At 50.0% G+C, this 71,716-nt stretch overlaps 1 protein-coding gene and 1 long non-coding RNA gene across 4 annotated transcripts; one reads left to right on the plus strand and one right to left on the minus strand.

Moving 5' to 3' along the window:
• Window positions 1–11,820: 11,820 nt before the first annotated feature.
• On the minus strand, window positions 11,821–23,079 carry LOC142497025 (uncharacterized). Of its 3 annotated transcripts, none has more exons than XM_075604243.1 (4): window positions 22,990–23,079; window positions 15,318–15,383; window positions 15,071–15,212; window positions 11,821–12,548 (listed from the first exon to the last, which is right to left on the minus strand). In XM_075604243.1, the coding sequence occupies exons 2-4, from the start codon at window positions 15,358–15,360 to the stop codon at window positions 11,972–11,974; spliced, it is 762 nt and encodes a 253-aa protein (XP_075460358.1). In that variant the 5' UTR covers window positions 15,361–15,383; window positions 22,990–23,079; the 3' UTR covers window positions 11,821–11,971. The 3 variants fall into 3 exon arrangements, with proteins under 3 accessions (XP_075460358.1, XP_075460359.1, XP_075460360.1); XM_075604244.1 differs by lacking the exon at window positions 22,990–23,079 and adding an exon at window positions 17,142–17,166; XM_075604245.1 differs by lacking the exon at window positions 22,990–23,079 and adding an exon at window positions 15,737–15,750.
• A 21,827-nt stretch (window positions 23,080–44,906) lies between these two features.
• On the plus strand, window positions 44,907–52,000 carry LOC142496466 (uncharacterized). Its single transcript, XR_012801996.1, has 2 exons — window positions 44,907–45,508; window positions 51,428–52,000. It is a non-coding gene; the product is annotated as an uncharacterized LOC142496466 (long non-coding RNA).
• Window positions 52,001–71,716: the final 19,716 nt, after the last annotated feature.

The following is a 71,716-nucleotide window of genomic DNA, read 5'->3' on the forward strand; positions in this document are numbered from 1 at the left end:
CAGCCCCGGAACCTGATGGCTTGTTCCTCTGGTTGTGCACTAACGTTAGTCTGCAGCGCAGGATCCCTCTCCGTGGGCAGGGCTCTTTTGAGTACTTTCTTACTGTACCCATGTGCTAGGAACCTCGTTTGCTTGATATCAGCTTGTAATTTAAATTCGCAATCACTTGAGCCAACCACCAGTAAGGCATTGCAGTCATATACTACTTTTTATTTGCCTCAGACAACCTTCATAGAGCAAATTTCTATCTGCCCCAGGACTCAATGTTCACATGTAGGCCGGCACCAATCAGGGACGCCTATTAAGGGTTAAACACGTATGCAGAACATTCCCAACAGGGATCAGTGGCGGCAATTAAACGCGCTGCGTCAGCCGCACGCCGCACTTTTTGACCCTCATGTTTAATGTTTTTATGTTACATGATTTACATTGATTTATTAAACGACCCCCCTTTTCAATCTGCACTCAGACTGATACGTTTTATGTCATACGTATCACCTTGCCACCTGAGTTACTCAGGCTTAACGCGAGGCCTGCCAACAAACCTGTTGTTCTCACATTTTCCACATATGATATGTACTTTACCACATCTCGATTTGCTCTTTGGATATTAGGAGGTTACATTCAAACCTCTAACTAGTTTATTTACCTAGCAGCGGACATTGTCCTTACCAAAGGACCTTTCTCTCTCTCCCTGCTTTCTGTTCCTTGAAAGCTTAAATCCTTGGGTAGGACCCTATCAGTTTGAGCGAGTTCTCAGCATTATATAGCTGCTCCCTCTAGAAATATTATACCGCAGTGTCACCCGAGTGTTCTTAAAAAAGCAAATTATAATGTACATGTCATGATACTATCATGAGATATTAGGTATTTAAATCCATCTGGTGCTTCAGGGGTTAATGAGCTACAATTGGTTTAAAAATACAAAAATACTGGGTTTGAAACAGGTCAGGACTGTTTTCTTGGGTCTGCTCTTAGCTTCAAAAGAACTTAATTGTGGAGGCCTTTCATGGATAGCCCCCTAAAAGTGACCCGTGGGAGGTTTCTAATCAGATACTAGTCTGTCGGTATCAAAGTTTGTGAATAATCGCTGGTACATTCCAGAGAAAGGTGACCTACATGGTAAGCGCCAGTGAAGGTCTTTATTAAAAATTAGAATACCTTGTGATGTCATCTCCTCTGCATAATCCGAGTTACAAATAAGTAATCGTGTCACCGAGGGGCAAGTTCTGGCGTCACACACTGCACGTTCTGACGTCACACACTGCACGTTCTGACGTCACACACTGCACGTTCTGACGTCACACACTGCACGTTCTGGCGTCACACACTGCACGTTCTGGCGTCACACACTGCACGTTCTGACGTCACACACTGCACGTTCTGACGTCACACACTGCACGTTCTGGCGTCACACACTGCACGTTCTGACGTCACACACTGCACGTTCTGACGTCACACACGGCACGTTCTGACGTCACACACTGCACGTTCTGACGTCACACACTGCACGTTCTGACGTCACACGCTGCACGTTCTGGCGTCACACACTGCACGTTCTGACGTCACACACTGCACGTTCTGACGTCACACACTGCACGTTCTGACGTCACACACTGCACGTTCTGACGTCACACACTGCACGTTCTGACGTCACACACTGCACGTTCTGGCGTCACACACTGCACGTTCTGACGTCACACACGGCACGTTCTGACGTCACACACGGCACGTTCTGACGTCACACACTGCACGTTCTGACGTCACACACGGCACGTTCTGACGTCACACACGGCACGTTCTGACGTCACACACTGCACGTTCTGACGTCACACGCTGCACGTTCTGGCGTCACACGCTGCACGTTCTGACGTCACACGCTGCACGTTCTGACGTCACACGCTGCACGTTCTGGCGTCACACACTGCACGTTCTGACGTCACACACTGCACGTTCTGGCGTCACACACTGCACGTTCTGGCGTCACACACTGCACGTTCTGACGTCACACACTGCACGTTCTGACGTCACACACTGCACGTTCTGGCGTCACACACTGCACGTTCTGGCGTCACACACTGCACGTTCTGACGTCACACACTACACGTTCTGACGTCACACACTGCACGTTCTGACGTCACACACTGCACGTTCTGACGTCACACACTGCACGTTCTGGCGTCACACACTGCACGTTCTGGCGTCACACACTGCACGTTCTGACGTCACACACTGCACGTTCTGACGTCACACACTGCACGTTCTGACGTCACACACTGCACGTTCTGACGTCACACACTGCACGTTCTGTCGTCACACACTGCACGTTCTGACGTCACACACTGCACGTTCTGGCGTCCCACACTGCACGTTCTGACGTCCCACACTGCACGTTCTGACGTCACACACTGCACGTTCTGACGTCACACACTGCACGTTCTGACGTCACACACTGCACGTTCTGACGTCACACACTGCACGTTCTGGCGTCACATACTGTATGTTTAAGAGGTAATAAGGAACAGATTTCCGTTTGTCTCTCTAATTTACGATTAAGAGAGGGATAGTTAGTCTTGTCTCGTCCGCCATGAGCGCCTGAATGTATTGATGTGACTCACGTGTGTGAGTATTGGTATCTACTGAGGGTCTAGTTTAAATGTAATTTTGTAGGAGGTTTTTACTCTGCTGTAAAACTGTCAATCTCAGCTACACAGCGGCTGGGTTTGTTTCAATGGGGAAAAATACTATGTAGCCGTGACCCCTGATTAGCCCCGAAAGAGCGGGAGATTGCGCGTGTAGGGTTTTGCAAAAGCCTGCGAAGGAGGGGGAGCACAGTTGGTGGGAGAGAGTAGATCCTTGACCCAGCAGCCCCGCGGGGAGCGTCATGGAGAGGAGGGGATAAAGGGAGGTGTTTGCACGCACGTGAGTTAGAGCGCGTGGGAGAGGAGACGGAGTGTTGGAGTAGGGGAGGTTAAGCCGCTCCGGCGTAGGCCGTGTGCCCCAGGCCCAGTTTAGCCCTGAGTCACCGTAGGGACGAGCGGAGTCAGGGATCGCCTTAGAGAGGTTCCTGTTCACTACCATCTGTGTAATTGTATCAGGACAATCCTATTTGGCGGGAAGTCGGGGATCAGACCCCGCGTGGTGTTACTAGTGTCCGGGTGGGATCGCCCTGGACCAGAGAGAGAGAGAGAATGGGAGGAAGGCTTCGACGTGCGGAGCCCCTTTGTGAAGATCGTGGCAGATCCGAGTACTGGAGTGCTCGGCAGGTATTTCAGCAAGGGCCCCAACGGTACCATTCACGAATTCAAGACACTGTGGCTACGCAGTCACCCATACACACACATAGAGACTATCTGTGAAGTAACAGGACGGTGTTGTTTGGGGAATTGGACACGGGGTGGGATCACCCGGTGGCGGGTTCGGGGATTGTGGCGTCCGCCGTGGCGCATGAGTGTGGTAGCATCCGCCGAGACGCAAGTCTGTGCTAAGCCCGCCGTGGCTTGTTATGTTGGGTGGATTCGGGGGATGTTATTGTGTGTACATATATCTGATCTTGGCCTAAGAGTAAAGGAAGTTGGTTACGGTAATTGGCTGTGTGTCAGTAATTATTGCTTAGACGTCCTGCGAAAAACCACTCCCCCGCTGGTGGGAGCTGTCGCAGGTGGAGGCGCTGCACCAGTGATACTAGTTGCGCATACCCCAGGCTCTCCGTGGCAGAGACTCAGACCCTGCGAGCCTACATGTGATACAGCACAGAGTAGCAGCTTGCTAGCGATAGGAAGCAGGGCTACATTTGGAGGCGCTGCTGAGATCTTAGACCTGGGGTGCCCCTCGAAGATAAATTGTTGCTACCATGGCCCTTCCTACCCGTCACGAGATACGCGACTGGGCCCGCCAAGTCCGCACGCCTACCCGTCGTGCCGTAGCGTTGGCCCGAGTGCCCATGGCCTTGCCCTTAGAGACTTTACAGATGGCTTTGCGACAACTCCCCGGCTTTGCCAAAGCTCGCTTGGTAGATGTACTTGTAGACCGAGACTCGAACTGGAATACCATGCTTGTGGACTGTCGGCGCAACCTGTTAGCGCTCGAATCAGCCGTTCCCCAATTCCTGGCCCTGCCTGATGCCCCGCCGGGCGGTAGTCTCTTGGTTTACCCCCTCCGGGACCCCCCGTACATCCGCTAGATGAAGACGACCCAACTCTTCCTTTTGCTTGTTATGCCGAGAGCGATGCCAGTAGTTGCCTATCCGCCTCCAGTTACCCAGGGTCCAGTGCCTCTGCTGAGGCCGAAGTGCGTAGTAATATGCTGTGGAAACTAATGGACAAAATAGACCAGTTATCTGCCCCCCCTATTCTACCGCCGCTGGTTGAAGCGCTTACAATAGCCACTCATGCCCAGAACTACCGGAAGCTAAAAGCCTTCTCGGGAACCCTCCCTGTACCTACCGGGGAAGACGGGGTAGAAACCTGGAAGGAACATACAAGGGGCGTAATGGAGGAATGGTCGTGCACCGATGAGGTAAAACGGCAGAGACTTATGGAATGCCTGCGGCCCCCGGCGGCCACTCTGATTAGCCTACACTGCGAGCAGTACCCCGAGTTAACCTCTCGCTTAATGATTGAGTTTCTGGTAGAAGCATATAGCGCGAAAGAAGATGATGGGGCTTTATGGGCTAAATACTATGCCGTAAAACAAAAAGAAGGGGAAGAGCTGTCTGCCTATATCCACCGAGTGCAAATGTCTCTTGGGCCGTTATTGCATCATAAACATGTGCTGCCCTCTCAGATGGATGAGTATCTATGTAAGCAATACCTCCGCGGGTCTATCCCTGCCCACCCCATAGCCAGTATGATTCGTGATCACCTCACAAGGGGCCCTCCCCCTTCGTTCATCCAACTCCTGCAGCAGGTGAAAGAGCACGAGACGCATTAAATGTTGCACTCCCCTCCAAAGCCGAAAAGCAACAGCAGTGCTAAACCCAAAGGGGCCGTGGACAAGAAGGAAGACCCCCCAGAGAAGCAGGGCCCAGAGAAAACCCCTTATGCTGGACGGTCATCACCCCCACTCGATCGACGTGGGGTCCATCGAGATATGTCGTGCTACAAATGTGGAAAAAGGGGGCATATATCGTATGACTGTCACCTGGGTGACTCTCGACGCCGAAGTCCTTCCCCCAAGAAGTTTCCGCCTCAAGCTATGGTGTGCGGGGTGTATGCGGCAGATAGCGATCGGGCCGTAACGCCCGCGGAAGGAGACGCAGCAGGTGGCGACAATAATCGGGTAGGACTGGTAGTGTTAATCCGGGTGCTCGTGGACGGGATCTACTCCTCCACGCTACTAGACACGGGATCCCAGGTCACCATCATCTATCGGGGGTTCTATGATCGGCATCTTCGAAAGCGGCCGCTGCGGCCGGCTGAACACATCAAGGTGCGTGGGTTAAGCAATGATGACTACCCCATAGATGGCCTAGTGACTGTGGATCTAGAAATACAGCAACTCAACACAGGAAAAACTCACCCCATGAAGGTGGACGCCTTGGTGTATCCAGAACCCCGGGATACCCCCAGGTACCCCATCATACTCTGCACCAATGCTGACATTGTGCAAGCAGTCATCCGGGCCTATCTACAGGAGACTAAAGAGCTCCCCATGTCCAGTCTACAGCTGCAATTGGTTCAAGCAGATCCAGCCCCGCCCCCTTCGTCGCCCGAAGACTATGGACTGCTATTCTGTGGAAGGAGAGGTCTGACCCGCTTATTCCCAGGAGAAACGCAAAGCGTTCCCGCATGGTGTGCCTATGCCGAGCGGCTCGGCGAAGACCAGCAGTTCTCGCTAGAAAGTACCCCAGAAGAGGATGTACGTCGAGGGTATCGGCTCATACCCGAATTTCGCCATTGGCGGGGGGCCATTCCTCATCGGATTGATGTGATGGTACAGAACCTGTCACCCTTCCCCTTGGCCATCGATGTTGGTCAGCGAATAGGGCGGATATATCCTGTCAGTTCGGTGGACGAAGCCGTACAGGTGAATGCGAACCGGGTGGAGCGGACCGGTACGACTCTAAACTTCGATTTTGGTTCGTCCGCCTTGCCAGATGCCTGGAAGAGACGGTTGCAGGTGCAGCTCGAGCAGAGACGATCCGTGTGCTCTATGGGGGAGATGGATGTGGGGTGTAGCCGCAATGCCCAACACACCATTCGAATGACAGATGAGAAGCCGTTCCGGGAGCGTTCTCGCCGACTCGCTCCCCGGGACGTGGAGGATGTGAGGGCCGCTATAAATGAAATGGAAGCCGCCGGGATTGTCAAGGAGTCCCGCAGTCCCTACGCCTCGCCCATAGTAGTCGTAAGAAAGAAAAATGGAACAGTGAGACTATGTGTGGATTATCAGACGCTGAACAATCGGACGGTGCCGGACCAGTATAATCTCCCCCGCATAGAAGAGATTCTAGACACTTTACATGGGAGCCAGTGGTTCAGCGTACTGGACCTGCGGTCCGGGTATTACCAGGTCCCCATGAGCCCCGAGGATCAGGAGAAGACCGCTTTCATCTGCCCCCTTAGGTTTTATCAATTCACCCGTATGCCCCAAGGCATATGCGGAGCACCCGCTACTTTCCAACGGTTAATGGAGAAGACGCTGGGGGACCTCAACCCCCGAGAATGCCTGGTGTACCTAGATGATATCATAGTCTTCGGGAAAACCCTGGAAGAGCATGAGGGTCGTCTTCTGAAGGTCCTGGATAGATTGTCGCAGGAAGGTCTCAAACTCTCTCTGGACAAATGCCGATTCTGCCAAACCTCTGTGACATACGTAGGACACATAGTATCCAGTGAGGGGATTGCCACTGATCCCACCAAGATAGAAGCTGTTGTCAACTGGCCCCGCCCAGAGAATGTGGGAGAGTTGCACACGTTCCTGGGATTTTGTGGCTATTATCGCAGATTTGTGGAGGGGTACTCTCGCCGGGCCAAAGCCCTCAACAGCCTACTCAGAATCTACCCAGTGGAGGCGAACCAGAAGTCCAATCCTGCCCGACTAACGTTCGGAGATAAATGGACTCCAGAGTGCGAACAGGCATTCCACGACCTGAAACAGAGCCTGACAGCGGCCCCCATTCTGGCCTATGCCAACCCCGACCAGCCCTACATTCTACATGTGGATGCCAGTCTGAGTGGCCTAGGCGCCGTGTTGCACCAGAAATATCCTGAGGGGCTGCGACCCGTTGCTGGATGCTGCCGGTCATCGCTGGTTGGCCGCGCTCTTCAATTACAACTTTACACTGAAATACAAACCTGGGCCTCTGAACGTTGGAGCGGACGCCTTGTCGCGGCGGCCGGGGTTGGCCCCTACTCCCGACGGGGAGCAGTGGGAAGAGATCCCGGGACCCGGGATACGAGCGCTCTGTTGCACCGCAGCCGTCATAGACGATCAAGTAGCCTTTTCAGAATTACGAGTGGCTGATTCACTGGGGTGCGACTCTACCGCTATACCTGAAGCCTATCGTGACCCAAGGGGGATGCATGTTGGCCACGACCAGATCATCGCCTGGGAGGACATGGTCCAGTACCAGGAACAAGACCCGGTCGCAGGGACTATTCGGAAAGCCCTTCGCCAAAACCGACGGGATCTGCTCCACCAGGCTCCGGGGGATGTCGGAGGCATACTGATGCGGGAAGCTGAGAAATTTGAAATTCATAACAAACTACTATACCGCGTGGTGGAGTATCAAGACCATCTGGAACGCCGCCAACTGGTGTTACCAAAAAGACTGCAGTACTTAGCATTGAAAGCTCTACATGAGGACCACGGATATCTGGGGGTGGACAAGACTTTTGGACTGGTGAGGGATAGATTTTTTTGGCCGAGAATGAGAGAATCCGTGGAGCATCACTGTCGAAGGTGTGGGCGGTGCATCCAACGCAAGACTCTACCCACTAGAGCTGCCCCCATGGGCTACCTAAAAAGCACGGGACCTATGGATTTAGTCTGCATGGACTTCTTGTGTATCGAGCCCGACACCCATGGCATAGGGAACGTGCTGGTCATCACCGATCATTACACCCGCTACGCCCAGGCCTTTCCAACCAAAGACCAAAAAGCCATTACAGTCGTTAAGGTACTATGGGAGAAGTATTTTGTGCACTATGGACCCCCCCAACGCCTGCATTCTGACCAAGGGCGGGATTTTGAAAGTAAACTGATAAAAGAATTGCTGAATCTCCTGCACATCAAAAAGTCCTGTACTACCCCTTACCACCCTGAAGGTGATGCATTACCCGAACGTTTCAATCGCACTCTGCTAGACATGCTGGGCACTCTAACCGGGGGGGAAAAGACTAAGTGGAGTCGTCATGTGGAAACTCTTGTCCACGCCTACAATTGCACCCGACATGAATCTACCGGGTTCTCGCCCTACTTCTTAATGTTCGGTCGTGAAGCCCGATTACCCGTGGACATATAGTTAAGAGTCTCCACCGATGGAGTACACAATACTACCCATTTCCGCTATGTGCAAAGATTGCAAGAGAATCTACAGAAAGCCTTTGGGTAGGCCGAGAAGTCGCCAGAAAAACTGAATGCCGGAAACAAAAGGCGATACGATCACAAAGTAAAGCATAGAGACATTAAGCCGGGTGATGCCGTACTGCTCCGCAACCTGGGAGTACCGGGTAAACATAAGTTGGCTGACCGATGGAGGGAGGGAGTGTACGAGGTGATCTCCCAAGTGTCTGATCTTTCAGTCTATCGTATCAAAGATTCGGAGGGTAGGGTAAAAACGTGGCATCGTAATCATCTACTGCCTATTCCGCAACTAGAGGAGGGAGAATCGGAGTGGCCGGCCTCTCCGCTTGATGGAGAAGTGTCCTCAGAGGCTGACGTAGAGGGCGGCGAAAGTATAGAAGGGACCTCTCAAAGGGACTTTCCAACTGGAGCATCTCCCGAAGGAGCGTCGGGTAAAGAGCTCAGAAATCAATCACCCCAGGCGGTGGAGCCGGAAACCTCAATGTTAGACCCTCAGAGTCCGTGTTTCATCCCCAGTTCCGACCGATTCGAGAACACCAGCCTCTCAAGGGCAGAACCAAACACAGCTGAGTACGAACCTCACTCTCGCTAGGAGTGACCGCACCGGAATTGAGAAGGAGCCAGAGAAATGGACAACCTCCAATGAGGATGGCCTATGATCAGTTCGGGGCACCCCATTATGCGGCTCAGCAGTGGGCTCGCAGCCGGGTTCAATCTGTTATCATCATGTTCAGCGAAATGTATAAGTTGATATAGAGATCAATGTATTAGCATTTTTCATTATATAAAATGGTTATCGTTATTGTTGTCCAAGCGGGGTCGTTGGATTTCACAGGGGGGAGGATGTAGCCGTGACCCCTGATTAGCCCCGAAAGAGCGGGAGATTGCGCGTGTAGGGTTTTGCAAAAGCCTGCGAAGGAGGGGGAGCACAGTTGGCGGGAGAGAGAATAGATCCTTGACCCAGCAGCCCCGCGGGGAGCGTCATGGAGAGGAGGGGATAAAGGGAGGTGTTTGCACGCACGTGAGTTAGAGCGCGTGGGAGAGGAGAGGAGACGGAGTGTTGGAGTAGGGGAGGTTAAGCCGCTCCGGCGTAGGCCGTGTGCCCCAGGCCCAGTTTAGCCCTGAGTCACCGTAGGGACGAGCGGAGTCAGGGATCGCCTTAGAGAGGTTCCTGTTCACTACCATCTGTGTAATTGTATCAGGACAATCCTATTTGGCGGGAAGTCGGGGATCAGACCCCGCGTGGTGTTACTAGTGTCCGGGTGGGATCACCCTGGACCAGAGAGAGAGAGAGAACGGGAGGAAGGCTTCGACGTGCGGAGCCCCTTTGTGAAGATCGTGGCAGATCCGAGTACTGGAGTGCTCGGCAGGTATTTCAGCAAGGGCCCCAACGGTACCATTCACTAATTCAAGACACTGTGGCTGCGCATTCGCCCATACACACACATAGAGACTATCTGTGAAGTAACGGGACGGTGTTGTTTGGGGAATTGGACACGGGGTGGGATCACCCGGTGGCGGGTTCTGGGATTGCGGCGTCCGCCGTAGCGCATGAGTGTGGTAGCATCCGCCGAGGCGCAAGTCTGTGCTAAGCCCGCCGTGGCTTGTTATGTTGGGTGGATTCGGGGGATGCTATTGTGTGTACATATATCTGATCTTGGCCTAAGAGTAAAGGAAGTTGGTTACGGTAATTGGCTGTGTGTCAGTAATTATTGTATATACGTCCTGCGAAGAACCACTCCCCCGCTGGTGGGAGCTGTCGCAGGTGGAGGCGCTGCACCAGTGATACTAGTTGTGCATACCCCAGGCTCTCCGTGGCAGAGACTCAGACCCTGCGAGCCTACATGTGATACAGCACAGAGTAGCAGCTTGCTAGCGATAGGAAGCAGGGCTACAACTATATAAGAGCAAGGTTTTATGAAAAAAAAGAGATTTCACCAGAGGCGTGTTTGGGACAAAATACGCGATATCTCCTCTCCTACACCAGTGACCTCTCTGGGAGAAATCCTATAACATTTGGGTAATGTACTATATAGGGATTTCTATTTGACGTTTTATCCTGTTATTTTAAGAAACTGTTCTGCATTTTTTTTTTAATTGAATGCTCTTTTAGTCCTTTTTCTGTAATCTAAGCACTGGATTTTTATATATATTAAAACATTTAATAAGTGATGCTTTGGGCTCTGAAGGAACAGGTGCACGCTCTGGAGAGAGTATTTATGTTTTCGAACACATTTTGCTACAAATGATTTTTTTGTGTGTTAAAGTGCATAGTTTTTTCTATAATAAACAGGTACCTGGGACCCTGACAAATAATAATTTTACATGTTATTTTCATATCCCAGGTGGTGTCAGCGTATAGATATGATTGCAATTGAGTAAGGATTTAATATTAACTCATTAGAGGTACCTTTGCGAAGGGCAGAAGGTGAGTTGGCTAGAGTAGCCGTGTGTATTAATCCTGATTGCATATCTATGTCACGCGCTCGCTTGTGGGCTATTCTTGACAGATGGTATATGGGGACGGATTTAGGGGAGATGTTACTCATGTGAGGGACCTTTGCGAAGGTGAATGGTGGGGCAGCTTGCGGGCTGTGTATTAACCCTTGTCCTGTAGAGGAGATATTGTACATTTGAGGGACCTTTGTGGAGGTGAAAAGTCACCGCTTGTGAGCGTGAGTATTAACCCTTGTCCCATATACAGGTCGTGTGCTCTGAGGTGGGCCGTACGTGACAATACAGAATTTTCCTAACCTCACAGGTCTCTTCTTGTGTTTGGGAAGCTCTGTACATGTGAACAAGAGACCTGTGAGGTTTGGGAAGCTCTGTACAAGTGAAGAAGAGACCTGTGAGGTTTGGGAAGCTCTGTACATGCGGAGAAATTACCTATGAGGTTTTGGAAGCTCTGTACATGTGCAGAAGAGAACTGTGAGTTTTGGAAGCTCTGGACACATGAAGAAGAGACCTGTGAGGTTTAGGAAGCTTTGGACACATGAATAAGAGACCTGTGAGGTTTGGGAAGGTCTGGAAATGTAGAGAAGAAACCTGTGAGGTTTGGGAAAGCTCTGTATGCGTGAAGAAGAGAACGGTGAGGTTTTGAAAGCACTGTACCTGTGGAGAAATTACCTGAGGTTTTGAAAGCTTTGTACATGTGAAGAAGAGACACGTGAGGTGTATATATAGCTCTATACACTATAATTTGTTGTAATAATGCAGAATTCTACATCCAGGTGAAAAAGTCCAATACATTCAATCAGTGAACTGGAGAAAAAATTCTCAGAACAAACCACATGATTTTATCAACTCATTTTATGTTAACATCAGATATACAGAGGTAGGGAGACCCTAGAAAGAGGAACACACACAGAGAGAGAGAAGGATGGAGGACAAGAGAGAGGAGGGAGGGGGTTGCCGTTGTGCAGGGCCCCGTCTGGGTGCGTGTCTAGTCTTTCTTGCCGAATGATTCTTTGATTATCTCCAATACTTTATCGAGCTGCGTCTGTACTTCCTCTGCGTGCGGGATTAGCTGCTCTTTAAGCTTCTCTGCATACGGTTTGAGGCGTTCCCCCAGCTCCTCCGTATGCTTGTACAGATTGTCTCTCAGCTCCTTGGCTTTGGGCTCCACATCATCCTTCAGCTCCTGCTCTATCTTCTTCTGTATCTCCTCCACATATGGGGCCAGGTTTGTGCGGAGCACGTTCACCTCCGACCGCATGTTGTCCCGGGCGTCCTCCGCAATGGGCTGTAGCTTGTACAGGAAGGTGTTGAGCTGGCTTCTGATGCCATAAAGGAGCTCGATTCCCACGCGGTTTAAATCCTTCCTGAAGCTCCTCACTTGTTTGTCCCACTGCTCTATGAACTGTGCCAGGATGGGGGTGACCTTCTGCTTGACCATAGGGTACTTCTCATCCAGGTCCTTCTCCAACCTCTTCAGGACCATGTCCAGATGACTGTCAATCTCCTTCTTCAGGCTTAAAGCGTTGATCTTCACGTCCTCGAACTTCTCTTTGAGTTTTGAGCTGGGAGCACACAGGATGTGAGGTTCATTTACATGTCTGTTGGTCACCATGCTCCTAATGTGCATCACCCTGTGCTGTGGGGACACACCCTCTGTGACCCTGCGACCTGAGGCACAGGATGTGAGGTTCATTTACATGTCTGTTGGTCACCATGCTCCTAATGTGCCTCACCCTGTGCTGTGGGGTCACGCCCTCTGTCACCCTGCGACCTGAGGCACAGGATGGTGGGAGAATGGGAGGATGTGGTACGGAGATAAAGTGGTCAGGGTGACAAAGTGACATACAGTAATAGTGCAGGAGTGTTATAGGAGGGCAGGGTGATATGTCAGGTGTGTGACGATGTGCAAGATGTGACGGATGGTAACGGTGTGATGGTGTGACAGTGTATAAGGTGTGTTACGATGTGACGGCGTGTGACGTGTGTGATGTTGTGTAATGGTGGGTAACAGGCTGATGGTTTGTAACGGTCTGACAGTGTGACGGTGGTCTGACGGTGTGGTGTGTAATAGTGTGTGACGATGTGTAACAGTGTGATGGTGTGACGTGTGTGACAGTGTAACAGTGTGTGATAGTGTAAGTTGTTGTGTAATGATGTGTGATGGTGTGTAACAGTGTTATGATGTGACGGCGTGTGACGTTGTGTAATGGAGTGACTGTGTGGTGTGTGACGGTGTGTTTAATGGTCTGACAGTGTGTAATGGTCTGATGGTGTGTAACAGCTTCACAGTAGGACGGGGTGTGGAAGTGTGTGACGGGGTGTGGAGGTGTGTGACGGGTGTGGAGGTGTGTGGAGGTGTGTGGAGGTGGGTGGAGTTGTGTGATGGGGTGTGGGGGTGTGGAGGTGTAGGACGGGGTGTGGAGATGGGTGGGGGTATGGAGGTGTGTGATGGGGTGTGGAGGTGTGTGATGGGGTGTGGAGGTGTGTGACGGGGTGTGTGATGGGGTGTGGAGGCTTTGTGAGGGTTTGTGTGATGGTGTGTGGCAGTGTTTGACGTGTGTGACAGTGTGGCGGTGTCTGGCAGTATGTGGCGAGGTGTGTGATGGTGGTCTGTCTGTGTGGTGTGTAACATTGTGTGATGGTGTGTAACAGTGTGACGGTGGGACGTGTGTGACAGTACAACGGTGGGTGATGGTGTAAGTTGTTGTGTAACGATGTGTGATGGTGTGGTGTGTAACAGTGTGTGATGGTGTGTAACAGTGTTATGATGTGACGTGTGTGACGTTGTGTAATGGAGTGACTGTGTGGTGTGTGACGGTGTGTTTAATGGTCTGACAGTGTGTAATGGTTTGATGGTGTGTAACCGTTTAACAGTGTGACGGTGTGTGATGGTTTGAGACGGGGTGTGGAGGTGTGTGACGGGGTGTGGAGGTGTGTGACGGGGTGTGGAGGTGTGTGACGGGGTGTGGAGGTGTGTGATGGTGTGTGTGTGATTGTCTGTGGCGGTGTGTGATGGTGTTTGATGTGTGTGGCGGTGTGTGGCGAGGTGTGTGTGGCGAGGTGTGTGTGTGGCGAGGTTTGTGTGCGTGTGTGTGTGGCGATGTGTGCATGTGTGGCGAGGTGTGTGGAGGTTTGATGGTGTGTGGCGGTTTGTGGCGTGACGTGATGGGGTGTGGAGGCTTGACGGTGTGACGGGGTTTAACGGGTGATGGTGCGTGACAGGGTGATAGTGTGTGGCGGGGCGTGGGGGTGTGACGGTATGTGGCGGTGTGTGACTGTACGTGGCGGTGCGTGACGGTGTGTGGAGATGTGACGTTTGTGACGGGGTGTGACAGTACGTGACGGTGTGTGAAGGTGTGATGGTGTGTGGCGGTGCGTGACGGTGTGATGTGTGTGACGTTGTGTGGAGCTGTGACGCTGCGTGGCGGTGTGTGACGTGTGTGACGTATGTGGCGGTGTGTGACGGTGCGTGGAGGCGTAACGGGGTGTAACGAAGTGTGGAGGTGTGATGGGGTGTGACTTGTATGGAGGTTTGATGGTGTGTGGAGGCGTGACTGGCTGTGATGGTGTGTGGAGGTGTGTCAGGATGTAACGGTGTATGGAGGCGTGGCGGTGCATTTCGGTGTGGAGGTGTAATGGTGCATGATGGGGTGACAGTGTGTGGAGGCATTACGGGGTGTGACGGTGTGTGGAGGTGTGGCGGTGTGTGGAGGTGGGATGGGGTTTGACGGTGCATGACTGGGCGTGACGGTGTGTGGAGGTGTGACGGTGCATGATGGTGTGTGACGGTATGTGGCGGTGCGTGAGGTTGTGGGGAGGTGTGACGGGTTGTGACAGTACATGAAGGTGTGACGGTGTGTGGCAGTGTGTGGCGGTGCGTGACGGTGTGATGTGTGTGACGTTGTGTGGAACTGTGACGGTGCGTGACGTTGTGTGGAGGTGTGACGTGTGTGACGGTGTGTGGCGGTGCATGACGGGGCGTGATGAGGTGTGACGGTGTGTGGAGTCGTGACGGGGTGTGACGAGGTGTGATGAGGCGTGACGAGGCGTGATGGTGTGTGGAGGCGTGGCGGTGCATCCTCACTTGAGCTGTTTGCCTAACTCTGTTTCCTTCACGGTTTTCAGCGCCGCACTTCCGACCACCAACGCAGCATTCAGGGCCTTCTGGACGTAGTGATCCAGAGGATTCGGCTCATCCTGCGGCCACAGGAACCGACCATGTGTCCCTGCACACAGAGAGATAACCGTGTGTATCACGTGGTGAGAGATAGCTGTGTGCATTTTGGAGACAGTTATATTATAAAGAAACTCTCCCCCTCCCCCCCCCATACCTGTGAAGAACAGTAGTGTAAGGGTTAACACCAGGTATCTCATGTCTGCAGCGTGTCCTCTCTATCCTGTAACACAGACACATGTCAGGGGGTGGGAGGGCGAGAGAGGGAGAGGGAGTTGGGTGGAGAAGGGGAGAGAGGGAGAGAGGAAGGGAGTGGGGGGGAGGAGGGGGAGAGTGACGGGGGGGAGAGGGACGGGGGGGAGTGAAGGAGGAGAGAGTGGGGGGAGAGGTGGAGAAGAGGGAGTGGGGAGGGGATGGGGATAAGGGGTGAGCGGGGGAGAAGGAGGGAGTGGGGGGGAGGGGAGAGAGAGGGGCCACTGCTGTGTTAGGGGCTCTGAGACTGAAGGGGTTATCTGAGACCCCCACATTACACCGCTGGGTTTCCCACAGTAGATAGTTGATTTCCTGTCTCTGTACCGTACGTTCCTGTAAAACCAGTGAAAGGAAGTCACCCGGAGCCTCCAATCCCCTCCTGATACCTTTATAGAAGCGAGTGTAAGCTCTGCGGATCAGGTGAAGGGGGGTTCAATGTTTCTGGCTTCCCCAAATATATCAAAGAAAAGGAACTTTACAAAAAGAAACAGGGTCCTTTGCTAAAAAAAAAAAAAAAAACCCCACTAAAATCTTAAACTGTACCCCCCAACTGTACCCCCACATTCACAGCAGCCAGATTCAAACTTAACGGGAACGAACAGTGACCCGGTTTACTAAGCAGTGCTCTCCTAGGGGTTACACCACTATCCCCCCCAATCTCACACGCACACTGCCTAGGGGTTACACCACTATCCCCCCCAGTCTTAGACGCACACTGCCTAGCGGTTACACCACTATCCCCCCCAGTCTCACACGCACACTGCCTAGGGGTTACACCACTATCCCCCCCAGTCTTACACGCACACTGCCTAGCGGTTACACCACTATCCCCCCCAGTCTCACACGCACACTGCCTAGCAGTTACACCACTATCCCCCCCAGTCTCACACGCACACTGCCTAGGGGTTACACCACTATCCCCCCCAGTCTCACACGCACGCTGCCAGGGGTAACACCACTATCCCCCCCAGTCTCACATGCACACTGCCTAGGGGTTACACCACTATCCCCCCCAGTCTCACACGCACGCTGCCAGGGGTAACACCACTATCCCCCCCAGTCTCACACGCACGCTGCCTAGGGGTTACACCATTATCCCCCCCAGTCTCACACGCACGCTGCTTAGGGGTTACACCACTACCCCCCCCCCCAGTCTTACACGCACGCTGCCTAGGGGTTACACCACTATCCCCCCCAGTCTCACACGCACACTGCCAAGGGGTAACACCACTATCCCCCCCAGTCTCACACGCACACTGCCTAGGGGTAACACCACTATCCCCCCCAGTCTCACACGCACGCTGCCTAGGGGTTACACCACTATCCCCCCCAGTCTCACACGTACACTGCCTAGGGGTAACACCACTATCCCCCCCAGTCTCACACGCACGCTGCCTAGGGGTTACACCACTATCCCCCCCAGTCTCACACGCACGCTGCCTAGGGGTTACATGCAACTTCTCCATTTCCTTCTCCCCATATACAGTAAAAGCTTCTACTAAATGGTTCCGCGTTTTCCTCCGCCCCTTCCTATGTACCGGTATCAGGGACTTATCCCTGGGTCAGAGAAACTGCCTATAAATCCAGCAGGGAGCTGGTTAATTGCAGACAGGCAATTAACTAGACTCCACCTGGCAAAATTCGAGTTCTAAGAAAGGCCTCCTGCTGGAAGCAGGAGAGAGATTCCTTAGCTCACAATTGGGCTGACATAAGGAGAAGGAGGACTGACCAGAGTTTTTCCTGAGCATACCACTATGCTGACAGAGGAAGGACCAGACTGTTATTCCTGGGAGCGGTTTGACTGCAAAAGCCTACAGCTGGAGAACCAGATAAGACTTTCTTATACATTTGTTCCCTGAGAAATATGGAATATGTTTTTGGGACTGGGAACTTGCTCATCTGGCCAGCCACAGATAGTTGGGGCATATACTGTCTAGTTATTCTCCAAAGTGGAGCAGGGTTTTCTTTGATGTTTTGTGTTTACATTGTTTAAAGGAACAGGCAATAAAGCCTTATGTTAATTTAACCCTATACGGTCTCTATTAGCATACCTCTGCAGTAACCCCAAAACACTAATACACGCCCTTCTTCTCTCCCGAAGTGATTACTGTAACATTATTTTATCCGGCCTCCCTTCCTCACACCTCTCTTCCCTAAAGCCCATTCAAAACACTGCTGTCCGAATCCTCTCCTGCTCTTCTAAGTCTTCTCTGTGTCTGACCTCGTGACCTCTCCCGGCTGCTTCCTATTAATCTCTGTGATCCTACTTTCCTTCAAGGCTCTGTACTCCTCTGCACCTCCTTACTGTATATCTCACCTCTGATCTCTCGTTACACTCTTCTGCACCTCCATATATATATCACCTCTGATGTCTCATTACAAGCCTCTGCACCTCTGTATATCCAACCTCTGATCTCTCATTACACCCCTCTGCACCTCCATATATCTCACCTCTGATCTCTCGTTACACCCCTCTGCACCTTTGTATATCCAACCTCTGATCTCTCGTTGCACCCCTCTGCACCTCCATATATCTCACCTCTGATCTCTCGTTACACCCCTCTGCACCTCCGTATATATCTCACCTCTGATCTCTCGTTACACCCCTCTGCACCTCTGTATATCCAACCTCTGATCTCTCGTTACACCCCTCTGCACCTCCATATATCTCACCTCTGATCTCTCGTTACACCCCTCTGCACCTCCATATATCTAACCTCTAATCTCTCGTTACACCCCTACTTGTCTCTCTCGCTCTACAATTGTCCCCAGATCCCCTCAGTTCACTTTGAATAAATACATTTGTCCATAAGCTTCCTAACATACCCCTTAGATTGTAAGCTCTTTGTCGCAGGGCCTCCCGTGGGTTTGTCATTCACCTGTAACTATTATCCCCATTGTACTTGTGACGCTTTGTAAAAAAAAAAAGTAACTTACAAAACAGGATATATTTAGAGTCTGCAACTTTCAAACTGCCCCCCCATATACTGATTCCTCACAACATCTCCCGAGCCCCCATATACTGATTCCTCACATCTCCCAAGCTCCCCATATCCTGAATCCTCACATCTCCCAAGCTCCCCATACCCTGATTCCTCACAACGTCTCCCGAGCCCCCATATCCTGATTCCTCACAATGTCTCCCGAACCCCCCCATATCCTGATTCCTCACATCTCCCGAGTCCCCCATATCCTGATTCCTCACATCTCCCGAGCCCCCCATATCCTGATTCCTCACAATTTCTCCCGAGCCCCCCATACCCTGATTCCTCACATCTTCCGAGCCCCCCATATCCTGATTCTTCACAATATCTCCCGAGCCCCCCCATATCCTGATTCCTCCCAATGTTTCCTGAGCCCCCCAAATCCTGATTCCTCCCGTCTCCCGAGCCCCCCATATCCTGATTCCTCCCAACGTTTCCAGAGCCCCCATATCCTGATTCCTCCTAACATCTCCAGAGCCACCCATATCCTGAATCCTCCCAACGTTTCCCGAGCCACCCATATCCTGATTCCTCCTGTCTCCTGAGCCCCCCATACCCTGATTCCTCACAATATCTCCCGAGCCCTCCATATCCTGATTCCTCCCAACATCTCCAGAGCTCCCCCTATCCTGATTCCTCCCAATGTCTCCCAAGCCCCCCATATCCTGATTCCTCCCAATGTTTCCCAAGTCCCCCATATCCTGATTCCTCCCAACATTTCCCGAGCCCCCCATATCCTGAATCCTCCGAATGTCTCCTAAACCCCCCATATCCTGATTACTCCCAATGTGTCCCAAGCCCCCATATCCTGTTTCCTTCCAACATTTCCTGAGCCCCCCCCTATCCTGATTCCTCCTGACGTTTCCTGAGCCCCCCCCCCCATCCTGTTTCCTCCTAACATTTCCTGAGCCCCCCCATACCCTGATTCCTCCCAATGTTTCCTGAGCCCCCCATATCCTGATTCCTCCCGACGTTTCCTGAGCCCCCCATATCCTGATTCCTCCCAATGTTTCCCGAGCCCCCCCATATCCTGATTCCTCCCAATGTTTTCAGAGCCCCCCATATCCTGTTTCCTCCAAACATTTCCAGAGACCCCATAAACTGTTTCCTCCCAACATTTCCTGAGCCCCCCCTATCCTGATTACTCCCGACGTTTCCTGAGCAACCCCATATCCTGATTCCTCCCAATGTTTCCAGAGCCCCCCATATCCTGTTTCCTCCCAACATTTCCTGAGCCCCCCCCTATCCTGATTCCTCCTGACGTTTCCTGAGCAACCCCATATCCTGATTCCTCCCCACGTTTCCTGAGCCCCCCTATCCTGTTTCCTCCCAACATTTCCCGAGCCCCCCCATACCCTGATTCCTCCCAACATTTCCCTAGCCCCCCATATTCTGATTCCTCCCAACGTTTCCCGAGCCCCCCATATCCTGATTCCTCCCAATGTTTCCCGAGCCCCCCAATATCCTGATTCCTCCCAATGTTTCCCGAGCCCCCATATCCTGATTCCTCCCAATGTCTCCCGAGCCCCCCATATCCTGTTTCCTCCCAACATTTCCTGAGCCCCCCCCTATCCTGATTCCTCCCGACGTTTCCTGAGCCCCCCCATATCCTGTTTTCTCCCAACATTTCCTGAGCCCGCCCCCATATCCTGATTCCTCCCAACATTTCCCGAGCCCCCCCATACCCTGATTCCTCCCAATGTTTCCCGAGCCCCCCATATCCTGATTCCTCCCAATGTTTCCCGAGACCTCCATATCCTGATTCCTGCCGACTTTTCCTGAGCCCCCCCATATCCTGATTCCTCCCAATGTTTCCTGAGTCCCCCATATCCTGATTCCTCCCAATGTTTCCCGAGCCCCCCATATCCTGTTTCCTCCCAACATTTCCTGAGCCCCCCCCTATCCTGATTCCTCCCGACGTTTCCTGAGTGCCCCCATATCCTGATTCCTCCCAATGTTTCCCGAGCCCACCCATATCCTGATTCCTCCCAATGTTTCCCGAGCCCCCCATATCCTGATTCCTCCCAATGTCTCCCGAGCACCCCATATCCTGATTCCTCCCAATGTCTCCCGGGCCCCCCATATCCTGTTTCCTCCCAACATTTCCTGAGCCCCCCCCCCTATCCTGATTCCTCCCGATGTTTCCTGAGCCCCCCCATATCCTGTTTCCTCCCAACATTTCCCGAGCCCCCCATATCCTGATTCCTCCTGACGTTTCCTGAGCCCCCCCTATCCTGATTCCTCCCAATGTCTCCCGAGCCCCCCATATCCTGAATCCTCCCAATGTTTCCTGAGCCCCACCATATCCTGATTCCTCCCAATGTTTCCCGAGCCCCCCATATCCTGTTTCCCCCCAACATTTCCTGAGCCCCTCCTATCCTGATTCCTCCCGACGTTTCCTGAGCCCCCCATATCCTGTTTCCTCCCAACATTTCCTGAGCCCCCCCCCTATCCTGATTCCTCCCGACGTTTCCTGAGCCCCCCCATATCCTGTTTCCTCCCAACATTTCCCGAGCCCTCCATATCCTGATTCCTCCCGATGTTTCCTGAGCCCCCCTATCCTGATTCCTCCCAATGTCTCCCGAGCCCCCCATATCCTGAATCCTCCCAACGTTTCCCAAGCCCCCCATATCCTGTTCCTCCCGTCTCCTGACCCCCCCATATCCCGATTCCTCCCAATGTTTCCCAAGCCCCCCATATCCTGATTCCTCCCAACATTTCCCGAGCCCCCCCATATCCTGATTCCTCCCGTCTACTGAGCCCCCCCATATCCTGATTCCTCCCAATGTTTCCTGAGACCCCCATATCCTGTTTCCTCCCAACATTTCCCAAGCCCCCCATATCCTGATTCCTCCCAACGGTTCCTGAGCCCCCCCATATCCTGATTCCTCCCAACGGTTCCTGAACCCCCCCATATCCTGATTCCTCCCAATGTCTCCCGAGCACCCCATATCCTGATTCCTCCCAATGTTTCCCGGGCCCCCCATATCCTGTTTCCTCCCAACATTTCCTGAGCCCCCCCCTATCCTGATTCCTCCCAACGTTTCCTGAGCCCCCCCATATCCTGTTTCCTCCCAACATTTCCCGAGCCCCCCATATCCTGATTCCTCCTGATGTTTCCTGAGCCCCCCCCCCATCCTGATTCCTCCCAATGTCTCCCGAGCCCCCCATATCCTGAATCCTCCCAATGTTTCCTGAGCCCCACCATATCCTGATTCCTCCCAATGTTTCCCGAGCCCCCCATATCCTGTTTCCTCCCAACATTTCCTGAGCCCCCCCCCTATCCTGATTCCTCCCGACGTTTCCTGAGCCCCCCATATCCTGTTTCCTCCCAACATTTCCTGAGCCCCCCCCCCTATCCTGATTCCTCCTGACGTTTCCTGAGCCCCCCCATATCCTGTTTCCTCCCAACATTTCCCGAGCCCCCCATATCCTGATTCCTCCCGATGTTTCCTGAGCCCCCCCTATCCTGATTCCTCCCAATGTCTCCCGAGCCCCCCATATACTGAATCCTCCCAACGTTTCCCAAGCCCCCCATATCCTGATTCCTCCCATCTCCTGACCCCCCCATATCCTGATTCCTCCCAATGTTTCCCAAGCCCCCCATATCCTGATTCCTCCCAACATTTCCCGAGCCCCCCCATATCCTGATTCCTCCCGTCTCCCGAGCCCCCCCATATCCTGATTCCTCCCAATGTTTCCTGAGGCCCCCATATCCTGTTTCCTCCCAACATTTCCCGAGCCCCCCATATCCTGATTCCTCCCAACGGTTCCTGAGCCCCCCCATATCCTGATTCCTCCCAACGGTTCCTGAACCCCCCCATATCCTGATTCCTCCCCATGTCTCCCGTGCCCCCCATATTCTGAATCCTGCCAATGTCTCCCGAGCCCCCCATATCCTGTTTCGTCCCAATGTTTTCTGAGCCCCCCATATCCTGTTTCCTCCCAACATTTCCAGAGTCCCCATATCCTGATTCCTCCCAATGTTTTCTGAGCCCCCCATATCCTGATTCCTCCCATCTCCCGAGCCCCCCCATATCCTGATTCCTCCCAATGTTTCCTGAGGCCCCCATATCCTGTTTCCTCCCAACATTTCCCGAGCCCCCCATATCCTGATTCCTCCCAACGGTTCCTGAGCCCCCCCATATCCTGATTCCTCCCAATGGTTCCTGAACCCCCCCATATCCTGATTCCTCCCCATGTCTCCCGTGCCCCCCATATTCTGAATCCTGCCAATGTCTCCCGAGCCCCCCATATCCTGTTTCGTCCCAATGTTTTCTGAGCCCCCCATATCCTGTTTCCTCCCAACATTTCCAGAGTCCCCATATCCTGATTCCTCCCAATGTTTTCTGAGCCCCCCATATCCTGATTCCTCCCAACGTCTCCCTAGCCCCCCAAATCCTTATGTCTCCCGTGCCCCCCCATATCCTGATTCCTCCCGTCTCCCGAGCCCCCCCATATCCTGATTCCTCCCAATGTTTCCAGAGCCCCCCATATCCTGATTCCTCTTAACGTTTCCAGAGCCCCCCATATCCTGATTCCTCTTAACGTCTCCTGAGCCCCCCACTCCCCCTTGACAGGACGGGTCCTTACCAGCTTGCGAGATTTTGCTTCTCTTGTGAGCTGTGCCGCCCTCGGCTAAGATATATACTGCTGGGCATCCACCCAAGGATCCACAGAGACAGCGGTCAACACATGGAACATTGGGTTCAAAGGGCAGAATGAGGACACGCGTGCTAGTTATGGTGATGATGTGTGTGCAGGGCCGCCAACAGAACAAGCAGGGCCCAGGACAAGTGAAAGGAACAGCCCCCCCCCCCCCAACCCATAGCGCACCTACCACGGAATTTTTTTTTCTAGCGCGCAACTTTTACTTAACCCCCCAATACATATAAAAATACACCCCCACTCCCCAATACATATAAAAATACACCCCACCCCCCAATACATATAAAAATATACCCCCACCCCCAATACATATAAAAATATACCCCCACCCCCCAATACATATAAAAATATACCCCAAACGCCACCAAATAGATATAAAAAATATACCCCCACCACCCAATACATATAAAAATATACCCCAACCCCCCCAATACATATACAAATATACCCCAACCCCCCCAATACATATACAAATATACCCCAACCCCCCCAATACAAATAAAAATCAGACTTACCTTGTGGATGGTCTCAGGCCAGGCCCGGTGGCAATGGGGAGGGGAGGGCGGTGGCTGCGGGATGGGCGGTGGGCCGGTGGCTTAGGGAGTGCCGGTGGCTGTGAAGGGGGGCCGTTGCTATGGGGGTCTGCGGGATGGGTGGTGTGCTGGTAGCTTAGGGAGGGCTGGTAGGCCAGTGGCTGCTACTGGGGGGGCCGGTGGCGGTGGCTACTGGGGGGGGCGGCGGTGCTGTGGGGGGCCCCGATGCTGCGGTGTTGCCCGATGCTGTGGGGGGTGGCCCCATGCTGTGGGGGTGGCAGTGCTGCGGGGGTGGCAGTGCTGCGGGGGGTGGCCCGATGCTGCGGGGGTGGCAGTGCTGCGGGGGGGGGATGATGCTGTGGAGGGTGGCCCGATGCTGCGGGGGTGCCCGATGCTGTGGGGGGTGGCCCGATGCTGCGGGGGTGGCAGTGCTGCGGGGGGGGATGATGCCTCGGGGGGTGGCCCCATGCTGCGGGGGGTGGCCCGATGCTGCGGGGGTGGCAGTGCTGCGGGGGGGATGATGCTGCAGGGGGTGGCCCCATGCTGCGGGGGTGGCAGTGCTGCGGGGGTGGCAGTGCTGCGGGGGGGATGATGCTGCGGGGGGTGGCCCGATGATGCGGGGGTGGCAGTGCTGCGGGGGGGCATGATGTTGCGGGGCGTGGCGGTTCTGCAGTGGGGGCCCGATGCTGCGGGGGGTGGCGGTGCTACGGGGGGGGCAATGCTGCGGGGTGGCCTGATGCTGCCAGGGCCTGGTGGTAGGTCACAGTAGTTGACGCCGGCCCCGCTGCAGGCATCTGTCCCACGATGCTGCTCCCGTGCGCGCCGGGCCTCCCTCTCACGGTGGCGCGCCGGGCCTCCCTCTCACGGTGGCGCGCCGGGCCTCCCTCTCACGGTGGCGGGCCGGGCCTCCCTCTCACGGTGGCGCGCCGGGCCTCCCTCTCACGGTGGCGCGCCGGGCCTCCCTCTCACGGTGGCGCGCCGGGCCTCCCTCTCACGGTGGCGTGCCAGGCCTCCCTCTCACGGTGGCGCGCCGGGCCTCCCTCTCACGGTGGCGCGCCGGGCCTCCCTCTCACGGTGGCGCGCCGGGCCTCCCTCACACGGTGGCGCGCCGGGCCTCCCTCTCACGGTGGCGCGCCGGGCCTCCCTCACACGGTGGCGCGCCGGAAGCTTAGCCCAGCTGACTTCCGACGCTGCCTAAAGGGAGACCCAGCACAGCGGTTTTTTTTTTATTAATTGGCCCGGGTGGCTGGGCTCCCCTGACTCACATGGGCCCGGGACACCAGTACCTTCTGTCCCACCCTGCTGGCGGGCCTGTTTGTGTGATGTACAAAGCCGGAGCCTTCAAGCCCGCACACCAAAGTGCTTGTAATCTACAGTATAAGGATGTAAATGTAACTGCCCATGGCACAGAGAAAGAAATATATATAGAGAGGGAAGGGGGATAGATGGGGGAAGGAGAGACAGAGAGAGGAGGAATAGAGGGGGGAGGAAGAGAGAGAGGAGGAATAGAGGGGGGGAGAGAGAAAGGAGGAATAGAGGGGGGAGAGAGAGAGGAGGAATAGAGGGGGGAGGGAGAGAGAGAGGAGGAATAGAGGGGGGAGGGAGAAAGAGTAGGAATAGAGGGGAAGGGAGGGAGAGAGAGGAGGAATAGAGGGGGGAGGGAGAGAGAGAGGAGGAATAGAGGGGGGGAGAGAGAGAGGGGAGGAATAGAGGTGGAGGGAGAGAGAGGAGGAATAGAGGGGGGGGAGAGAGAGAGAGGAGGAAAATAAGGGGAGGGCGAGAGGAGGAATAGAAGGGGAGGGAGAGGAGGGAGAGACGGGAGGGAGAGAGATTGATAGTATGTAGGCTATCAGGGTAAACACAATAACTCTTCCTTTTCTTTTTTATTCCTAAACTTTAACTTTGTTTGTAAACTAATAAATAAACGTCTTATTCTGCACACAAAGCAAACTGGGAACTGATCCGAGGGAGAAAGGGAAGTTACAAATTCCACTCTGAACAATAATTCTCCTTGTTATGCTGCCCGAGTGAGAGTAATACAGAGTGATACAGATTAATACAGAGTGATACAGAGTGATACAGATTAATACAGAGTAATACAGAGTGATACAGAGTAATACAGAGTGATACAGATTAATACAGAGTGATACAGAGTGATACAGAGTGATACAGATTAATACAGAGTGATACAGAGTGATACAGAGTGATACAGATTAATACGGAGTGATACAGAGTGATACAGATTAATACAGAGTGATACAGATTAATACGGAGTGATACAGAGTGATACAGATTAATACGGAGTGATACAGCGTAATACAGATTAATACGGAGTGATACATAGTGATACAGATTAATACAGAGTGATACAGAGTGATACAGATTAATACAGAGTGATACAGAGTGTTACAGATTAATACAGAGTGATACAGAGTGATACAGAGTGATACAGATTAATACAGAGTGATACATAGTGATACAGATTAATACAGAGTGAACAGTATAATACAGAGTGATACAGAGTGATACAGAGTGATACAGAGTGATACAGATTAATACAGAGTGATACAGATTAATACAGAGTGATACAGAGTGATACAGATTAATACAGAGTGCACAGCACAATACAGAGTAATACAGATTAATACAGAGTAATACAGAGTGATACAGATTAATACAGAGTGATACAGATTAATACAGAGTGATACAGAGTGATACAGATTAATACAGAGTGCACAGCATAATACAGAGTAATACAGATTAATACAGAGTAATACAGAGTGATACAGAGTGATACAGAGTGATACAAAGTGATACAAAGTGATACAGATTAATACAGAGTAATACAGATTAATACAGAGAAATACAGATTAATACAGAGTGATACAGATTAATACAGAGTAATACAGATTAATACAGAAAAATACAGATTAATACAGAGTGATACAGATTAATACAGAGTGCACAGCATAATACAGAGTAATACAGATTAATACAGAGTAATACAGAGTGATACAGAGTGATACAAAGTGATACAGATTAATACAGAGTAATACAGATTAATACAGAGAAATACAGATTAATACAGAGTGATACAGATTAATACAGAGTGATACAGATTAACACAGAGTGAACAGCATAACACAGGTTAATACAGAGTGATACAGATTAATACAGAGTGATACAGATTAACACAGAGTGATACATAGTGATATAGATTAATACAGAGTGAACAGCATAATACAGATTAATACAGAGTGATACAGATTAATACAGAGTGATACAGATTAATACAGAATGAACAGCATAATACAGAGTAATACAGAGTAATACAGATTAATACAGAGTGATACATAGTGATACAGATTAATACAGAGTGAACAGCATAATACAGATTAATACAGAGTGATACAGAGTGATACAGAGTGATACAGATTAATACAGAGTGATACAGATTAATACAGAGTGATACAGATTAATACAGAGTAATACAGAGTGATACAGAGTGAACAGCATAATACAGATTAATACAGATTAATACAGAGTGATACAGAGTGATACAGAGTAATACAGAGTAATACAGAGTGATACAGATTAATACAGAGTAATACAGAGTGATACAGAGTGAACAGCATAATACAGATTAATACAGAGTAATACAGAGTGATACAGATTAATACAGAGTGATACAGAGTGAACAGCACGATACAGAGTGATACAGAGTGATACAGAGTTATACAGAGTGATACAGAGTTATACAGAGTGATAGAGCGTATCTAGAGGCTAATCACCGCTCTAGAATACAGTAGAGATTTCCTCTCAAAGTCGTCCCGCCAGGAAAAGTTTGCAAGAAGGTGGGGAGAAGCTGCCGATAAGCAGCGAGAGGAGACAGAAAATAAAATGCATTTTTCCTGCATCGGATTGATGCCGGGAGTCTCCAGAGCTGATACCCATTAATATCAACACCAGAGGCCCCGGCATGAATCCCATGCAATAAAAATGCATTTACATGCAACTTCATTACCTTAGAGGCTAGCCGCTAACCAACCAAGGGTCCCGCTACCAACCAAGGGTCAAATACCCCCTTCACCCAACCCTGCTACCGACAATAAACACATACCCACCCCTTCTACCCCCACATGATTGATACCAGAGGCTGTGGGTGTCCATGGGTACTAAGATGGTCCCCGTGGGTGTCTGTGGGCCCTTGGGTGGTCCCCACGGGTGTCCATGGGTCCCCGGGTGGTCCCCATGGGTCCCCGCTGGCCTGCAATACCAATCCTGTGGCAACATTTTTTTTCTATACATTTAAATAGATACCCCCCCATCCCCACTCCCAACACATACAGTACTATAATGGGCAAAATAACTATTATCCAGATATGGATAATAGCTCATTTGCCCATTATGAAATAAAACATTAGCCAGCCAGCATAATTAAAGTAAATAAACCTTTCTACTAACCCCGGCCATCATGAAGGGCATCCTCGTCAGCATACTGCAGGTCCATGTCCTCCGATGCCAGCAAGAATACATGAAATAATACAATCTAATGGCCCCTAAACCCTTAATCACCTTAGCGGTTAATAACTGCTATAGTAATTAAGGGGTTAATCCACCCTGCCCTGCTACCCACCTGGGAGGCCTAACCACGCACCCTGGAACTACTATACCCACCATCAACCCATTGATTGGCATAGTGGTACATCATACCCATATAATGTGGGCATGATAAGCCATTATAGCAGTCAATGGTCACACTAATAAAAAGCATGAAGGCCAAAAATACACAATAATAAAACATTTATACAAGCACCTAAACACCCCAATTCAAAAAAATAAAAGCACTAGCCAACCAATCAATTAAATAAATAAAAGCATTAGCCAACCAATCAATTAATTAATTTTAAACACTAGCAAACAAAACAATTAATACATTTAAACCACTAGCCAACAAATAAATTAATTAATAAAACCACTAGGCAACACATTAATTAAAACCAGAAATAATTAAATAAAAACACTAAACAATCGGAAAATGAAATAAAAACAAGACATTCAAATTACAAGCAATTTAAGCCAAACAATAAACAGAAAAATAAAAAACAACAATCAATAGAAAAACCGCTTTTGCCAAAAAATACATTGACTGTCGCAGTATTTATCTGTACCCTAAATGGGCATAGATTCATACATTATCAGTCAATGGGCAATGAAAAACATAAAAAGAAAAAAATACAATAAAAAAACCTGAAAAAAAGACATTTACATACATTCAATATTTTTTTCCCTTTAGAAGAGTTGACCCTCCAAATCCCAGTGTTTCTGTAAATTCTCTTACCGTGACGTCATCAAAGTCAATCCAACGTCATCCACCTTGAAGATCCGGAACAGGTAACAGAGGGGCGATCTACATGTCACCGGCTACTCGCCAGTTTTGCAAATGTTGCTATTACCGGTATTCTGGGCTTTCTGCATACCGTGATAGCAACGCTGTCAAAACTGGCCATTTAAGCAGCCCGGCGATTTTCTTCCCGGCGGTGCATAGGCCCCACAGAATGATACAGGATAATACAGAGTAATACAGAATGATACAGCGTAAGACAGAGTAATACAAAGTGATACAGGATAACACAGAGTAATACAGAGTGATACAGGATAACACAGAGTAATACAGAGTGATACAGGATAACACAGAGTAATACAGAGTGATACAGGATAACACAGAGTAATACAGAGTGATACAGGATAACACAGAGTAATACAGAGTGATACAGGATAATACAGAGTAATACAGAGTGATACAGGATAACACAGAGTAATACAGAGTGATACAGGATAACACAGAGTAATACAGAGTAATACAGGATAATACAGAGTAATACAGAGTGATACAGGATAATACAGAGTAATACAGAGTGACACAGGATAATACAGAGTAATACAGAGTGATACAGGATAATACAGAGTAATACAGAATGATACAGGATAATACAGAGTAATACAGAATGATAAAGCGTAATACAGGATAATACAGAGTGATACAGGGTAATACAGAGTGATACAGGGTAATACAGAGTAATACAGAGTGATACAGGATAATACAGAGTAATACAGGATAATACAGAGTAATACAGAGTGATACAGGATAATACAGAGTAATACAGGATAATACAGAGTGATACAGGATAATACAGAGTAATACAGCGTAAGACAGGATAATACAGAGTAATACAGAGTGATACAGAGTAATACAGAGTAATACAGAGTGATACAGGATAATACAGAGTAATACAGAGTAATACAGAGTGATACAGGATAATACAGAGTAATACAGAATGATACAGCGTAATACAGAGTGATACAGAGTAATACAGCGTAATACAGAGAGATACCGAGTGATACAGCATAATACAGAGTGATACAGGATAATACAGAGTAATACAGAGTGATACAGCATAAGACAGAGTAATACAACGTAATACAGGATAATACAGAGTAATACAGAGTGATACAGGATAATACAGAGTAATACAGAGTGATACAGGATAATACAGAGTAATACAGAATGATACAGCATAAGACAGGGTAATACAGAGTAATACAGATTGATACAGGATAATACAGAGTAATACAGAGTGATACAGGGTAATACAGAGTAATACAGAATGATACAGCATAAGACAGGGTAATACAGAGTAATACAGAGTGATACAGGATAATACAGAGTAATACAGAGTGATACAGGATAATACAGAGTAATACAGGATAATACAGAGTAATAAAGAGTAATAAAGAGTGATACAGGATAATACAGAGTGATACAGGGTAATACAGTGTCATACAGAGTGATACAGGATAATACAGAGTAATACAGAGTGATACAGGATAATACAGAGTAATACAGAGTGATACAGGATAATACAGAGTAATACAGAATGATACAGGATAATACAGAGTGATACAGCGTAAGACAGGGTAATACAGAGTGATACAGGATAATACAGAGTAATACAGAGTGATACAGCGTAAGACAGGGTAATACAGAGTGATACAGGATAATACAGAGTAATACAGAGTAATACAGGATAATACAGAGTAATACAGAGTAATACAGGATAATACAGAGTAATACAGGATAATACAGAGTAATACAGAGTGATACAGGATAATACAGAGTAATACAGAATGATACAGGATAATACAAAGTAATACAGAGTGATACAGGATAATACAGAGTAATACAGAGTGATACAGGATAATACAGAGTAATACAGCGTAAGACAGGATAATACAGAGTAATACAGTGTAATACAGGATAATACAGTGTAATACAGAGTGATACAGGATAATACAGAGTAATACAGAGTGATACAGGATAATACAGAGTAATATAGAGTAATACAGAGTGATACAGGATAATACAGAGTAATACAGAGTGATACAGGGTAATACAGCGTAATACAGAGTGATACAGGATAATACAGAGTAATACAGAGTGATACAGGATAATACAGAGTAATACAGAGTGATACAGGATAATACAGAGTAATACAGAGTGATACAGGGTAATACAGCGTAATACAGAGTGATACAGGATAATACAGAGTAATACAGAGTGATACAGGATAATACAGAGTAATACAGAGTGATACAGGATAATACAGAGTAATACAGAGTGATACAGGATAATACAGAGTGATACAGGATAATACAGAGTAATACAGAGTGATACAGGATAATACAGAGTAATACAGAGTGATACAGGATAATACAGAGTAATACAGAGTGATACAGGATAATACAGAGTAATACAGAGTGATACAGGGTAATACAGGATAATACAGAGTAATACAGAATGATACAGCGTAATACAGAGTGATACAGCGTAATACAGCGTAATACAGAGAGATACAGAGTGATTCAGCGTAATACAGAGTGATACAGCGTAATACAGAGTGATACAGCGTAATACAGAGTGATACAGAGTAATACAGAGTGATACAGAGTAATACAGAGTGATACAGAGTAATACAGAGTGATACAGCGTAATACAGCGTAATACAGAGAGATACCGAGTGATACAGCGTAATACAGAGTGATACAGCGTAATACAGAGTGATACAGAGTAATACAGAGTAATACAGCGTAATACAGAGAGATACCGAGTGATTCAGCGTAATACAGAGTGATACAGCGTAATACAGAGTGATACAGAGTAATACAGAGCTGCCGGATGAATGATTCTGTCTGTAAATCCTTTTCAGCCTTTACAAGAAGCTTTGCATGAAACCGCTGACTGAGGTATTAACGCCCATAACGGGGAAGGAGAATTTATATGTAACCTTGGGAAAGCGCTCTGAGACGTGTGAAACGTTGGTGGGGCTCTGCTTTGCCCTTTTTTCCATGTCCAATAAATAACTTTTTATGGGATACGCACCCTCCTCTCTACTTTTTTTCTGGATATTATAGTAGTGCTCTGCTGGCTTTCTTCCTTTCTATCAGTTTACCCTTCGGACGGAAGCACACCTGGGGACCCCTTACCTGCGGATCGCATGGACGTTGCAGCACTCAGAGTGTTCAGGACTTTATTCTGACACTTGGTACGTTATAGGGTGTGATTATACTCATCGCTCCTGGTTTCACTGTTTACATTAGCGACACTTATTAGTGAGCTCATTATCCAGGATTTGCAACCCAGTACCTGTCTTCTATCAAGTTTATATTCAGAGGTCCCCCCACGAATATCTGGTTATTCATTCATTTACCCATCTCACTGTTGTGGTCTTTAGCATTACGCATTCATATGGTCCATGTTGCGGAGGTCGCAGAAACGGGATCACTAGGTCATGTAGTGGAGGTGGAAGAATTGGGGTCACTGGGCCATGTAGCGGAGGTTGCAGAGTTGGGATCACTGGGTCATGTAGCGGAGGTGGCAGAGTTGGGGTCACTGGGTCATATAGCGGAGGTGGCAGAGTTGGGGTCACTGGGCCATGTAGCAGAGGTGGCAGAATCGGGGTCACTGGGTCATGTTGTGTCGGTGACAGAATCTGGGTCACTGGGTCATGTAGCGGAGATTGCAGAATCGGGGTAACTGGATCATTTAGCAGAAGTGGCAGAATCAGGGTCACTGGGCCATATAGAGGAGGTGACAGAATCGGGGTAACTGGCAGAATCGGGGTCACTGGGTCATGTAGCGGAGGTGGCAGAGTCGGGGTCACTGGGTCATGTTGCGGAGGTGGCAGAGTTGGGGTCACTGGGCCATGTAGCGGAGGTGGCAGAGTCGGGGTCACTGGGTGATGTTGCGGAGGTTGCAGAGTCGGGGTCACTGGGTCATGTAGCGGAGGTGGCAGAGTTGGGGTCACTGGGTCATGTTGCGGAGGTGGCAGAGTCGGGGTCACTGGGTCATGTTGCGGAGGTGGCAGAGTTGGGGTCACTGGGCCATGTTGCAGAGGTGGCAGAATCAGGGTCACTGGGTCATGTAGCGGAGGTGGCAGAGTCGGGGTCACTGGAGGATGTTGCAGAGTCGGGGTCACTGGATCATGTTGCGAAGGTGGCAGAGTTGGGGTCACTGGGTATGTTGCGGAGGTGGCAGAGTTGGGGTCACTGGGGCATGTTGCAGAGGTGGCAGAGTTGGGGTCACTGGGGCATGTTGCGGAGGTGGCAGAGTCGGGGTCACTGGGTGATGTTGCGGAGGTGGCAGTGTTGGGGTCACTGGGCCATGTTGCAGAGGTGACAGAATCAGGGTCACTGGGTCATGTAGCGGAGGTGGCAGAGTCGGGGTCACTGGATGATGTTGCAGAGTCGGGGTCACTGGATCATGTTGCGGAGGTGGCAGAGTTGGGGTCACTGGGTGATGTTGCGGAGGTGGCAGAGTTGGGGTCACTGGGTCATGTTGCGGAGGTGGCAGAGTTGGGGGTCACTGGGGCATGTTGCGGAGGTGGCAGAGTCGGGGTCACTGGATCATGTTGCGGAGGTGGCAGAGTTGGGGTCACTGGGTGATGTTGCGGAGGTGGCAGAGTTGGGGTCACTGGGGCATGTTGCGGAGGTGGCAGAGTCGGGGTCACTGGGTGATGTTGCGGAGGTTGCAGAGTCGGGGTCAGTGGGTCATGTTGCGGAGGTTGCAGAGTCGGGGTCACTGGGGCATGTTGCGGAGGTGGCAGAGTCGGGGTCACTGGGTCATGTTGCGGAGGTTGCAGTGTCGGGGTCACTGGGTGATGTTGCGGAGGTTGCAGAGTCGGGGTCACTGGGTCATGTTGCGGAGGTTGCAGTGTCGGGGTCACTGGGCCATGTAGCGGAGGTGGCAGAGTCGGGTCACTGGGTGATGTTGCAGAGGTGGCAGAGTTGGGGTCACTGGGTGATGTTGCAGAGGTGGCAGAGTCGGGGTCACTGGGTGATGTTGCGGAGGTGGCAGAGTTGGGGTCACTGGGTGATGTTGCGGAGGTGGCAGAGTCGGGGTCACTGGGTGATGTTGCGGAGGTGGCAGAGTCGGGGTCACTGGGTGATGTTGCGGAGGTTGCAGAGTTGGGGTCACTGGGTCATGTTGCGGAAGTGCAGAGTCGGGGTCACTGGGTGATGTTGCGGAGGTGGCAGAGTCGGGGTCACTGGGTCATGTTGCGGAGGTGGCAGAGTCGGGGTCACTGGGTGATGTTGCGGAGGTGGCAGAGTCGGGGTCACTGGGTGATGTTGCGGAGGTGGCAGAGTCGGGGTCACTGGGTGATGTTGCGGAGGTGGCAGAGTCGGGGTCACTGGGTCATGTAGCGGAGGTGGCAGAGTCGGGGTCACTGGATCATGTTGTGGAGGTGGCAGAGTTGGGGTCACTGGGTGATGTTGCGGAGGTGGCAGAGTTGGGGTCACTGGGGCATGTTGCGGAGGTGGCAGAGTCGGGGTCACTGGGTGATGTTGCGGAGGTTGCAGAGTCGGGGTCACTGGGTCATGTTGCGGAGGTTGCAGAGTCGGGGTCACTGGGGCATGTTGCGGAGGTGGCAGAGTCGGGGTCACTGGGTCATGTTGCGGAGGTTGCAGTGTCGGGGTCACTGGGTGATGTTGCGGAGGTGGCAGAGTTGGGGTCACTGGGCCATGTAGCGGAGGTGGCAGAGTCGGGTCACTGGGTGATGTTGCAGAGGTGGCAGAGTCGGGGTCACTGGGTGATGTTGCGGAGGTGGCAGAGTTGGGGTCACTGGATGATGTTGCGGAGGTGGCAAAGTCGGGGTCACTGGGTGATGTTGCGGAGGTGGCAGAGTCGGGGTCACTGGGTGATGTTGCGGAGGTTGCAGAGTTGGGGTCACTGGGTCATGTTGCGGAAGTGCAGAGTCGGGGTCACTGGGTGATGTTGTGGAGGTGGCAGAGTCGGGGTCACTGGGTCATGTTGCGGAGGTGGCAGAGTCGGGGTCACTGGGTGATGTTGCGGAGGTGGCAGAGTCGGGGTCACTGGGTGATGTTGCGGAGGTGGCAGAGTCGGGGTCACTGGGTGATGTTGCGGAGGTGGCAGAGTCGGGGTCACTGAGTCATGTAGCGGAGGTGGCAAAGTCGGGGTCACTGGGTCATGTTGCGGAGGTGGCAGAGTCGGGGTCACTGGGTCATGTTGCGGAGGTGACAGAGTCGGGGTCACTGGATGGGTTACTTGCTAACAGGGTCCAGGAGTTTATTTTAATAGAATGCTGGGGCCATTTGAAGCAGCAACGTGTGTGTCCGTGTTTATTTGGATGGGCGAGGAAACAGAATGTGCAGGAATCCAGGGTTCAAGGGTCATGTAAATATGTTTTGTATCAGCCGGCATTGAACATTGAACATTGACCAGAATCTGTTCCCAAGAATGGGCTACTGTGTGTCTGAGAGACACCTCTAGGAACAGTGTGTCACAGTGTGTCTGAGAAACACCTCTAGGAACAGTGTGTCACAGTGTGTCTGAGAAACACCTCTAGGAACAGTGTGTCTGAGAAACACCTCTAGGAACAGTGTGTCACAGTGTGTCTGAGAAACACCTCTAGGAACAGTGTGTCTGAGAAACACCTCTAGGAACAGTGTGTCTGAGAAACACCTCTAGGAACAATGTGTCTGAGAAACACCTCTAGGAACAGTGTGTCTGAGAAACACCCCTAGGAACAGTGTGTCTGAGAAACACCTCTAGGAACAGTGTGTCACAGTGGGTCTGAGAAACAGTGTATTGTATTGTATGTCTTTATTTATATAGCGCCATTAATGTACATAGCGCTTCACAGTAGTAATACACGTGGTAATCAAATAAATAACAGATCATGGGAATAAGTGCTTCAGACATAAAAGTAACATTAAGGAAGAGGAGTCCCTGCCCCGAGGAGCTTACAGTCTAATTGGTAGGTAGGGAGAACGTACAGAGACAGTAGGAGGGCATTCTGGGCAGTGGCAGTGTGTCACAGTGTGTCTGAGCAACACCTCTAGGAACAGGTAATACGGTGAAGGGAAGAAAAACGGAGCACAGCCGTGCAAAAAGTAGGCGACCGGGACAACAGCGTGATACCGAATGAAAAATGGACAACATGGTACAGACAGAATTAAAAATCTACTCTTACGCGTTTCACGCTAAGTACTGTATAGCGCTTCGTCTGACGAAGCGCTATACTTAGCGTGAAACGTGTAAGAGTAGATTTTTTATTCTGTCTGCACCATGTTGTCCATTTTTCATTAAAGACCTTTTAATCAGTATCACGCTGTAGCCCCGGACGCCTACTTTTTGCACGGCTGTGCTCCGTTTTTTTTCCCCTTCACCGGATCACCTGCTTCTCTACACCACGTGAGGCACGCCAACGGAGGAAGACAAGCGGCTGTATGTGAGTACTTTACTCCCTGTCAATCATTGATATGTTATGGGAATTCAGTGTCATTGACACCACAGGGACCTTCATGCTCTAGGGAGGCAGTCCAAATAGGAAGAGAACCAGAGGGGGCTGATACTGTACATCACCAGCCATCTGTACTAGCAACCAGGACATGTACAGTAATTACACCTCCCCTACTGTGAGCAACACACCTGTGTTCATTACGTGTCTGATTCATTCAACGTCGCTTTGATTATTCTTTCTCCACAAGCAAGTTTATCAATATTCAACATTTATGCAACTGGTTACCAATCTTTCTGTAGCACCGTTTTTATGGAACTTTGTTCTGCTGTTTCACGTCTAGGAAAAGTGTGTCTTTGAAAAAACCTCTAGGAACAGTGTGTCACAGTGTGTCTGAGAAACACCTCAAGGAAAAGTGTGTCACAGTGTGTCTGAGGAACACCTCTAGGAAAAGTGTGTCACAGTGTGTCTGAGAAACACCCCTAGGAAAAGTGTGTCAGTGTGTCTGAGAAACACCTCTAGGAAAAGTGTGTCACAGTGTGTCTGAGAAACACCTCAAGGAAAAGTGTGTCACAGTGTGTCTGAGAAACACCTCAAGGAAAAGTGTGTCACAGTGTGTCTGAGAAACACCTCAAGGAAAAGTGTGTCACAGTGTGTCTGAGAAACACCCCTAGGAAAAGTGTGTCACAGTGTGTCTGAGAAACACCCCTAGGAAAAGTGTGTCACAGTGTGTCTGAGAAACACCTCTAGGAAAAGTGTGTCACAGTGTGTCTGAGAAACACCTCTAGGAAAAGTGTGTCACAGTGTGTCTGAGAAACACCCCTAGGAAAAGTGTGTCAGTGTGTCTGAGAAACACCTCTAGGAAAAGTGTGTCACAGTGTGTCTGAGAAACACCTCAAGGAAAAGTGTGTCACAGTGTGTCTGAGAAACACCCCTAGGAAAAGTGTGTCACAGTGTGTCTGAGAAACACCCCTAGGAAAAGTGTGTCACAGTGTGTCTGAGAAACACCTCTAGGAAAAGTGTGTCACAGTGTGTCTGAGAAACACCTCTAGGAAAAGTGTGTCACAGTGTGTCTGAGAAACACCTCTAGGAAAAGTGTCACAGTGTGTCTGAGAAACACCTCTAGGAAAAATGTCACAGTGTGTCTGAGAAACACCTCTAGGAACAGTGTGTCTGTCTCTGTAACAGGATCCCCTTTCAGTGAGGCTGATACACAAAACAGTGATAAGTGGTTTAGTGGGAGATAAATGCCTTTATAGCGCAGTACTGCCTGATCTGCTCTTCACAAAGCAGTGATATTAGTGCAGTATCACGCTATAATGGCTTTTTATCACCCCTAAACAGTCAGAGACAAATAAGTCATCCGATAGGCCAAAAAAAGGCAAAAGCTCCATTTTTTACCAGTAACAGTTTTCAGAAAGCAGTGATAAGTTTATCGTTGTATAAAAACTCGCCATGTTTTTTCACCAGATAAAGGCTGGAGCAAAAGAGTTGAAAGATGCATAAAAGCATGTATTGTTTTTCCAGCACTGGTATCAATTCTGAGGCCGGCTGGGGCCTCGGGGTGGTCCCCGTGAGTGTCCGGGGGCCTCCGGGTAGTCCCCGTGGGTGTCCGGGGGCCTCTGCGTGGTCCCGGCGGGTGTCTGGGGGCCCCATGCATTTCTAGGGGTCCTCGATTGGTCCCTGTGGGTGTCTGGGGGCATCTGGGTGGTCCCTGTGGGTGTCGGGTGGCCCCACAGGTGTCCGGAGGTCCTCGGGTGGTTACCGCCGGTGTCTGGGGGCCTCTAGGTAGGCTCTGTGGGTGTCCAGGGGCCTCATGGGTGTCCGGGTGACCTCAGGTGGTCACTGCTGGTGTCTGGGGGCCTCCAGATGGTCCCAGCAGGTGTCCGGGGGCCCCACGGGTGTCCAGGGGTCCTTTGGTGGTCCTCGTGGGCCTCCAGTTGATCCCTGTGGGTGTCTGGGGGCCCCACAGGTGTCTGGCCGTCCTCGGCTGGTTCCCGCAGGTGTCCGGGGGCCCCATGGGTGTCTGGGGGTCCTCGGGTGATCCCGCAGGTGTCTGGGGGCCTCCAAGTGGTCCCTGTGGGTGTCTGGGGGCCCCACGGGTGTCCAGGGATCCTTGGGTGGTTCCCGCGAGTGTCTGGTGATCCTTGGGTGGTCCCTGCGGGTTTCCGGGGGCCCTCAGGTGGTCCCTGCGGGTGTCTGGGGGCCTCCAGGTGGTCCCTGCGGGTGTCTGGGGGCCTCCACGTGGTCTTTTGGAGTCCGATCTCAAGTGATAAGTGCTGCATGTGGTAGGGGTGAGGAGCTTGTTCAGATAGATGGGTAGCTTACCCAGAAAGTATTTGAGGGTGAGACAGGAAAGATAAACTTTGCGCCTAGACTCAAGTGATGGCCAATCTAGTTCTTTGAGCATTTCACAGTGATGTGTGTTATAGTTGCATTAGAGAACAAAACGGGAAATTGAATTGTAGAGGGTATACATTTTGCTAAGGTGGGTTTGAGGAGCCGAGCCGTATACTATGTCCCCATAGTCTATAATTGGCATTAGCATCTGCTGTGCGATACGCTTTCTGACCAGCAGACTTAGGGAGGATTTGTTCCTGTAAAGTACACCTAGTTTGGTATAGGTTTTGGATGTCAGGGTATCAATGTGCCTCCCAAATGTTAAATGGGAGTCAAACCAGATGCCCAGGTATTTTAAACTACAGTAGTAACAGGAATTAGGGTGGTGTTAGATAAGAGGAGGGGCCCAGCTAAACAAAGAAAAATGTTTCAGCATTAAGGAAAGTTAGAAGGGAAAAACTTATTCTGCACACACGCGCATACACACACACACACACACACACACACACACACACACACACACACACACACACACACACACACACACACACACACACACACACACACACACACACACACACACACACACACACACACACACACACACACACACTTTCACTTAACCCATAATGCAATGAAACAGAAAGCATGACTCTTCTTCCAGCTATGGAAAAGAAAGCCTGGTTATAGCTATGCATAGAAATTAATGTGAAAATCTGCTAATCAAAGGATGTCCTATGAAATTCTCCAAAGCACAGGAGAAATATGCCCCCGGGGGGCTCCCCCTATTCGCTTTCCTCCAGATTAGATACTTCTTAACAACGATCTCCCACAACTCCAAGTTTGAAAGCCCCTCTAACTTTGAAAAGATATGTGCAGTAGGAGAATATCGGAAGGGTCTGATCTCTGGGATTTATATGGGACTAGCACGCGCCCTGATACCCGTCAACCATAGCTATATGCTTAAGTGGACTGCAGACCTCAATATAGAAATAGGTAGAGAAGACTGGGAGGATATCTGGGAGGTCGCAACCAAAACCTTTATTTGTACCACCATCAAGGAAAATATATACAAAATTTTATTCCACTGGTATCTCACCCCAAGTAGGCTGAGCCAGGCCTTCCCTGGCTTGTCAGACCTCTGTTGGAGGGGATGCGGCAAGCAGGGAGACCTGGTACACATACTGTGGACCTGTCCCGTGTTAGGCCCTTTTTGGGATATGATCCGATCCATGGTGGAGGAGATAAGTGAGGTTGAGGTCCCACTGGATCCGGTGTCATTTCTGTTGGGTAAGCCTTTTGAAGGCCTCCCCCCTCAGATGAAAAAATTAACATCCTTCGTAATAACGGCAGCCCGCCGCTCAATAGTGGCAACATGGAAAAAAACTAGACCACCCAACAGGGAGATGGTCCTCACCAGAATCAGGGAAGTCCGTCTGATGGAACTCCTATCAGCTCGATTAAAACAACAACTAGACAAATTCAACAACGCCTGGGAAGCTTGGCCATACGATTAAACCCCCATAGAGTTCTCAAACCCTGTTCTAGAGCTCGGGGGATATCGGGCCATGGGCGGCCCTCTCTTATGCAGCCCCATACCACTCTCCCCCTCCCCCCATCCCTCCCCACCCCTCTCTCGCTCCCCTCTTTCTTCCTTTCCTCCTTTCAACTATCCTTTCTCCTCTTGAAAAGGAGAGACGGGTGCAGATCCATAGCCCCCCCCCCTCCGGACGGAGAGGAGGGCTTGATACTCCTGGATCCTACCAGGTTGTGCGGAAGCTATATATTGTCAATTTGTTCAAAACGAACTAATGACTTCTGTATCAGTTTGTTGTGATATGTTATGCTGTACCCTACCCTCTGAAAAACCCAATAAAATAGTTTGGAAAAAATAAATATTATACTTCCACATTCCAACATTTGAGGCTGAGACGCCTCACTGAACTTTAGACTTCTATTTCCATGAACTTTTCAGTTTCGTCCCTCTCTTACCTTAACCTGGACTCATACTTTCTTCTAAATTGATATTCTATGTGACAACTTTGTTCCTTGTGAGATGAACCGGGGAAGATGAGAGCACATACAACATCCTAATCACAATAACAGATATAACATAATAATAAACAACAATATGGCCAAACCACAAAAAAAGACGTTGCTTTAGCGACATTGCCCAGAACAAAAACACATTTGAAAACGTAGTGGTGAAAGTCCATCCTTCTCCTGCAGTTAGTCGGGATGCTGCGTCTCGGATATCCTGAGCTTGGTCATGAATGGTACTGTTGTTATTGGGTATATCGGCACAACATTTTCCCTATGATAGCGCACGTTCCCCCTTTTCCCCCTAATATATAGTCCAATGCCATTCGACTTGCAAGGCTACAGTTTACATAGCAGACATTTCCGTAGTTAATTGTCCCAAAGTGTCTGCCGTGTCATTGCTAATGTGTTCCATCAGATTGGCAAGGTCTCTTATTTGGTCAACAGCACGAATAAGACCATAAGTTGGGAAAAAAGCGGAAAAGAACCTTTCGTTTTGCTCAAATGTTTGAAATCTATCTTGTTCCTTAGCAAATCTAGACGGTCAAATATGTTGTGAGTGAGAGACAAAAGGGGGTCAGTCTTTTTGGCAATAGGTATTGATTGGTATGATGTTGATCTGTTATGTCTCCGGGTGTCCAAAACAAGTCCAGTTTCATTCAAATGGGTGAGATGTTGTGACGGGAGGGGGTAACCACGCTATCTAATAAAGGTTTAAGCCTTCTGGTTACCCCTAAACCCGTAGGGTCCCTGGTACCGCTATAAGCCAGGGACCAGGGATGATACATGGTGGAGAATAAAATAACCCTGTTTTTCCTATTTCATGTTCCCTGTACCTCAGGAAACTTTCTGTATGTGAGTTTTAGTTGGGATATTGGGGTAAGAATGCACTTCTTTTGTCTGCAGGAGTTCGGGAACCGGGGCTACTGGTAGTACCTTAATAATACCCGATGTGCAGGTATGATTTGCCGGTACGCGAGTAGAATTACACCAGGGCTGCCCTGAGTCACCCAGACTCCTGCTTTTCGAGCCCCGATGTCCCAGTCCTATATCCCACCCAACCATGGGTCTCCCCAAGATCCCCCATGTATAAAACTATGTGTTTTAATATGTTATACATTTATTATACAGTAAGGTTCTATGTAGCTTGCCCGGGCGATCAGTTAAGGTGCCAACAAGTCTACTTGGGTTCGTGGTACAAAAGGGAGAGGCTGTCCAGAGGTGTGAAAGCACTTGGTGAGCGATAAAAGGTAAATGCCAAGGTGCGGACTACAAAGGGACACCCTTTTGTCAGTGCCAGAACTGGTGGAGCCAGCCCAGCAGGAGGCAATGAGTTAGCCAGAGATGATACAGCCATATAGTCTGATCCTCTTGGCTAACATCATATTTCCCACTCACCCGGCTTTCGAGCCTTTGTGGCACGCCTACTCCCCTGACGTCAGCCGAGGGTCTATTGGCTGGCGGGGAGGGATTCCCTTTCTCTGATTGGCTGCTCCTTTCCCCCTCGGTTCTGGGGATATCCCAGCGGAGTATATGTAAGGTGCTGTCCAGGAGAGAGAGTAGCGCAACCAATCGGGAGTCAATGAAGCTACGGCGGCTTTTCAAAGTTGCTCTGTTCGAAATAGCAGAGCAGTCGGCTTTGTTTTGAAGCCAAAATATAGTACAAAGAAGTACCACAGAAAAAGTCTCCCTATGCGGCGCATTCAATATTGTGATAATGAAATTAAGTTAAAATATAACATTTATTAGAAATCGTCGTAAAATAACCGCTTATAATGGGGAGTGACTTAAAGTTTAAAAACGTTTGCGCAAATAGCTTTCTCTCGCCATCCTTCCTTGGATAAGAGCTCTGTAATATTTCTGAAGTGTTAGGCTGAGTCCCCGCTGACACTGAGCGTGCTTGGTGCTTGGCACGCTTACCTCTTTAGATCTGTATCTTCCCGTCCATGCTCACACTTATGCGTGGGCACGTACGCTCTCCAAGTTTGGTGCTTGGGGAGACAAGGGAATTTAACTTTGGAGCTCAGATCAGGGCACATGACCCTGCTCTGACCAATGGGGAGAAAGAGGCAGTATAGGCTGTGCAGAGAGAGGTGGAATGTGGGGGGGGGGGGGGCTGAGCGGAGAGAGGTGGAAAGGGGGGGCTGAGCGGAGAGAGGTGGAAGGGGGGCTGAGCGGCGAGAGGTGAAGAAGGGGCGGGGGGCTGAGCCGAGAGAGGTGAAGAGGGGAGCAGGGGGGCTGAGCGGAGAGAGGTGGAAGGGGGGGCTGAGCGGAGAGAGGTGGAAGGGGGGCTGAGCGGCGAGAGGTGAAGAAGGGGCGGGGGGCTGAGCCGAGAGAGGTGAAGAGGGGAGCAGGGGGGCTGAGCGGAGAGAGGTGAAGAGGGGAGCGGGGAGGCTGAGCGGACAGAGGTGAAGAGGGGGGAGCAGAGTGGAGAGAGGGAGACTGATGCTTTAAAATGGTGTGAATTTATTTTGCACATGCTTTTTGTGTTGGTTTTGCATTTGCAAATGGTTGTATAGGGTTTGGGATGAGTTTCACAAAATTTTATGTTGATATTAAAATACCAAGCTAACGTAAACCCTCTTTATAAGAATCTCCCAAAAAACATGGGACATTGTGAAGAGTTTTGGGGATGTATATGCAGATTAAGTACAAGGGGCAAACAGATTTGCTCATGTTATTTGCTGAGCGGAGAGAGGGAAGGGGGGGGAGGGAGAGGAGGGAAGGGGGGAGGGAGAGAATGGAGGGAGACACACGCACAGACACACAGCCCAGATCAAGCCAATGACACACACCCTTCCTTAATAGCCAAGCCCCCCGCTTCTGCTCTAAAATTATTGCAGGACAGTCGAACGTTCATGCTTGAAGAGTTGGTGACATCACCACTCGCAAGCATGAGCATGGCGTCAGCGCCAGCGCCAGCGGGGATTCAGCCTTAAAACGCCTTTCTGCTTTCTTTCAATGTTTGCTCTAATCTCAGAACGTTCTAACTGGAAACATAAGGATCTGCCTCTTTCCTGCTCCAAGGCGCCCTCTGCTTCCTCAAGTGCTAATTGCATCCTTGACTTGTCTTATTCCAATAGTTTCTTCACTTTTTCTACCTTGTGAAGCTTCTCCTCTCTGTCACAGACAATGGTTAATCAAATCTGAAACCTTCTCTTGTAGGTTTTTGTTCTCTCCTCTTACAGTCTCTGCAGATTTTATTTTATGAGCCTGAGGAAGCCGTCCAATCGGCGAAACGCGTTGCTCGAAACCTGTTCCTGTTTTGTCCCACGGAGGCTTCCGTAGAAAGTCTCTTCAGCAGTATCTGCAGCCGGGCGGATCAGTTCAAGCTATCTGCACCCCGGACGCGGGGCCGGAGCGGGTCACTGCGAGACCGAACTACACGGAGGAGCCAGGGGATACTATATGATTTTATTGATGTGAGTGTAACAGTACTGTTAATCGTTTTTATCGTTCTTATACACAATAAATATCATTTACTACCACTGCTAAGACTGTGCCTCACTTATCCCCCTACACACCGCTGAAACGGAGAGTCACATTGCTGAATATAAGCAAGAAAGAACTACAGATCAGCTTTAGCCACAAATGTGCAGAACCTGATGTAATTGACCAGCAACTACCCTGGATAGACTGACTACATCTTAAAGACATCTGCCCTGTACCCTTACTCACACTGGGCCGTGTGAGTATTTACCTTAGTATATAGACACCCTCTATGATCCCCCCGCACTCATTTGTGGAGGGGTCAATATTCCATCATAAAGATACCTCTTTTGGATTGTACTTACACACGGCCGTGTAAGTATCTACAATACTCCATTGTATTACGATCTTTTAGTTCCTGTCCCAACCCCATCACTCTGGATATTTATTATATGTTTATTTTATCGTCGTTGATTGTATTGGTTTATGTCCACTGATCCCTCGCTCCCCCTATTCCATTTTTTCTCACGTTTTCATAAGGGTATTGGATTATCCCTTCTAGGGGTTGAAGCAGAAGGGAACATAGGAATAACTCTGCAACAAAAGAGAGTAACCACACTGATTGGTGTCACCACTATCTGCTACTAAAGGTAAGCGCCTGGTCTTCCCCATTTACACAGTCTCTGCAGTTTGCCCGACCTCTTCAAGAGCGTAATCATATAAATTCAGCGCCGCGGTGAGACGATGAACCTCCTTCTGAGAGACTTCCAACTCAGCCTTTGCATCTTTATCCTTGGTGGCAGCAGCTGCATTTGACCGCTCAAGGTTAGTCCTCATGTCCTGGAACTCGCTCTGCAAGTGATGCTATGTCTTCTTCAAAGATATACACTTAGCGATCACTGCGGACAGACACCTCGGTAGCTCAGTCTTAGCTTCTCGCTCCTTAACGAAACATTCACAGAGGAGATCATAGTCCTGCTTGGCACTTCGCATCTTTAAGTTGGCTCAAGGAAGCGTCAACCTTTTTCTCATCCTTTTCCTTTGCCGTCTCCTTTTGAATCCACGCCTTCATCACTGGATATTCCGCCATTCCCAGGAGGATTCCGCCAGTCCCTATAGGCTGCTGAACAACTCGGCTCCCTTCGGAATTGCGATTTCCTGACGTCACAGGCTCATCATTAACCGTACTGCTGAGTACTACTAGCAAGTTACCAGACGGGTCTACCACATCCAAGACAACACCCCCTAGTGTGGGGCTTGATGCTTGTATACTATAGCTACATTGTGAGTGTGTTTTGTGGAGAGTGTGTATCCACCCATCTTATCCCTGTGTCCAGAAAGGATTGCACTATATTGTGTTTCTTTTTCATGTACTGTACCCGCCCATGGCTTGTGCTCCCTGAGTTTTCCATTACTCCCCTCTCGATGTGCCTGTCTCTGTAACAGGATCCTCTCAGTGCATCTATCTCTGTAACAGGATCCTCTCAGTGCATCTATCTCTGTAACAGGATCCTCTCAGTGCATCTATCTCTGTAACAGGATCCTCTCAGTGCATCTATCTCTGTAACAGGATCCTCTCAGGGTGTCTGTCTCTATAACAGGATCCTCTCAGTGCATCTATCTCTGTAACAGGATCCTCTCAGTGTGCCTGTCTCTGTAACAGGATCCTCTCAGTGTGCCTGTCTCTGTAACAGGATCCTCTCAGGGTGTCTGTCTCTGTAACAGGATCCTCTCAGTGTGCCTGTCTCTGTAACAGGATCCTCTCAGTGCATCTATCGCTGTAACAGGATCCTCTCAGTGTGCCTGTCTCTGTAACAGGATCCTCTCAGCATGTCTGTCTCTGTAACAGGATCCTCTCAGCATGTCTGTCTCTGTAACAGGATCCTCTCAGTGCATCTATCTCTGTAACAGGATCCTCTCAGCATGTCTGTCTCTGTAACAGGATCCTCTCAGTGCATCTATCTCTGTAACAGGATCCTCTCAGTGTGCCAGTCTCTGTAACAGGATCCCATCTGTTGGAAAAGTCTTCACGATGTAATACTCAGGAATCAGGTTTGTAGTTCAAAATCAGCAGTCTTTATTCTTCAATCAGCTTTCAGCATTTTATGTAGCAAGGATACATATTATAGATACATCTGTTAGGCTTCTGTATCTAAGAAGGTAGTGATTATGCTGTGTTCAAAGTGATTCTTAAAACTATCAGGACAAAGAGATATAAACCACTTGTTTTAGCTAACTGGCTTTTTGCTAACTAAACATACAGATTTCTCAGGAAGATAAGACACAGACAAGAATCCTGGGATTCACATATAAAGAAAAACAGACAAGAGGCCCAGAGCGGGTCACCCATGTCACAATATAAGTTATACCATATAGCATCAGTGAAATACAATGTACTGTATGGGAAAGAGAGTTTGAAACTGGGCAAAGCAAGTCTTATCTGTAACATATATATCCTATAACTTAGTTTCAAGTTACCCCTAAGATCCTTCATGAGAAAAGCAACTTAAAACATCTTAACCTATTGAGTGCTGAATATATATATATATATACTAGCTGATATACCCGGAGTTGCCCGGGCGTGGGGGGGGGGGGCGTCGAAGGGCGGGGGGGGGAAGGGCGTCGAAGGGCGGGGGGGGAGGGGTGTCGAAGGGCGGGGGGGGGGCAAGGGGCGTAGAAGGGTGGGGAGGGCAAGGGGCGGGGGGGGGCAAACGGCAGGGAGGGGCGGGGGGGGCAAACGGCAGGGAGGGGCGGGGGGGCAAACGGCAGGGAGGGGCCGGGGGGGGCAAAGTTCAGGGAGGGGCGGGGGGGGGGCAAAGGGCAGGGAGGGGAGGGAGCCAAAGGGCAGGGAGGGGCGGGGGGCAAAGGGCAGGGGAGGGAGGGGAGGGGAGGGCAGGGGGCAAAGGGCAGGGGGAGGGGAGGGCAGGGGGAGGGAGGGCAAAGGGCAGGGGGCAAAGGGCATGTGGGTAGGGGGGGCAGGGGGCAAAGGGCTGGGGGAGGGAGGGCAGGGGGCAAAGGCCAGGGGAGGGAGGGCAGAGGGCAAAGGGCAGGGGGAGGGAGGGCAGGGGGCAAAGGTCAGGGGGAGGGAGGGCAGGGGGCAAAGGGCAGGTGGGTAGGGGGGGCAGGGGGCAAAGGGCTGGGGGGCAGGGGGCAAAGTGCTGGGTGAGGGAGGGCAGGGGGCAAAGGCCAGGGGGCAAAGGCCAGGGGGAGGGAGGGCAGGGGGCAAAGGGCAGGGGGAGGGAGGGCAGTGGACAATGGGAAGGGGAAGGGAGGGCAGGGGGCAAGGGGCAGGGGGGTAGGGAGGGTAGGGGGTGTAGGGAGGGTAGGGGGGGGGCAAAGGGCAGGGGGAGTCAGGGACGCGGTAAATAACCCATTCCCCTGCGTGTACTCACCTTGTACACGGCTGCGCTCCTCTTCCTCTGGGTCACGGCCGCCCTCCTCCTCCACCTCGGGCTCCTCCGCGGCGAGGCTGACACGCTCCGGTGAGGAGGTGCTGTGTCTCTCGAGGGGAGAGGCGGAGACAGCCGGAGGAGCGCCCTCGGGGACGGGGAGCGGCCTGTGTGAGGGGAGAGCCGCAGAGAGCGTGCTGAGTGTGTATGTGGGGGGGGGGGGGGTGAGCGGGGGGGGGGTTGAGCGGGGGGGGAGTTGAGCGAGGGGTGAGCGGGTGAGGGAGAGCGCCGGGTGAGGGAGTGGCCTATCGGTGGTGAGAGCCGTGGGGAGCGCTCTCGGGATGGTCAGTTGGGGGAGCACTCTATGTGAGGGGAGAGCCGCAGAGAGCGAGGGGTGGTGGTGTGTGTGTGTTTTGGGCCGTCACTCCGCCTCAGGCCAATGAGAGGTGTGCGGGGGCGGGCGGCCCAAGGGACCAATGAGATTTCCCCTTGGGACACAGGCCATGCAGACAAACATACAGTGCTTTCACAAATATATAGTAGATATTGCTATCCTACGACATGCAAATTTCCAATATATATATATATATATATATATATATATATATATATATATATATATATAAATATATATATATATATATATATATATATATATATATATATATATATATGTAGAGGTATCAGTACCGTGTTAGCCGAGCTTCAATAATCAAAAAATAAATAGATGATACCGCTCTGTGGCTAACGAAATGCTTTTATTTGTGCGAGCTTTCGAGATACACTGATCTCTTCTTCCGGCGATTCATTGTAACATCGCCGGAAGAAGAGATCAGTGTATCTCGAAAGCTCGCACAAATAAAAGCATTTCGTTAGCCACAGAACGGTATCATCTATTTATTTTTTGATTTTATATATATATATATATATATATATATATATATCACAGAAAGAAATCAGCACTAGGACTAACACAAATGAAATATTAGAAGTGAGTAAATGGATGACTAATAAATGTACTGATCCAGGTGAAATTAGCTAGCAGGATGCAGCCCTAATGAGGATATGCCTATCCTGATTAAATGGAAGAAAGAAAAAAGGCGCAATCCTGTATAGCAATAAAAAACAGGAAAATGTATTAATTAAGCAAGGAAGGCCAAGTGACTGAACAGATTAAAACAAACACAATGATGCCAAGAGACACAATAAACACAATATATGACAATAAAAAACAAGAGTACTCTTGAAAATAAAAAAGAAGGGAAATGTGACCAAAAAATGTCCAATAGCGCAAATGTAGGAGGCAGTGAGATGTGGGAGGAATTATCACTCTATAGGTAGCAAATGACTGGAGCAACAAATGGGGAGAGGTAATTGACCCGTCAGATGATAGATTGCGGATGCAAACGTAGAAAAATCAGGCTGATATTGACCTCTATAGATGGAGATGGGGGGTAAGCAAATAGCATAGGCAAGGGATTAAGGAATGGTCTCACCAAAGGATGTAACCGCGATGACCACATGGGTCTCCGCGTCCTTCATTCAGCACACCAACGAAATCACGCTGGAGATGAACATGTGATGCTGATCTGGGTAACACTGGAGACGCTGTTCCACTTCCACTTCCTGGATTACCCCCTCACACAAGACAGCTGTATTCGTTCAAGTTGAATATTCACTCGTGTCTCTGCTTGATGTCAGACTCAGACTCAGACTCAGACAGACAGACAGACAAATGCAGCCTTCCACTTTGTTCCGCCAATATAACTGAAATAGTTGCTCTCACTCCTCACATGCGATTAGGCACTCCTCTCACAGTCAGCTGTCGGACATTGATGACGCGAACCTATGCCTTTTCGTCAGCTGTTGCGCCGACTTCTTCAAGCAGATTATTCTTATCAGTCATCTTTTGAGGAATCTTGGTTAATACCCTGTCTGCCTCCCTGTAGACTATGGTGTCCAGAAAAACCACTTCGTTGGCCGAATGAGACATGGTAAAACGAATGCTTGAGGGGATATTGTTCACATTGTGTAAGGAATCCACACCTCAGTTTACTGTTTGCCTTGCCTTACAGACCTGTGCAGCCCTGGAACACTGCTCCTGATATTTACTGCAGCTCCACCCTGGGTTCACTCATTAAAGCAGTGCTGTCACACGCCCCTTCTGCTATTGGTTCACTGACCTTTAAAGACAGCCTTCCCCACAATGCTCCCTGCCGAGCATAGTCCTTCCTGGATGTCACCAAGTGTTCTGCCACAAGCCCCTGGCTTTTTATCTCATTACTAACTCTGTTTTGTCCTAATTCTTGTTCCTTGCTGAAGCATTGAATCCCCAGCGTAACTTGAGCTTCCTGTTTTCCTGAGGCCTGCTGCTAGTTTCACGCAGAGGCCTGTTCCTTTCTCCTGTGCTGAAGCGGAGGTCCCTCCAGTGTTGTCTTCAGCTCTCTGGTTCCTGGGGCCTGCTGCTCATTCTCCATTGCAGAGGCCGTGTCCTGGTTCCTGTGCTGAAGCGGAGGATTCTCCAGCCCGCTCAGGACTCTTGCGCTGAAGCACTGGTTTACCAGTGCTGCCAGGCGGTGTGTCCACTCCGGTCTGCCTATCCTTTCCTGAGACCAGTACCATGGGCCATGGTCGCCGCATGTGCAAAGGCCACTCCCGCGCTCACGCTCCTAAGCTGAAGCGGGGAACTCCTGTCTATCTGTTGCCGAACTCCTGCTTGAACAATATTTACCCTGATGTCTCCGATCCTGACCCTGGCTTGTCCACTGATGATCACTGATGATGCTGCCTTCTCCAGTCCCGACCCTGCTATGTACGATTACGAACTGCGCAGTCCGGATCAGCCTGCGCGGTCTAAGGTCGGTGCTTTTACAACCCCACCTCAGCCACACGGTCCGACCCAGGTTTGTGGCGAGCACAACCGTGACACATAGTCCAAAAACAACATAAGTTCCCTCTCTGTGCCGTCCCACAGCATGAAGATATCATCAATATATCTCATGTATTTGATGATGTGTATAGTATGAGGATAATCACCCAGGATGTGTGTCTGCTCGTACAGATCCATGTACAGGTTCGCATACGATGGGGCCATATTGAAGAAAAGGATCTGTCTCCATAGATCTGCCATTCGGAAGGCACTATCAGAACCGAGTGATGGTGATGATCAAAAGCTACAACCGGTTGCAAGACATTTTAAAATATTCAAACACAGTCTTGCCACCATGAGGTGTATGCCCATCCTGCAAGCCCACATGCCAACACGAGCAGATGACAGGGACAGATTATTACTACAGTTGGAAGCAAGGCTCATTTTTGAGCTTAATGGCCCCAAAGGGTCTCAATGAGGACTTTAAACTAGGGTGCTTTCTTTAACATCCTCTTGCTGATCTCTGTTATAGAAGGATTTATTGCTCTCTGTTGATTCTTTTCCCACATTCCCTATTTTCCTCTCTCCTTTTCCCCCCTTTCCCCCCCTCTTTTCTCTTCTCTTCCTCCACTTTTGTTCCCCTTCTGTTGCTCACCTCCCCTCTTTCCCTTCCTCCCCCATTATGTTCTGTGTGCATCCATCACTGACCTAATACCTATTCTACATACTTATAGTAGTTGACCATTACTGCCTTCTCTGGCTGTGATAATCTTATGGCCGCTGTGGCCGTTTCGTATATTCAATGGCATTTTAATGAAATTATAATCTCACTCTTTAGCCATACTACTGAAATGATCATTTTATTTAGTAGCCCGCACTCATGGTAAATTCTGCTTTTATTCTCCGCACTTTATGTTCACTTATGTTTTTCACTTTTTATTCCAGTACCCTTGGAGATCCCTCCTGATGTCCTGCTCATTACCATATTTTTGTATACGAGACCATTTCCCTGATGTATATTTAGATGATACCCCCAGTATCAACATGACCCAGATGTGAGGGATGGACAGCCCTCCTCCTGACTGTGTGATACGCCGCGCTGCCTATTTTGCTGGTGATGAGGCCGCGCATGCGCAGTATGCCCAGCTGTTTAGTCTTCTTCGATGGACCACAGCGTCACGATCTCCTAGCAGCACGGCACCATGGAAAGGGAGAACGCTCTCTTCCCCCGCAGTGGCGCTCTGGTGGTACTGCATGCATATCCTTGATTATTCTGAACTGAGCAGCTGTATTGATGACAGCCATAGTGCGACTTCAGCAACAATTGGGACTGATCATGGGACTGGGTGCACGACCAATCAGCTATCCTGGTTGAGTCATCTGGGTGTGGGTGTGGGGGTATATAAGGGATCCACTGGCCAGTAGTCTCAAGCACCACCCTGAGGAAGGTCCTACGAGGACCAAAGCGTTGGTCATGTTTGTGCTGTGTTTTACTTGCAATACAAGTTTTCTTACTTACTTTTGAGTGCTGTCCTGTGTCCGCCTCTGCTGGGGTGGATTGCTTTTTTTCTGTCTATTGGTATAGGATATGCACCGCAAATTTTCTTGGTATTTGGAGTGCCAGCTACCCTGTCTATTTATATATATATATATATATATATATATATATATATATATATATATATATATATATATATATATATATATATATATATAGCAAGGAACAGCAGGCACTCCATCAAAATAGTCAACAAAGTGGGTGCAAATCCTATTTGGATGATAGGCAATACGATACCGTGGTGAGATTAAATCACAGGCAGCACTCCAATGGGTGGTCAAACAAATATATTGTAGTTTTAACAAGACACCATACCATGGTATGGTGTCTTGTTAAAACTACAATATATTTGTTTGACCACCCATTGGAGTGCTGCCTGTGATTTAATCTCACCACGGTATTGTATTGCCTATATATATCTATATATATCTATATCTATCTATTTTTTTATATATATATATATATATATATATATATATATATATATATATATATATATATATATATATCACCCTCTAAGTGTCTATCTGTAACAGGGTCCCCAAAGTGTGTCTGTTTCTGTAACAAGATCCCCTTTAAGTATTTGTCTCTGTAACAAGAACCCTTCTAAGTATCTGTCTCTTTGTCACATGATTCCCTCTGTGTCTCTCTATAACAGGATCCCGTCTCAGTGTGTCTGTCTCTATGTAACAGGATCCTCTCTGTGTCTCGGACTTTATGTAACAGAAATTGGAGATAGAGGTAGCACACAGGAGACTTTAAATGGAGTTCAAAAAATGTCTGCTGTATTTAGTGCAATAAGAAAGCAGTAACGTTTCAGGACAATCCTGTCCCTTCCTCAAACCATACAGACTTTATGTAACAGCGTCCTCTCAGTGTGCCTGTCTCTGTAACAGGGTCCCCTCTCAGTGTGTCTGTCTCTCTAACATGATCTCCTCTCAGTGTGTCTGTCTCTGTAACAGGATCTTCTATCAGTATGTCTGTCTCTGTAACAGGATCCCCTCTCAGTATGTCTGTCTCTGTAACATGATCTCCTCTCAGTGTGCCTGTCTCTGTAACAGGATCCCCTCTCAGTGTGTCTGTCTCTGTAACAGGATCCCCTCTCAGTGTGTCTGTCTCTGTAACAGGATCCCCTCTCAGTATCTCTGTCTCTGTAACAGGATCCCCTCTCAGTGTGTCTGTCTCTGTAACAGGATCCCCTCTCAGTATCTCTGTCTCTGTAACAGGATCCCCTCTCAGTGTGTCTGTCTCTGTAACAGGATCCCCTCTCAGTGTGTCTGTCTCTGTAACAGGATCCCTCTCAGTATGTCTGTCTCTGTAACAGGATCCCCTCTCAGTATGTCTGTCTCTGTAACAGGATCCCCTCTCAGTATGTCTGTCTCTGTAACAGGATCCCCTCTCAGTATGTCTGTCTCTGTAACAGGATCTCCTCTCCGTGTGTCTGTCTCTGTATCAGGATCCCCTCTTAGTGTGTCTGTCTCTGTAACAGGTTCCCATCTCCGTGTCTGTCTCTGTAACAGGATCCCCCCTCAGTGTGTCTGTCTCTGTAACAGGATCCCCTCTCAGTGTGCCTGTCTCTGTAACAGGATCCCCTCTCAGGAATCTGTCTCTCTGTAACAGGATCCCCTCTCAGGGAATCTGTCTCTCTGTAACAGGACCCCCTCTCAGGAATCTGTCTCTTTGTAACAGGATCCCCTCTCAGGAATCTGTCTCTCTGTAACAGGATCCCCTCTCAGGGAATCTGTCTCTCTGTAACAGGATCCCCTCTCAGGAATCTGTATCTTTCTGTAACAGGATCCCCTCTCAGGAATCTGTCTCTCTATAACAGGATCCCCTCTCAGGAATCTGTCTCTCTGTAACAGGATCCCCTCTCAGGGAATCTGTCTCTCTGTAACAGGATCCCCTCGCAGGAATCTGTCTCTCTGTAACAGGATCCCCTCTCAGGGAATCTGTCTCTCAGTAACAGGACCCCCTCTCAGGGAATCTGCCTCTATAACAGGATCCCCTCTCAGGAATCTGTCTCTCTGTAACAGGATCCGCTCTCAGGGAATCTGTCTCTCTGTAACAGGATCCCCTCTCAAGAATCTGTCTCTCTGTAACAGAATCCCCTCTCAGGGAATCTGTCTCTCTGTAACAGAATCCCCTCTCAGGGAATCTGTCTCTCAGTAACAGGATCCCCTATCAGCTAGCATGTCCTGGAACAAGATTTCATGTTTCTCTGCTCTAACTTTGCAACATTGTTGCTCCCCCTGTGGCTTCTTAGCCAGTTGCCTGTTCTAACATAGGGGAGACCCAAGCAAGAGCCTCATCCTTGAGCAGGGTGATAATTAGTCCCACCTTGGCTTTGTCGGTGTTATAGATGGTGGTCTGTCGCTGAAATAGAAGTCTACATTGGTTAAGGAAACCCCAGAACGGTTGTTTCCCCCCCCCCTGAATTTTTCCCAGAAGGGGTACATGGGGATCAGTTTGCATAGGCACAGCGGTTATGGCGGCGTGTAGTTCACGTACTTCAGCTTCTGCTGTGATAGCACGTTTTTCCAAGCGGCCAAGACGGTTGTAAACATGTCCTTGTTGTTTCTGGAAGCCTGCCATGACATGTTGCAAGGAAGCAAGCTGCTGAGCCAGGTTCTGGTCTGTTCCGGCGGGATCCATGATAGGGCCTGTTTATTCTGTCAAGGGTTGATCTACGGCTGGAGTGCATCCCAGTGGCACGAATAGCAGAGAGCGTGGTCGGGGACACAAGCAGAGGTCGGAGGCAAGCGGGCAGATAGCGCGGTCGTGGTCACAAGCAGAGGTCGGTGGCAGGCAGCAGATAACGTGGTCGGAGTTACAAGCAGAGATCGGCAACGAGGAGACAGCAACAGAACTGGGACTCGGGAACAGAGCAATAGCAACAGCAGCAAAGGCGGCAGAAGCAGCAAATACAGGAACAGAGCAGGTGCTGGAGGAACCAGTATAAACAGGCGAGGGAGGAACAGGAAAGGGAGGTTTATATAGGTCTGGCTGGAGGCATGGGACAGGTGCAAAAGTGTCAGGTTTCAGGGTCTGGAAGCAAGAGCAGCAGCAGTCCCGGTGGATGTTCATGTGTACTGCAGGCTATAACCTGACAATGGTATTGAGTTAAACTGCCTGCCTCTACCTACCAATCAGTGTGTGCTTGAATCAGAACAGTGTCTGTCTCTGTAACAATATCCCCTCTCAGTGTGTCTGTCTCTGTAACAATATCCCCTCTCAGTGTGCCTGTCTCTGTAACAATACCCCCTCTCAGTGTGCCTGTCTCTGTAACAATATCCCCTCTCAGTGTGTCTGTCTCTGTAACAGGATCCCCTCTCAGTGTGCCTGTCTCTGTAACAGGATCCCCTCTCAGTGTGTCTGTCTCTGTAACAGGATCCCCTCTCAGTGTGTCTGTCTCTGTAACATGATCCCCTCTCAGTGTGTCTGTCTCTGTAACAATATCCCCTCACAGTGTGCCTGTCTCTGTAACAGGATCCCCTCTCAGTGTGCCTGTCTCTGTAACAGGATCCCCTCTCAGTGTGTCTGTCTCTGTAACAGGATCCCCTCTCAGTGTGTCTGTCTCTGTAACAATATCCCCTCTCAGTGTGTCTGTCTCTGTAACTGGATCCCCTCTCAGTGTGCCTGTCTCTGTAACAGGATCCCCTCTCAGTGTGTCTGTCTCTGTAACAGGATCCCCTCTCAGTGTGTCTGTCTCTGTAACATGATCCCCTCTCAGTGTGTCTGTCTCTGTAACAATATCCCCTCACAGTGTGCCTGTCTCTGTAACAGGATCCCCTCTCAGTGTGCCTGTCTCTGTAACAGGATCCCCTCTCAGTGTGTCTGTCTCTGTAACATGATCCCCTCTCAGTGTGTCTGTCTCTGTAACAGTATCCCCTCTCAGTGTCTGTCTCTGTAACAATATCCCCTCTCAGTGTGTCTGTCTCTGTAACAATATCCCCTCTCAGTGTGTCTGTCTCTGTAACAATATCCCCTCTCAGTGTGTCTGTCTCTGTAACAATATCCCCTCTCAGTGTGTCTGTCTCTGTAACAGTATCCCCTCTCAGTGTGCCTGTCTCTGTAACAATATCCCCTCTCAGTGTGTCTGTCTCTGTAACAGGATCCCCTCTCAGTGTGCCTGTCTCTGTAACAGGATCCCCTCTCAGTGTGTCTGTCTCTGTAACAGGATCCCCTCTCAGTGTGTCTGTCTCTGTAACAGGATCCCCTCTCAGTGTGTCTGTCTCTGTAACAATATCCCCTCTCAGTGTGCCTGTCTCTGTAACAATATCCCCTCTCAGTGTGTCTGTCTCTGTAACAGGATCCCCTCTCAGTGTGTCTGTCTCTGTAACAGGATCCCCTCTCAGTGTGTCTGTCTCTGTAGCAGGATCCCCTCTCAGTGTGCCTGTCTCTGTAACAGGATCCACTCACAGTGTGTCTCTCTCTGTAACAGGATCCCCTCTCAGTGTGTCTGTCTCTGTAACAGGATCCCCTCTCAGTGTGCCTGTCTCTGTAACAGGATCCCCTCTCAGTGTGTCTGTCTCTGTAACAATATCCCCTCTCAGTGTGCCTGTCTCTGTAACAATATCCCCTCTCAGTGTGTCTGTCTCTGTAACAGGATCCCCTCTCAGTGTGTCTGTCTCTGTAACAGGATCCCCCCTCAGTGTGTCTGTCTCTGTAACAGGATCCCCTCTCAGTGTGCCTGTCTCTGTAACAGGATCCCCTCTCAGGAATCTGTCTCTCTGTAACAGGATCCCCTCTCAGGGAATCTGTCTCTCTGTAACAGGACCCCCTCTCAGGAATCTGTCTCTCTGTAACAGGATCCCCTCTCAGGAATCTGTCTCTCTGTAACAGGATCCCCTCTCAGGGAATCTGTCTCTCTGTAACAGGATCCCCTCTCAGGAATCTGTATCTTTCTGTAACAGGATCCCCTCTCAGGAATCTGTCTCTCTATAACAGGATCCCCTCTCAGGAATCTGTCTCTCTGTAACAGGATCCCCTCTCAGGAATCTGTCTCTCTGTAACAGGATCCCCTCGCAGGAATCTGTCTCTCTGTAACAGGATCCCCTCTCAGGGAATCTGTCTCTCAGTAACAGGACCCCCTCTCAGGGAATCTGCCTCTATAACAGGATCCCCTTTCAGGAATCTGTCTCTCTGTAACAGGATCCGCTCTCAGGGAATCTGTCTCTCTGTAACAGGATCCCCTCTCAAGAATCTGTCTCTCTGTAACAGAATCCCCTCTCAGGGAATCTGTCTCTCTGTAACAGAATCCCCTCTCAGGGAATCTGTCTCTCAGTAACAGGATCCCCTATCAGCTAGCATGTCCTGGAACAAGATTTCATGTTTCTCTGCTCTAACTTTGCAACATTGTTGCTCCCCCTGTGGCTTCTTAGCCAGTTGCCTGTTCTAACATAGGGGAGACCCAAGCAAGAGCCTCATCCTTGAGCAGGGTGATAATTAGTCCCACCTTGGCTTTGTCGGTGTTATAGATGGTGGTCTGTCGCTGAAATAGAAGTCTACATTGGTTAAGGAAACCCCAGAACGGTTGTTCCCCCCCCCCCTGAATTTTTCCCAGAAGGGGTACATGGGGATCAGTTTGCATAGGCACAGCGGTTATGGCGGCGTGTAGTTCACGTACTTCAGCTTCTGCTGTGATAGCACGTTTTTCCAAGCGGCCAAGACGGTTGTAAACATGTCCTTGTTGTTTCTGGAAGCCTGCCATGACATGTTGCAAGGAAGCAAGCTGCTGAGCCAGGTTCTGGTCTGTTCCGGCGGGATCCATGATAGGGCCTGTTTATTCTGTCAAGGGTTGATCTACGGCTGGAGTGCATCCCAGTGGCACGAATAGCAGAGAGCGTGGTCGGGGACACAAGCAGAGGTCGGAGGCAAGCGGGCAGATAGCGCGGTCGTGGTCACAAGCAGAGGTCGGTGGCAGGCAGCAGATAACGTGGTCGGAGTTACAAGCAGAGATCGGCAACGAGGAGACAGCAACAGAACTGGGACTCGGGAACAGAGCAATAGCAACAGCAGAAAAGGCGGCAGAAGCAGCAAATACAGGAACAGAGCAGGTGCTGGAGGAACCAGTATAAACAGGCGAGGGAGGAACAGGAAAGGGAGGTTTATATAGGTCTGGCTGGAGGCATGGGACAGGTGCAAAAGTGTCAGGTTTCAGGGTCTGGAAGCAAGAGCAGCAGCAGTCCCGGTGGATGTTCATGTGTACTGCAGGCTATAACCTGACAATGGTATTGAGTTAAACTGCCTGCCTCTACCTACCAATCAGTGTGTGCTTGAATCAGAACAGTGTCTGTCTCTGTAACAATATCCCCTCTCAGTGTGTCTGTCTCTGTAACAATATCCCCTCTCAGTGTGCCTGTCTCTGTAACAATACCCCCTCTCAGTGTGCCTGTCTCTGTAACAATATCCCCTCTCAGTGTGTCTGTCTCTGTAACAGGATCCCCTCTCAGTGTGCCTGTCTCTGTAACAGGATCCCCTCTCAGTGTGTCTGTCTCTGTAACAGGATCCCCTCTCAGTGTGTCTGTCTCTGTAACATGATCCCCTCTCAGTGTGTCTGTCTCTGTAACAATATCCCCTCACAGTGTGCCTGTCTCTGTAACAGGATCCCCTCTCAGTGTGCCTGTCTCTGTAACAGGATCCCCTCTCAGTGTGTCTGTCTCTGTAACAGGATCCCCTCTCAGTGTGTCTGTCTCTGTAACAATATCCCCTCTCAGTGTGTCTGTCTCTGTAACAGGATCCCCTCTCAGTGTGTCTGTCTCTGTAACAGGATCCCCTCTCAGTGTGTCTGTCTCTGTAACATGATCCCCTCTCAGTGTGTCTGTCTCTGTAACAATATCCCCTCACAGTGTGCCTGTCTCTGTAACAGGATCCCCTCTCAGTGTGCCTGTCTCTGTAACAGGATCCCCTCTCAGTGTGTCTGTCTCTGTAACATGATCCCCTCTCAGTGTGTCTGTCTCTGTAGCAGGATCCCCTCTCAGTGTGCCTGTCTCTGTAACAGGATCCACTCACAGTGTGTCTCTCTCTGTAACAGGATCCCCTCTCAGTGTGTCTGTCTCTGTAACAGGATCCCCTCTCAGTGTGCCTGTCTCTGTAACAGGATCCCCTCTCAGTGTGTCTGTCTCTGTAACAATATCCCCTCTCAGTGTGCCTGTCTCTGTAACAATATCCCCTCTCAGTGTGTCTGTCTCTGTAACAGGATCCCCTCTCAGTGTGTCTGTCTCTGTAACAGGATCCCCCCTCAGTGTGTCTGTCTCTGTAACAGGATCCCCTCTCAGTGTGCCTGTCTCTGTAACAGGATCCCCTCTCAGGAATCTGTCTCTCTGTAACAGGATCCCCTCTCAGGGAATCTGTCTCTCTGTAACAGGACCCCCTCTCAGGAATCTGTCTCTCTGTAACAGGATCCCCTCTCAGGAATCTGTCTCTCTGTAACAGGATCCCCTCTCAGGGAATCTGTCTCTCTGTAACAGGATCCCCTCTCAGGAATCTGTATCTTTCTGTAACAGGATCCCCTCTCAGGAATCTCTCTCTCTATAACAGGATCCCCTCTCAGGAATCTGTCTCTCTGTAACAGGATCCCCTCTCAGGGAATCTGTCTCTCTGTAACAGGATCCCCTCGCAGGAATCTGTCTCTCTGTAACAGGATCCCCTCTCAGGGAATCTGTCTCTCAGTAACAGGACCCCCTCTCAGGGAATCTGCCTCTATAACAGGATCCCCTTTCAGGAATCTGTCTCTCTGTAACAGGATCCGCTCTCAGGGAATCTGTCTCTCTGTAACAGGATCCCCTCTCAAGAATCTGTCTCTCTGTAACAGAATCCCCTCTCAGGGAATCTGTCTCTCTGTAACAGAATCCCCTCTCAGGGAATCTGTCTCTCAGTAACAGGATCCCCTATCAGCTAGCATGTCCTGGAACAAGATTTCATGTTTCTCTGCTCTAACTTTGCAACATTGTTGCTCCCCCTGTGGCTTCTTAGCCAGTTGCCTGTTCTAACATAGGGGAGACCCAAGCAAGAGCCTCATCCTTGAGCAGGGTGATAATTAGTCCCACCTTGGCTTTGTCGGTGTTATAGATGGTGGTCTGTCGCTGAAATAGAAGTCTACATTGGTTAAGGAAACCCCAGAACGGTTGTTCCCCCCCCCCCTGAATTTTTCCCAGAAGGGGTACATGGGGATCAGTTTGCATAGGCACAGCGGTTATGGCGGCGTGTAGTTCACGTACTTCAGCTTCTGCTGTGATAGCACGTTTTTACAAGCGGCCAAGACGGTTGTAAACATGTCCTTGTTGTTTCTGGAAGCCTGCCATGACATGTTGCAAGGAAGCAAGCTGCTGAGCCAGGTTCTGGTCTGTTCCGGCGGGATCCATGATAGGGCCTGTTTATTCTGTCAAGGGTTGATCTACGGCTGGAGTGCATCCCAGTGGCACGAATAGCAGAGAGCGTGGTCGGGGACACAAGCAGAGGTCGGAGGCAAGCGGGCAGATAGCGCGGTCGTGGTCACAAGCAGAGGTCGGTGGCAGGCAGCAGATAACGTGGTCGGAGTTACAAGCAGAGATCGGCAACGAGGAGACAGCAACAGAACTGGGACTCGGGAACAGAGCAATAGCAACAGCAGAAAAGGCGGCAGAAGCAGCAAATACAGGAACAGAGCAGGTGCTGGAGGAACCAGTATAAACAGGCGAGGGAGGAACAGGAAAGGGAGGTTTATATAGGTCTGGCTGGAGGCATGGGACAGGTGCAAAAGTGTCAGGTTTCAGGGTCTGGAAGCAAGAGCAGCAGCAGTCCCGGTGGATGTTCATGTGTACTGCAGGCTATAACCTGACAATGGTATTGAGTTAAACTGCCTGCCTCTACCTACCAATCAGTGTGTGCTTGAATCAGAACAGTGTCTGTCTCTGTAACAATATCCCCTCTCAGTGTGTCTGTCTCTGTAACAATATCCCCTCTCAGTGTGCCTGTCTCTGTAACAATACCCCCTCTCAGTGTGCCTGTCTCTGTAACAATATCCCCTCTCAGTGTGTCTGTCTCTGTAACAGGATCCCCTCTCAGTGTGCCTGTCTCTGTAACAGGATCCCCTCTCAGTGTGTCTGTCTCTGTAACAGGATCCCCTCTCAGTGTGTCTGTCTCTGTAACATGATCCCCTCTCAGTGTGTCTGTCTCTGTAACAATATCCCCTCACAGTGTGCCTGTCTCTGTAACAGGATCCCCTCTCAGTGTGCCTGTCTCTGTAACAGGATCCCCTCTCAGTGTGTCTGTCTCTGTAACAGGATCCCCTCTCAGTGTGTCTGTCTCTGTAACAATATCCCCTCTCAGTGTGTCTGTCTCTGTAACAGGATCCCCTCTCAGTGTGTCTGTCTCTGTAACAGGATCCCCTCTCAGTGTGTCTGTCTCTGTAACATGATCCCCTCTCAGTGTGTCTGTCTCTGTAACAATATCCCCTCACAGTGTGCCTGTCTCTGTAACAGGATCCCCTCTCAGTGTGCCTGTCTCTGTAACAGGATCCCCTCTCAGTGTGTCTGTCTCTGTAACATGATCCCCTCTCAGTGTGTCTGTCTCTGTAACAGTATCCCCTCTCAGTGTCTGTCTCTGTAACAATATCCCCTCTCAGTGTGTCTGTCTCTGTAACAATATCCCCTCTCAGTGTGTCTGTCTCTGTAACAATATCCCCTCTCAGTGTGTCTGTCTCTGTAACAATATCCCCTCTCAGTGTGTCTGTCTCTGTAACAGTATCCCCTCTCAGTGTGCCTGTCTCTGTAACAATATCCCCTCTCAGTGTGTCTGTCTCTGTAACAGGATCCCCTCTCAGTGTGCCTGTCTCTGTAACAGGATCCCCTCTCAGTGTGTCTGTCTCTGTAACAGGATCCCCTCTCAGTGTGTCTGTCTCTGTAACAGGATCCCCTCTCAGTGTGTCTGTCTCTGTAACAATATCCCCTCTCGGTGTGCCTGTCTCTGTAACAATATCCCCTCTCAGTGTGTCTGTCTCTGTAACAGGATCCCCTCTCAGTGTGTCTGTCTCTGTAACAGGATCCCCTCTCAGTGTGTCTGTCTCTGTAGCAGGATCCCCTCTCAGTGTGCCTGTCTCTGTAACAGGATCCACTCACAGTGTGTCTCTCTCTGTAACAGGATCCCCTCTCAGTGTGTCTGTCTCTGTAACAGGATCCCCTCTCAGTGTGCCTGTCTCTGTAACAGGATCCCCTCTCAGTGTGTCTGTCTCTGTAACAATATCCCCTCTCAGTGTGCCTGTCTCTGTAACAATATCCCCTCTCAGTGTGTCTGTCTCTGTAACAGGATCCCCTCTCAGTGTGTCTGTCTCTGTAACAGGATCCCCCCTCAGTGTGTCTGTCTCTGTAACAGGATCCCCTCTCAGTGTGCCTGTCTCTGTAACAGGATCCCCTCTCAGGAATCTGTCTCTCTGTAACAGGATCCCCTCTCAGGGAATCTGTCCCTCTGTAACAGGACCCCCTCTCAGGAATCTGTCTCTCTGTAACAGGATCCCCTCTCAGGAATCTGTCTCTCTGTAACAGGATCCCCTCTCAGGGAATCTGTCTCTCTGTAACAGGATCCCCTCTCAGGAATCTGTATCTTTCTGTAACAGGATCCCCTCTCAGGAATCTGTCTCTCTATAACAGGATCCCCTCTCAGGAATCTGTCTCTCTGTAACAGGATCCCCTCTCAGGGAATCTGTCTCTCTGTAACAGGATCCCCTCGCAGGAATCTGTCTCTCTGTAACAGGATCCCCTCTCAGGGAATCTGTCTCTCAGTAACAGGACCCCCTCTCAGGGAATCTGCCTCTATAACAGGATCCCCTTTCAGGAATCTGTCTCTCTGTAACAGGATCCGCTCTCAGGGAATCTGTCTCTCTGTAACAGGATCCCCTCTCAAGAATCTGTCTCTCTGTAACAGAATCCCCTCTCAGGGAATCTGTCTCTCTGTAACAGAATCCCCTCTCAGGGAATCTGTCTCTCTGTAACAGGATCCCCTATCAGCTAGCATGTCCTGGAACAAGATTTCATGTTTCTCTGCTCTAACTTTGCAACATTGTTGCTCCCCCTGTGGCTTCTTAGCCAGTTGCCTGTTCTAACATAGGGGAGACCCAAGCAAGAGCCTCATCCTTGAGCAGGGTGATAATTAGTCCCACCTTGGCTTTGTCGGTGTTATAGATGGTGGTCTGTCGCTGAAATAGAAGTCTACATTGGTTAAGGAAACCCCAGAACGGTTGTTCCCCCCCCCCCCTGAATTTTTCCCAGAAGGGGTACATGGGGATCAGTTTGCATAGGCACAGCGGTTATGGCGGCGTGTAGTTCACGTACTTCAGCTTCTGCTGTGATAGCACGTTTTTCCAAGCGGCCAAGACGGTTGTAAACATGTCCTTGTTGTTTCTGGAAGCCTGCCATGACATGTTGCAAGGAAGCAAGCTGCTGAGCCAGGTTCTGGTCTGTTCCGGCGGGATCCATGATAGGGCCTGTTTATTCTGTCAAGGGTTGATCTACGGCTGGAGTGCATCCCAGTGGCACGAATAGCAGAGAGCGTGGTCGGGGACACAAGCAGAGGTCGGAGGCAAGCGGGCAGATAGCGCGGTCGTGGTCACAAGCAGAGGTCGGTGGCAGGCAGCAGATAACGTGGTCGGAGTTACAAGCAGAGATCGGCAACGAGGAGACAGCAACAGAACTGGGACTCGGGAACAGAGCAATAGCAACAGCAGAAAAGGCGGCAGAAGCAGCAAATACAGGAACAGAGCAGGTGCTGGAGGAACCAGTATAAACAGGCGAGGGAGGAACAGGAAAGGGAGGTTTATATAGGTCTGGCTGGAGGCATGGGACAGGTGCAAAAGTGTCAGGTTTCAGGGTCTGGAAGCAAGAGCAGCAGCAGTCCCGGTGGATGTTCATGTGTACTGCAGGCTATAACCTGACAATGGTATTGAGTTAAACTGCCTGCCTCTACCTACCAATCAGTGTGTGCTTGAATCAGAACAGTGTCTGTCTCTGTAACAATATCCCCTCTCAGTGTGTCTGTCTCTGTAACAATATCCCCTCTCAGTGTGCCTGTCTCTGTAACAATACCCCCTCTCAGTGTGCCTGTCTCTGTAACAATATCCCCTCTCAGTGTGTCTGTCTCTGTAACAGGATCCCCTCTCAGTGTGCCTGTCTCTGTAACAGGATCCCCTCTCAGTGTGTCTGTCTCTGTAACAGGATCCCCTCTCAGTGTGTCTGTCTCTGTAACATGATCCCCTCTCAGTGTGTCTGTCTCTGTAACAATATCCCCTCACAGTGTGCCTGTCTCTGTAACAGGATCCCCTCTCAGTGTGCCTGTCTCTGTAACAGGATCCCCTCTCAGTGTGTCTGTCTCTGTAACAGGATCCCCTCTCAGTGTGTCTGTCTCTGTAACAATATCCCCTCTCAGTGTGTCTGTCTCTGTAACAGGATCCCCTCTCAGTGTGCCTGTCTCTGTAACAGGATCCCCTCTCAGTGTGTCTGTCTCTGTAACAGGATCCCCTCTCAGTGTGTCTGTCTCTGTAACATGATCCCCTCTCAGTGTGTCTGTCTCTGTAACAATATCCCCTCACAGTGTGCCTGTCTCTGTAACAGGATCCCCTCTCAGTGTGCCTGTCTCTGTAACAGGATCCCCTCTCAGTGTGTCTGTCTCTGTAACATGATCCCCTCTCAGTGTGTCTGTCTCTGTAACAGTATCCCCTCTCAGTGTCTGTCTCTGTAACAATATCCCCTCTCAGTGTGTCTGTCTCTGTAACAATATCCCCTCTCAGTGTGTCTGTCTCTGTAACAATATCCCCTCTCAGTGTGTCTGTCTCTGTAACAATATCCCCTCTCAGTGTGTCTGTCTCTGTAACAGTATCCCCTCTCAGTGTGCCTGTCTCTGTAACAATATCCCCTCTCAGTGTGTCTGTCTCTGTAACAGGATCCCCTCTCAGTGTGCCTGTCTCTGTAACAGGATCCCCTCTCAGTGTGTCTGTCTCTGTAACAGGATCCCCTCTCAGTGTGTCTGTCTCTGTAACAGGATCCCCTCTCAGTGTGTCTGTCTCTGTAACAATATCCCCTCTCAGTGTGCCTGTCTCTGTAACAATATCCCCTCTCAGTGTGTCTGTCTCTGTAACAGGATCCCCTCTCAGTGTGTCTGTCTCTGTAACAGGATCCCCTCTCAGTGTGTCTGTCTCTGTAGCAGGATCCCCTCTCAGTGTGCCTGTCTCTGTAACAGGATCCACTCACAGTGTGTCTCTCTCTGTAACAGGATCCCCTCTCAGTGTGTCTGTCTCTGTAACAGGATCCCCTCTCAGTGTGCCTGTCTCTGTAACAGGATCCCCTCTCAGTGTGTCTGTCTCTGTAACAATATCCCCTCTCAGTGTGCCTGTCTCTGTAACAATATCCCCTCTCAGTGTGTCTGTCTCTGTAACAGGATCCCCTCTCAGTGTGTCTGTCTCTGTAACAGGATCCCCCCTCAGTGTGTCTGTCTCTGTAACAGGATCCCCTCTCAGTGTGCCTGTCTCTGTAACAGGATCCCCTCTCAGGAATCTGTCTCTCTGTAACAGGATCCCCTCTCAGGGAATCTGTCTCTCTGTAACAGGACCCCCTCTCAGGAATCTGTCTCTCTGTAACAGGATCCCCTCTCAGGAATCTGTCTCTCTGTAACAGGATCCCCTCTCAGGGAATCTGTCTCTCTGTAACAGGATCCCCTCTCAGGAATCTGTATCTTTCTGTAACAGGATCCCCTCTCAGGAATCTGTCTCTCTATAACAGGATCCCCTCTCAGGAATCTGTCTCTCTGTAACAGGATCCCCTCTCAGGGAATCTGTCTCTCTGTAACAGGATCCCCTCGCAGGAATCTGTCTCTCTGTAACAGGATCCCCTCTCAGGGAATCTGTCTCTCAGTAACAGGACCCCCTCTCAGGGAATCTGCCTCTATAACAGGATCCCCTCTCAGGAATCTGTCTCTCTGTAACAGGATCCGCTCTCAGGGAATCTGTCTCTCTGTAACAGGATCCCCTCTCAAGAATCTGTCTCTCTGTAACAGAATCCCCTCTCAGGGAATCTGTCTCTCTGTAACAGAATCCCCTCTCAGGGAATCTGTCTCTCAGTAACAGGATCCCCTATCAGCTAGCATGTCCTGGAACAAGATTTCATGTTTCTCTGCTCTAACTTTGCAACATTGTTGCTCCCCCTGTGGCTTCTTAGCCAGTTGCCTGTTCTAACATAGTGGAGACCCAAGCAAGAGCCTCATCCTTGAGCAGGGTGATAATTAGTCCCACCTTGGCTTTGTCGGTGTTATAGATGGTGGTCTGTCGCTGAAATAGAAGTCTACATTGGTTAAGGAAACCCCAGAACGGTTGTTTCCCCCCCCCCCCTGAATTTTTCCCAGAAGGGGTACATGGGGATCAGTTTGCATAGGCACAGCGGTTATGGCGGCGTGTAGTTCACGTACTTCAGCTTCTGCTGTGATAGCACGTTTTTCCAAGCGGCCAAGACGGTTGTAAACATGTCCTTGTTGTTTCTGGAAGCCTGCCATGACATGTTGCAAGGAAGCAAGCTGATGAGCCAGGTTCTGGTCTGTTCCGGCGGGATCCATGATAGGGCCTGTTTATTCTGTCAAGGGTTGATCTACGGCTGGAGTGCATCCCAGTGGCACGAATAGCAGAGAGCGCGGTCGTGGTCACAAGCAGAGGTCGGTGGCAGGCAGCAGATAACGTGGTCGGAGTTACAAGCAGAGATCGGCAACGAGGAGACAGCAACAGAACTGGGACTCGGGAACAGAGCAATAGCAACAGCAGCAAAGGCGGCAGAAGCAGCAAATACAGGAACAGAGCAGGTGCTGGAGGAACCAGTATAAACAGGCGAGGGAGGAACAGGAAAGGGAGGTTTATATAGGTCTGGCTGGAGGCATGGGACAGGTGCAAAAGTGTCAGGTTTCAGGGTCTGGAAGCAAGAGCAGCAGCAGTCCCGGTGGATGTTCATGTGTACTGCAGGCTATAACCTGACAATGGTATTGAGTTAAACTGCCTGCCTCTACCTACCAATCAGTGTGTGCTTGAATCAGAACAGTGTCTGTCTCTGTAACAATATCCCCTCTCAGTGTGTCTGTCTCTGTAACAATATCCCCTCTCAGTGTGCCTGTCTCTGTAACAATACCCCCTCTCAGTGTGCCTGTCTCTGTAACAATATCCCCTCTCAGTGTGTCTGTCTCTGTAACAGGATCCCCTCTCAGTGTGCCTGTCTCTGTAACAGGATCCCCTCTCAGTGTGTCTGTCTCTGTAACAGGATCCCCTCTCAGTGTGTCTGTCTCTGTAACATGATCCCCTCTCAGTGTGTCTGTCTCTGTAACAATATCCCCTCACAGTGTGCCTGTCTCTGTAACAGGATCCCCTCTCAGTGTGCCTGTCTCTGTAACAGGATCCCCTCTCAGTGTGTCTGTCTCTGTAACAGGATCCCCTCTCAGTGTGTCTGTCTCTGTAACAATATCCCCTCTCAGTGTGTCTGTCTCTGTAACAGGATCCCCTCTCAGTGTGCCTGTCTCTGTAACAGGATCCCCTCTCAGTGTGTCTGTCTCTGTAACAGGATCCCCTCTCAGTGTGTCTGTCTCTGTAACATGATCCCCTCTCAGTGTGTCTGTCTCTGTAACAATATCCCCTCACAGTGTGCCTGTCTCTGTAACAGGATCCCCTCTCAGTGTGCCTGTCTCTGTAACAGGATCTCCTCTCAGTGTGTCTGTCTCTGTAACATGATCCCCTCTCAGTGTGTCTGTCTCTGTAACAGTATCCCCTCTCAGTGTCTGTCTCTGTAACAATATCCCCTCTCAGTGTGTCTGTCTCTGTAACAATATCCCCTCTCAGTGTGTCTGTCTCTGTAACAATATCCCCTCTCAGTGTGTCTGTCTCTGTAACAATATCCCCTCTCAGTGTGTCTGTCTCTGTAACAGTATCCCCTCTCAGTGTGCCTGTCTCTGTAACAATATCCCCTCTCAGTGTGTCTGTCTCTGTAACAGGATCCCCTCTCAGTGTGCCTGTCTCTGTAACAGGATCCCCTCTCAGTGTGTCTGTCTCTGTAACAGGATCCCCTCTCAGTGTGTCTGTCTCTGTAACAGGATCCCCTCTCAGTGTGTCTGTCTCTGTAACAATATCCCCTCTCAGTGTGTCTGTCTCTGTAACAATATCCCCTCTCAGTGTGTCTGTCTCTGTAACAGTATCCCCTCTCAGTGTGCCTGTCTCTGTAACAATATCCCCTCTCAGTGTGTCTGTCTCTGTAACAGGATCCCCTCTCAGTGTGCCTGTCTCTGTAACAGGATCCCCTCTCAGTGTGTCTGTCTCTGTAACAGGATCCCCTCTCAGTGTGTCTGTCTCTGTAACAGGATCCCCTCTCAGTGTGTCTGTCTCTGTAACAATATCCCCTCTCAGTGTGCCTGTCTCTGTAACAATATCCCCTCTCAGTGTGTCTGTCTCTGTAACAGGATCCCCTCTCAGTGTGTCTGTCTCTGTAACAGGATCCCCTCTCAGTGTGTCTGTCTCTGTAGCAGGATCCCCTCTCAGTGTGCCTGTCTCTGTAACAGGATCCACTCACAGTGTGTCTCTCTCTGTAACAGGATCCCCTCTCAGTGTGTCTGTCTCTGTAACAGGATCCCCTCTCAGTGTGCCTGTCTCTGTAACAGGATCCCCTCTCAGTGTGTCTGTCTCTGTAACAATATCCCCTCTCAGTGTGCCTGTCTCTGTAACAATATCCCCTCTCAGTGTGTCTGTCTCTGTAACAGGATCCCCTCTCAGTGTGTCTGTCTCTGTAACAGGATCCCCCCTCAGTGTGTCTGTCTCTGTAACAGGATCCCCTCTCAGTGTGCCTGTCTCTGTAACAGGATCCCCTCTCAGGAATCTGTCTCTCTGTAACAGGATCCCCTCTCAGGGAATCTGTCTCTCTGTAACAGGACCCCCTCTCAGGAATCTGTCTCTCTGTAACAGGATCCCCTCTCAGGAATCTGTCTCTCTGTAACAGGATCCCCACTCAGGGAATCTGTCTCTCTGTAACAGGATCCCCTCTCAGGAATCTGTATCTTTCTGTAACAGGATCCCCTCTCAGGAATCTCTCTCTCTATAACAGGATCCCCTCTCAGGAATCTGTCTCTCTGTAACAGGATCCCCTCTCAGGGAATCTGTCTCTCTGTAACAGGATCCCCTCGCAGGAATCTGTCTCTCTGTAACAGGATCCCCTCTCAGGGAATCTGTCTCTCAGTAACAGGACCCCCTCTCAGGGAATCTGCCTCTATAACAGGATCCCCTCTCAGGAATCTGTCTCTCTGTAACAGGATCCGCTCTCAGGGAATCTGTCTCTCTGTAACAGGATCCCCTCTCAAGAATCTGTCTCTCTGTAACAGAATCCCCTCTCAGGGAATCTGTCTCTCAGTAACAGGATCCCCTATCTGCTAGCATGTCCTGGAACAAGATTTCATGTTTCTCTGCTCTAACTTTGCAACATTGTTGCTCCCCCTGTGGCTTCTTAGCCAGTTGCCTGTTCTAACATAGGGGAGACCCAAGCAAGAGCCTCATCCTTGAGCAGGGTGATAATTAGTCCCACCTTGGCTTTGTCGGTGTTATAGATGGTGGTCTGTCGCTGAAATAGAAGTCTACATTGGTTAAGGAAACCCCAGAACGGTTGTTTCCCCCCCCCCCCTGAATTTTTCCCAGAAGGGGTACATGGGGATCAGTTTGCATAGGCACAGCGGTTATGGCGGCGTGTAGTTCACGTACTTCAGCTTCTGCTGTGATAGCACGTTTTTCCAAGCGGCCAAGACGGTTGTAAACATGTCCTTGTTGTTTCTGGAAGCCTGCCATGACATGTTGCAAGGAAGCAAGCTGCTGAGCCAGGTTCTGGTCTGTTCCGGCGGGATCCATGATAGGGCCTGTTTATTCTGTCAAGGGTTGATCTACGGCTGGAGTGCATCCCAGTGGCACGAATAGCAGAGAGCGTGGTCGGGGACACAAGCAGAGGTCGGAGGCAAGCGGGCAGATAGCGCGGTCGTGGTCACAAGCAGAGGTCGGTGGCAGGCAGCAGATAACGTGGTCGGAGTTACAAGCAGAGATCGGCAACGAGGAGACAGCAACAGAACTGGGACTCGGGAACAGAGCAATAGCAACAGCAGCAAAGGCGGCAGAAGCAGCAAATACAGGAACAGAGCAGGTGCTGGAGGAACCAGTATAAACAGGCGAGGGAGGAACAGGAAAGGGAGGTTTATATAGGTCTGGCTGGAGGCATGGGACAGGTGCAAAAGTGTCAGGTTTCAGGGTCTGGAAGCAAGAGCAGCAGCAGTCCCGGTGGATGTTCATGTGTACTGCAGGCTATAACCTGACAATGGTATTGAGTTAAACTGCCTGCCTCTACCTACCAATCAGTGTGTGCTTGAATCAGAACAGTGTCTGTCTCTGTAACAATATCCCCTCTCAGTGTGTCTGTCTCTGTAACAATATCCCCTCTCAGTGTGCCTGTCTCTGTAACAATACCCCCTCTCAGTGTGCCTGTCTCTGTAACAATATCCCCTCTCAGTGTGTCTGTCTCTGTAACAGGATCCCCTCTCAGTGTGCCTGTCTCTGTAACAGGATCCCCTCTCAGTGTGTCTGTCTCTGTAACAGGATCCCCTCTCAGTGTGTCTGTCTCTGTAACATGATCCCCTCTCAGTGTGTCTGTCTCTGTAACAATATCCCCTCACAGTGTGCCTGTCTCTGTAACAGGATCCCCTCTCAGTGTGCCTGTCTCTGTAACAGGATCCCCTCTCAGTGTGTCTGTCTCTGTAACAGGATCCCCTCTCAGTGTGTCTGTCTCTGTAACAATATCCCCTCTCAGTGTGTCTGTCTCTGTAACAGGATCCCCTCTCAGTGTGCCTGTCTCTGTAACAGGATCCCCTCTCAGTGTGTCTGTCTCTGTAACAGGATCCCCTCTCAGTGTGTCTGTCTCTGTAACATGATCCCCTCTCAGTGTGTCTGTCTCTGTAACAATATCCCCTCACAGTGTGCCTGTCTCTGTAACAGGATCCCCTCTCAGTGTGCCTGTCTCTGTAACAGGATCCCCTCTCAGTGTGTCTGTCTCTGTAACAGTATCCCCTCTCAGTGTCTGTCTCTGTAACAATATCCCCTCTCAGTGTGTCTGTCTCTGTAACAATATCCCCTCTCAGTGAGTCTGTCTCTGTAACAATATCCCCTCTCAGTGTGTCTGTCTCTGTAACAATATCCCCTCTCAGTGTGTCTGTCTCTGTAACAATATCCCCTCTCAGTGTGTCTGTCTCTGTAACAGTATCCCCTCTCAGTGTGCCTGTCTCTGTAACAATATCCCCTCTCAGTGTGTCTGTCTCTGTAACAGGATGCCCTCTCAGTGTGCCTGTCTCTGTAACAGGATCCCCTCTCAGTGTGTCTGTCTCTGTAACAGGATCCCCTCTCAGTGTGGCTGTCTCTGTAACATGATCCCCTCTCAGTGTGTCTGTCTCTGTAACAATATCCCCTCTCAGTGTGCCTGTCTCTGTAACAATATCCCCTCTCAGTGTGTCTGTCTCTGTAACAGGATCCCCTCTCAGTGTGTCTGTCTCTGTAACAGGATCCCCTCTCAGTGTGTCTGTCTCTGTAGCAGGATCCCCTCTCAGTGTGCCTGTCTCTGTAACAGGATCCACTCACAGTGTGTCTCTCTCTGTAACAGGATCCCCTCTCA

The sequence above is a fragment of the Ascaphus truei genome, chromosome 6 (assembly GCF_040206685.1).
Source record: "Ascaphus truei isolate aAscTru1 chromosome 6, aAscTru1.hap1, whole genome shotgun sequence".
Lineage (NCBI taxonomy): Eukaryota > Metazoa > Chordata > Amphibia > Anura > Ascaphidae > Ascaphus > Ascaphus truei.

What these genes read in the sequence shown, in the direction of transcription:
- LOC142497025 (XM_075604243.1), bottom strand. Translation starts at nt 15,360, where the DNA reads ATGAGATACCTGGTGTTAACCCTTACACTACTGTTCTTCACAG. An exon ending in TACACTACTGTTCTTCACAG is followed by an intron (nt 15,213 to 15,317) that starts GTATGGGGGGGG and finishes CTCTGTGTGCAG; the next exon opens with GGACACATGGTCGGTTCCTG. An exon ending in GAGTTAGGCAAACAGCTCAA is followed by an intron (nt 12,549 to 15,070) that starts GTGAGGATGCAC and finishes GTGTGCTCCCAG; the next exon opens with CTCAAAACTCAAAGAGAAGT.